The following is a 72,089-nucleotide window of genomic DNA, read 5'->3' as shown; positions in this document are numbered from 1 at the left end:
AAATCTGGCATGATGTATATAATGGAGGAACCCCCAGTTCAGGGCAAGAGCCATTATTCTGCGGTTGTGTCTTCTTGGTTTACTGAGTGGTAAAAATGGAATGTGTATAAATGGAAATGAATGTGTATAAAAATGACACTGACTGAGGTCTCTTTTTTTCTAGTGGTGATGGAGGTTTTAAGATTTTGATAGGAGAAAGAGAGGTGGGAGTATTGGTTGACTCTTAGTACCAGGGTCAACATGAAGGCTCTGTAGTGTTTCTTTCCTTTCTGTTCTTAGGTGAGTGAGTGTTAGAGCTAGAGCTGACTAGATGAAACCTTGAGAACTTCAGAAAAATGGGAGGGGGTAGGGAGGGAACAAACATTTAAGTGCCTACTAAGTAACAGGCACTATGCGAAAAGTGCTTTGCCAATATTATCTCACTTGATTCTCACAATAATAACCCTGAGAGGGAGGTGCTATTATCATCTCCATTTTACAATTGAGAAAACCAAGGCAGACAGAGGTTAAGTGACTCACCCAGAGTCATTCAGCTAGTAGGTATCTGAGCCCAGATTTAAATTCAGATCTTCCCAACTCCAAGCCTAGCACTCTATATACTCTGCCATCTAGCTGACCATCAGAACTGGAATCCAGGTCAGAGTGTGCCACCCGTTGAACCAAGTGAGATGCCAGTGTAACCTCAAGAGTCACCTGAAGGATATAGCCTACCACTGAATTGACCAGGCAGCCAAGATGCTGCAGACAAGAAAGCAACTCATCCATCAGCTACCATATTCAGAAGTGAACTTGGTGAGGTGAAAGCTCTGTGACAACCACTCTAAGTTTGAGCCCGCTGTCTCCAAAAACCTAGCTGGCAAACTTGGTAATAAGTTTCTCTCCCCTTAGGGAGAGTGGTCCTTGAAAAATAGACCCCTACTCAAAGTCTTTTTGGCTTGGCAGAATTTTCCAGAACTTGAGCTCTAGGGCTGTGTAGTCTTTGTGAATACATATCAAAATAATGCTTCAGATTAGGACTTCAGTTGAATATTTTTTTAAAAGTATTATTTGTTTTTGTTTTTCATCTATACTCCAATCCATTTCCATATGTATATGTGTACATATATATATATATATATGACCCTACCTTTATTAAATCTTGCCTTATAACAAAGCATTTTAAAATGAAGGTATATGCAACATTTTTCCACCTATAATCCTCCACCTCTCTATTGAAAAAGGGAATGTGCTTTATTATCTGTCCTCTAAGGCCGATGGTCATTACATAAATCTAATTAAGAGTTCAGTTTCCTTCCAGTATTCTTTTCACTTATGGTTACTGTAGCTATTAACATTCTGTAACATTCTTCTTCTATTTCATTTTTTCTATTAGTTCATAATACTCTTCCCATATTTCTGCAAATTCTTTCTAAGTTTCACATTTTATTCCACAGTAATATTCAATTGTACTTATAAACTACAATTTGTACAGCTATTTCCCAATAGATGGGCACCCACTTATTTCCAGTGTTTTGGCTACTATTAAAAGTGCTGCTATGAATAGACCCCTTCTTCTCTCTCTATCTTTGACTTCCTTGGGACATATACTAGGTCCCAATTAGTGCCAAGTAAAAAATCCACTGAAGTGGTCACATAATTCAAGCTCACATAGTTTATTCCATTGGGCTGGAACAAATGACCATATTGGACACAATTAAAACTTCAAATAGTGCAAATTTGATTATGTACAATTATGATAAGGGAATTCTTTATGCACACCAATTTGAACCTAGCTGCATGCCTAGTGGTAGACCCTTTGCACCAAAGGATCTGATGAGGTTTCTGACTTTTTTCACATAATTTCAATTGCTTTTGCCAACTGGCTGGATCAATCCACAGCTCCACTCATAGTATCACTGTATGCCTGTCTTTCTGCAGACCTTCTGTCTTTTGTCATTTTTGTCATGAAGACTTTAAAAAATTAACCCTTGAAACAGGTTTGCTATTCTAGTGAGAGATAATTAGCTATTTCATTTCATTTTTTTTTTAGTAAACCAGAATTATATCTTCCATGAAATATATAGTAGTCAAATATAATTACTTGCTTAGCAATAGGCAATTTTCTATTTGAACTACTAATAGCTCCCTTTCAGAATGTGTTGACCTTTTTTAGTCTCACAATATCACTGATGGCTTGTTGCATTTCAACAAATACAGAATGGCTCAGTTTGAAATAATCTTATTCACCAGCAAATATTTTGTGGGCAGGCCATACCAAATATATAGGGAGATGTGTAAAATATCTAAACAGACTTCAGAGAACTGATAAACTAATGGCCACTCCCTCTAATAGGAGGAAAAGGATTCTATTTTTTGAGTTAATCTGTCTGCTCTTGGTGGCATCATTTGGTACATACCTATCCACAGGAAAATCAATATATTTCTGTAAACTAAGGAAAATCATCACTTCAAAGTGAAGGATCAACGTGTTCTTCAGTTTTAGAATAAATGCTTCTGAATAGGGTCCTTCTTCAGTCTTGACTGGTCCAGCACTAGCAGAGGGCCAGGCATTTCTCACTCTGATCCTCAGATTCTCCATGGGGGTTGGGAGTCATTAGTTAAGGTTTTGTTTTTAGTTCAAAGGGGCATTTTTAGAACTCAGAAACCTGACTGCAAACTTACTGGATGATTCTTTTGATGTTACTAGAAAAGAAGATGTGAAATAATAAAGAATTATTAGAAGTGGCTAGGTGGTATGGTGGATAGGAAGATCTGACTTCAAATCCAGCCTCTAACATTTACTAGCTATGTGAACTTGGGCAAGTCATTTAACTTCCTCATCTGTAAAATGGGGATAATAATTGTTGTTGTGTTTGTCTTTCATTCTCAAAGATGACCGTGACATCAGGGAGATGATGACATGACATGACTTTGATCTGAATGAGGAAGGGCTGTGTCAAGGTCATCAGCCTCACTTTCTCCTCCAGAGTCATCTGGTTCTTGTGGTCAGATATTCATCAGGACGACTAGAGATGGCCCAGGATGCAATGGGAGATCCTGGCTCTTTTAGGGATAAAATAATAGCATCTATCTTCCAAAGATTGTTGCGAGGGAAGATAAAATGAGATATTTGTAAAGTGCTTGAAAACTTTAAATCACTGTATAATTGCCAGTTTGGTTTGGTTTAAGGCAGACCTGCACAACTTGGCAGTAGGTAGGGGGCAAAGTTAAAATAGGCCAAACTCCTTCCGACTGCAGATAGGTTTTTAGTGGCTCACTTTCCAAATAAAAGTATTAGTGATTCAACTATTTTACAAAAGAACTATATTATAAAAAGGGATATTTCAATTAATATTAATTAATTACACTTATTAAGATTTTTATTTATCGTGAAATCATACTAATGTTAAAAAAATTACTCTGCTAAACAGCACAAGCTTTAATACATTTTTCTATTTTCTTACTGTTTGCATGTAGTGAAGAAACATATTACACTTCTTGTCAGCAATCAATTTATTATACTTTGGAATCATGTTTGAAATCGATTTCTTTAGAAATCTGAAAACTAACCTTAGTAGCTGCTTCATTTTCTGAGTTTACTTTGTTGAAAAACCATTGTTCCCCACTGAGATTTTTCAGCAATTTCAATACTTTAATTTGTTTTTCTTTGGTGTCCAATTTGCTGAAGTCAGGATGTTTCGATTCAAAGGCTACAGAGATTGTATTCCTTTGGAACATCTATTACTTCTTGGCAAACAAGGCACAATATTTTGTCTCTCATGTAAGTAAACAAGTATATTTGTCTACTCTGGATCAAAAACTCTATGTTTTGATTCGATCTTCTGTTTCTTTTTATTGCCTATTTTAAAAAGTCACTCCAAAACTTTAATTTTAGAACCAAAAAGTCTCCACAGCATCTGCTCACATACAAAGAAATACTGATCTGAGTGTCTGAACTAGGAGAGAGCGCCAGACACTCACATAACTTAGAGAGTGGCAGTGCAATGAGGGAGGAGAAGAAGCTTTCTGTTGCCCCTTATTGCATACTATGGGTCAGATGCATTGGTGCGTGGCGGCACTCATTTTATCCCAGTTCAATGCCAGTAAAGACCAAAAATACACTGAAAATTTATGACTTTTGCTCCTCTGACTAGAGACAGATTGACGATCGTTGGTTGCCGCAGGTCATGTGGCAAACAGGAGAGAGTGCGCAGTGACAACCCACCTGCCAAGTTTCATGACAGGAACAGTAGTGACTGGTAGAAGGTGGGCTAAGGGGGCATGGACAAAGCACTCGTTACATCTTTTCTTTCACATCCTCAATGTTTTTCACAGGCCACCCGACATCCTTTGGTGGGCTGTGGGCCATGTGTCAGGTAGGCCTGGCTTAAGGAAATTCTTCCTCTGTTCCTCAGCGGAGTTAATTGGCTATGTCAACAGAGGCTCCGTGACTTAACTCTTTGCAGTTCTCTTAAATCTACAGATTTAAGGCTGCTTTCCTCATGCATTTGTTCCACTCACGTCCTTCCACAGTTCATATTCACCCCATGAAATGTGAATTAGTACCCTCTGACTTCTAATTTGACCCTAGTGGTATGTGTGTTGGAATGTGCTTATTGACTAGGCTAGGAGTTTATTTGCTTTGACTGGGACAACTGCCAAATGATGGCAGAGAGAAAGTCAAACAACTTAATTTTTAGTTTGTTTTGATAGCCCCTGAGGCAAGTGTAGGGTCTCCAAAATAGCTATCCCACGTTCACGATATTCCATGGCTCCATATTCAACCTGTACTGAAGCTCACAAGCCCCCATCAATGTATTTACTTTTTCTCTGGTCCGAGGACAGAGCCCAAAGCAAAGGCATTAAATGGATTGGGATAATGTGAAAGCTAGCAATAGAACATTTGTCCTATAAGCCTGGGCATACTGCCACATAGACAGACACATCAGTAGCAGGAAATGCGTACAAAGAGAGATGAAATATTAGGGACATATAAGAAATGGATATGTTCAAAGCAAATATATGTAGGGAAGACTTAAGGTTTGGTGCACCCATGGAGGGGCAACTCATGTCGATGTTGCTGTAAACAAGCAGTGTCAAAGTCAGAAACAGGGGCCACTAACCTGTACATAAAGATCCCTGCATGTGCCTAGTGACTTAGAAAATCACACATCTATGTTTTATTGTATGTCTCATTTATAAAACATTATTTATGCCTTGCTGTATTTTTATTTGTTTTGTTAGTATTTATTTCCCAATTACATTTTAATCTGGTCCAGACCTCACTTGGGAGGGTCATAGGCCTTATAGGGCAGAATGTTTGACACCTTTGCTGTAAACAATTTTAGCTTTGATGGGGTTTTGGTTTTTACTATATTGCCTGTTTTCATGGTTTCTGTAAGCATTAATCTCCTTGTCTTTAAAATGGAGAAAATATTATTCATACTGCTTATTTTGCAGGGTTGTTAAGAGGTAAGTGCTTTGTAAAACCTGTATAAATGTAAATTATTTTCACATAAGCATCAGATAAGGAAATGGAGACAGCTGAAATGAATTGGAAAGAGAGTGCTCAGGTTCTTGGGCGATGGAAGCTTTTATCTCCTCTGGGTACATGGACAGACACCTAGCAGCCCAGCCCTACTCTGGCCCCAGGAACCCATTTGTCCAAACAGCTGGGGCATTGCTGAGTTCCTCTGAAGTCATTCAGATTTTGCCAACTCCCACTCTCTTCAAGAATGTTTAAGTGGACCCTGATGGTCACTTCTGAGGAGCTGGTTTTGAGGCAACAGAGAGGCTGTCAAATGAGAATCTACCAAGGTTCCCCGGAAGCTGCTCTCTGGAGGGTCCTAAGCTCCCCTTGTTCTGAAGAGGCTGGTAGGACAAGCAGAAAGTTTGTTCTCATTGTTGAGTCAGCATTGGGATGGAACTCAGAGGTCTTCCTGTCTAGCCTGGTCCTAAAAGAGGGCCCATTCTGTGACACACCAAACAAGATGTCATCTAGTCTTTTGAGGACCTCCTCTAAGATGGAATTCACTGCCTCCTCAAGGCAGGTGCTATCCCTTTCAGGTCACTCTTACTACTGCTAGGAAATTTTCCCTTATCCAAAGCCTAAATCTCTCCCTCAGGGCCTCTTTGCTCCAAGTTCTGTCCTCTGGGGCTATGCAGAATATACTTCCTTCTCATGACATCTCAATTATTTGAAGACATTATTACGGTTTTTCTGGTGTATCCGAAAAAAGACTGAATTCAGTCAGAAGCCCTGGCCCTAAATCCTGGCTTTGCCATTTGAGGAAATCACTTTCCTGGGGCTATTCCTTCACCTTCAAAGTGGGGAGTGGGGGGATTAAGACTTGCCCTCTTCCTCACAGGGTGGTTTGTGGAGCAATCACCTCGTACTTCCTCTGTAATGTAAATGATAGATCCGGAGCCCCAGAACCAGTTATAGGACACATAAAAATATAAGTAACTGTGATTAGGAGTAGGGTGTAGGTAGAGTGGCTTCCACTTGAGTGAGAGGGGCTGAGTAAGGCAGTCACGGGATGTCCCAGTGTGGCCATGGCCCTAGGTACCAACACATTGGCATTTTCTGGATCCTTCTCTTTTTCACCATCCATCCCACCCCCTCCCGCCAATGCTCCAGAGATCCTCTTGGCAGTTATCCTGACCTGCCTGCCTGCTCCTAGCATCTCTGTGAGCCAACTGGATGTGAAAGAACTTTTCTGGGAAGCCAGAGAGATCTATGGCAGCTGCCTCTTGGCCATGCTGGAGATGAATTCAGAATGAGTTAAGGTGTGTCAGCTCCTCTTTGGAAGAAAAGCCCAGGGTTGCTCCTGGACCTGCCATTGGGGCTTGGACTCCTCTGAGCTTGTCCATATCTGTGCTCCTGCTTCCTCCTCTCTGCTGCTTACTGTAATCTCATTCACTAGCATGAGGAAATATAAATGCATCAAGAGGGCTTGGGAGGAAAGGAACTGGCCACACTGTGGGCTAGTAGCTGACACTCATGTTGGAAAAGACACTGTTCAGCACCATCTAGTGGAGAGAGATATAAATGCAGATAATCAGACCCAATCTAACCTGGGCAGGGATGCCTGTCCATTTTGTCTCTCCCCTCCCCTCTTGTCTCCCCAGGAAGTCAGGAGACAACCCTGGAAGTGAAATATTTCTCTGTGCCAGGCAAGACAGGGATGGCAGCTGAAAATCATACTGAATTTTTAATAGGTGCTTATGTTCAAATAATCAGATAACAGAGCCCTTAATTTTGAGCCAGAAGACCTTGGTTCAAATCTCTGCTCCACAGGTCACTACCATTACTACATCACAGCCCTGGGTCTCTGTTCTCATCTGCAGAATGAGAGGGTTGGACCAGTTAACCTCTGAGGGTTCTTCACCTAAGACCCCTCCCTAAACAGTTGTCCTAGAACAACTTGGAGGTTGCCCCAATTTTCAAATTGGTCCCTGGTGGTCCCATATTTGAAATACCTTTGTAAGGAGCTTAATCAATGTGTGCTGTGTCTGGCCAGACACTTGGGAAATGAAGTCTTCAGCTACTGGAGTCCCTCTTTATTCTGCCCAGAATGGGAGCTCTCCCAAACAGCATGCCTGCTGTGAGAAGCTTGATAATGGAGTGTTCGTGGCACAGAGACAATGTCAGGCCACAAGCAGTTGCCTATGAAGAAAATGACAGGTTGCACAGAATTCTAATTTACGTTTTTACTTACCTATTGTTCACAGTGTTAGGATAACTGACTACAGAAGGAGGAATTAAAACTGTTAAATAAAACATCCTAAATACAAGAGACTAATAAAGCAAAGGGGGTAGGCACACTGTTTGTAGTTTCCTAGGTCAAAGGCAAAAAAATGGGACTCTACCCTGGGTATTTTATTATATCTTGCACCATTACTTGTGTGACCCTTTGACAAGACAGTTTCTAGAGCCCAGTGCCTGGGGCAGTCTTAATGACTTCCTTTGGAACAGGACAGTCCCATTAATGGTACTTGGTTGATTGGTATCTATAACTTCCTGGGGCTTCTGCTGAGGTCCAAGTCTGGGCTATTGAAGTTGAAATAGTAAATATACAAACGTTCACCAAAACCATTAGTTGCATAATTGCCTTATTAAATACCCAAGTTGAGAATCAGGATAATTTAATCACCCCCTTAGAAGGAGAAGAGCCTACCTGCTAGTTTTGAATGAGGCAGATTTAATCAAAAGGAAAGGTGAGCATTTCGTTAGTCAAATAAGAAAGCTAGTGTTCCAAGATCCTCCCCTTTCCGAGAAAGTACATGTAGCTTGCCTTAAGGAAACCAGACATCTCAAGCCAATGCATGAGTTTAAAATAGCTTTTTCCAGGGTAGTGCCAAGATGGCCAAGTAGAAGTAGGGACTTGCTACAGTTTTTCCCCCCCAAACCCCTCAAAAAAATCTGCAAAAAATGACTCTAAACAAATTCTAGAGCAGCAGAAGCCACAAAATGACAGAGTAAAGCAAATTTCTAGCCCAAGACAATCTGGAAGGTCGATGGGAAAGGTCTATTGCACCAGGCTGAGAGCAGAGGGCAGTTTGGTGTGGGGCATGCTGGTGTGGACTGAGTGAGAGCAAGGTCTTGGGGACTGAATCGTTGGTGGCTGCTGTGGATTCCAGACTTCTCAACTCACAAATGCTAGACAGCTTCAAAGGTCAGTGAGAAGGGTCTCTCATCTGGCTGAGAGGGGAGCATGGTCCTTACTTTCTCAGTGAAGAGGTATTTTCTTATGTCATTGGTGATGAGGAAGATCAAAGCATACAGCCAGAAGAAGAAAACAAAGTCAAAGCTCCTGCATCCAAAGCCGTTAAGAAAAATATGAATTAGTCTCAGGCAATGGAAGAGCTCAGAAAGGATTTTGAAAATCAAGTAAGAGAAGTAGAGGAAAAATTGGGAAGAGAAATGAGTGATGCAAGAAAAGCATGAAAAATGAGTCAATAGCTTGCTAAAGGAAACCAAAAAAATGCTGAAGAAAATAACACCTTTAAAATTAGACTAACCCAAATGACAAAACAGACCCAAAAAGCCAATGAGAAGAAGAATGCTTGAAAAAGCAGAATAAGCCAAATGGAAAAAGAGGTCCAGAAGCTCACTGAAGAAAATTCTTTTAAAATTAGAATGGAGCAAATGGAAGCTAATGACTTCATGAGAAATTATGAAATTATAAAACAAAACTGAACAAAAAACAGAAGACAATGTGAAGTATCTCATTGGAAAAACAACTGACCTGGAAAATGGATCCAGGAGAGACAATTTAAAACTTATTGGGCTACCTGAAAGCCATGATAAAAAAAAAAGAGCCCAGATATCATCTTTCAAGAAATTATCAAGGAAAACTGCCCTGGTATTCTAGAACCAGAAGGTAAAATAGAAATGGAAAGAATCCACTGATCACCTCCTGAAAGAGATCCTCAAAGGACAACTCCTAGGAATATTGTAGACAAATTCCAGTGTTCCTAGGTCAAGGAGAAAATATTGCAAGGAGCCAGAAAGAAACAATTCGAGTGTTGCGGAAATACAATGAGGATAACACCAGATCTAGCAGCTTCTACACTAAGAGATCAGAGGGTTTGGAATATGATATTCCAGAGGTCAAAGGAGATAGGATTAAAACCAAGAATCATTTACCCAGCAAAACTGAGTATAATACTTCAGGGGAAAAAAACGGAACTTCAATGAAATAGAAGGCTTCCAAGGATTCTTGCTGAAAAGACCAGAACTAAATAGAAAATTTCTCTTTCAAATACAAGAATAAAGAGAAGCATGAAAAGGTAAACCAGAAAGAGAAATCATAACGGATTTATTAAAGTTGAAGTGTTTACATTCCTACATGGAAAGATATTTGTAGTTCATGAGACCTTTCTCAGTATTAGGATAGTTGGAGGGAATATATATATGTGTAAAGCTTTTACAATGGAGGGGAAGAAGGGGAAGGTGAGAGGAAATAAGTGAGTCTTCCTTTCAGAGGATTTGGCTTCAGGAGGGAATAACATACACGCTCAATATGGAAGGTTATCTTACCCTACAGGAAAGCAGAGACAAAGTGGAGAAGAGAAAGGGGATAATAGAAGGGATGGCAGATTTGGGAAAGGGGTAATCAGAAGCAAACACTTTGGTAGATGGACAGGTCAAAGGAGAGAATTGAATAAATGGAGGGCAGGACAGGATAGAGGGAAATATAGTTAGTCTTTCACATCACTGTTATGGAAGTGTTTTACATGAACACACATGTATAACCTTTATCAAATTGCTTGCCTTGTCAATGAGGGTGGGTGGGGAGGGGGGGAAGGGATAGAATGTGGAACTCAGAGCTTTAAAAATGCATGCTAGATGTTGTGCAACTAGGAAATAAGATATATAAGCAAGCTTATAGAAATCTCTTACCCTACAGGAAAATGGAAGGGAAGGGGATAAGGGGTGTGTGTTTGTATGTGTGACAGAAGGGAGGGCAGATTGGAAGAAAGGGCAATCAGAACACACACTGACCTGGGGTGGGGTAGGGAGGAGATAAGAGAGAAAATTTGAAATTTATTATTTTGTGGAAGTGAATGTTGAAAACTGAAAATGTTTATATGAAAAAAAACTGCAGTTAAATATTCTGGCTAGGTTTTGCTATGACAGAATTGGGAGTTCATGCTTGGTTATGTCTTTTAAAATTTATCTAGAGCACACAACATTGGGACCCTCCTTATAATTATAATTTTAAAAACTTATTTTGTGGTGGTGTCTGTAAGTAGTATCAAGTATTGACTAGGTATTTATCTATGAATGAATTAGTAAAAACATAATGATAGTTTTGACCATGTGCCTTGATATGTGGAAAGAATAGATTATAATATTTATGTGATAACCAAAAAAAAAAAAGTTTCTTTCCCATGATACTGAATAGCAGGTGAAAAAAGTGATAGCCCATTTTCCTCTTCTGTCCACTGCAGAATTCAACTCAAATCCCTCATGCAGCTTCCCCTATTTAAGCACAAGGAGTCCAGGGTTTATTGTCTCTATTGTATATTTGCATGTGTTGCCTTTCTGGAGCAGCTAGGGGGGCAGCTAGCTGGCATCATGGTTAGAGTGCTGGGCCGGAAGTCAGGAAGACTCCTCTTCTTAAGTCCAAATCTGGCCTCAGACACTTCTTAGCTGTATGACCCTGGACAAGTCACTTCACCCTGTTTGCCAGTTTCTTCTTCTGTAAAATGAGTTGGAGAAAGAAATGGCAAATCACTCTAGTATTTTTGCCTAGAAAACCCTAAATGGGGCCACAAAGAGTCAGACATTAATGAAATCAACTGAACTACACACTGCCTTGTATTGTTAATGTTTCAGGGTAGAAAACCGCATGGGAGCTGGACTGGATTTGTGTCCTGCTGACTGAGCTAGGTCGCTTTACCTTTTTAGCCATATTGTCCTCACCTGAAAAGAAGGCTGGACAAGAATATCTCAGAGGTTCTTTCTAACTCTAAATCCTATCGACTTCTCTCCAAGTGAACTGCTATCTCCTAGAGGGCAGGGATGTCCCTACCCTCGGATTTGGCTTACACATAATAGACATTTAAATATCTATTGCCCACTGTGTACTGAAATGGTGAATCAATGGGATGCGAGTCTAGTCCTGAATTTCAATTTAGCACTCCACATGCAGAAAACAAGTACTGTGACAACATTATTATTTCGTGGCCTTCTGAGTTCTGGGGGGATACACTGGGAAAGCTGCTTAGTAGAATATAAACTTCTTGAGGTCAGGTACTTCTTCCATTTTTTCTGTCTTGGTAGTAGGTTAGTGTCTTACACAAAGCAGGTGATAATCACCTTGTTGGCTGATTAACAACATTTGTTGAATTAGTTAGGGATGAGTGTTATAGTTAAAGGTTAAATATACATTGACTGGAAGAAAATGAGAATTCTTGTAAAGCCATCATGAGGTCAAGGTCACAATAAGCACCTTCCTTTTCCATCATCAGTTTCTGTGGGCTGCTGGTGTGATGATGTAAATGGCAGTACCAAAAGTTAAACTGCTTCTGCTGGAAGGCACAGAGTTAAACAGACATCTCTGTGGTCCAGTGAGTCTGCTACCTCACTCCCTGCCACTTTATAAGTAAAGCACTAAGCTTCAGATTAACTGCATTCCAGCAAAGGTGTTTGCAGGTCATAGCATTTGGCAGAAGTAGGCTATTCAAAGGAATTCTATGGTGCAAAATTTCATAGGTGAAAGGGGGCATCTCCTAAATGTGTCTATTTCTTAAGCCAAAATTTTCATATCAGGTTTGCTTGGATTGATGAACAGATTATTTTAGAAAGTACTAACAACTTTCACATGGAACCACAGATTCTCAGAGATGGAAGGACCTGCCATATTATCCAATTAATGGCCTTTACATGAAGACCTGTAGTAAAGGAAAGCCCAATTTTTTCCCCAGTGATAAACTAGTAAGAAAAGTATAACTTCCAAATGTAGAAGAGACTTTTATTTCCTCTTATGTCTTTGTTTTAATATATCATCCCAACAGAGACCTACTGGCCTGAAGGAAATAATTTTACATGAAAGTAGAAGAAGCAACTGTAAGCCAAGGTTGAAACCTTGTATAAAGCACCCAATGCCAGAAAATGAAATGTCCTAACAGGTGACAAGTGCTAGAAGTGTGCCTCAACCCTGTAAGCTGCCATGAGTAGAAGATAAAATTCTTCTAAACTTTTTGGCTGAAAAGGACCTGTTCAGAAGGTCACTTGGCACAGCATACCATGCAGCAATGGGGAGAGATGGGGATTTACTTCTTCAGCACAAGATTACCAGGTGATCATCACTGCACTGTCTTTTATCAATGCCTATTAAAACAAGAGTTTACATTTTTCAAGAATTTAAGCCCTGGCTACTAACCACCCTGATAACCCCAAAGAACAGGCCAAAATCTCAATACGATGTGGTCCCTTCAAAGACACACACGGCAATGACTGGTATTAAGATGTAACACACAGGAAGAAAAGTAAAATGACAGGGATTTATTGCTGCTGTACCTATTTTCCCAGTATAGCTCTTATTTTACAAGTAGCCACAAAGTGCCACCTTCTGGTTTAGAACTACGCAACATCTTTCAAATGCCATTTTACAGCGGACTCATCAAGCAACACAGCTGCAGTTACAAAATGTGGAGTAATTTTGTGAGCTCAAAACAAGGATCTGTGTATAGGCTGAATAAAAATATGCTCAGTTAACAGTGCACGTTCTGTAACTTTAACAAACATCTTTAGTTGGAAGATCTTTTGCAAATGTTAAAATAGATGTGACTCACAAAGATCAAAAGTAGAACCTCATTTTTCCCCCCGTGTGTGAGATGGTTTGTATTCCTGCAAACTGCTTACAAAGTACAAGAAACATTGCAGGTAAAGGTTAGGCATAAAAGGTTCCAATTTCTTACAGAAGGAGCTGGCAGAAGGCCCAGCAGGCTACAGTCCTAGCCTCTCCAAAGGTGGCAGTGGGAGCCTGTGTTACCCTTAAAATACTAGCACTTTCTGGTGTCCCTTGCCCCCCACCCCAACTTTGCAGAATAGAAAGCTTCTATCTTCCTATTTGTCTTTACCTTTAGAATTATTTACAGGACTCCTACAGATACAGTACAAACTAGTATGAAATTAATGAGAGTTTGCATTTCCAAACACACTCCTGTGGCTAAATAAATATACCAAGCCAATCCCAAGGAATGATTTCAAGTTAAGGTGACGCTGAAGCACTTGTATCTGTTATGGTAGAAACTGGCTTTTCCCTGGTTGTGATGGGTTCGTTTGCTCTGTCTTCAACAGTAGTTGCAGCCTTTGAAGTAGGGGGAGGAGCATCTGAGGGAAGGGAAGAGGTTTGTTCAGCTCTTGAAGTAGAAGCTGGATCAGAAGGTAGGCCCCCCACCGGAGGAAGGGAGGACAGCAGCTGCTCAGGCGTCGTAGAAACCTCTGGGACCAAAGGGAATGAAGGGAGAAATTCTGATGGCATGGACAGCGGGGTTATTCCAGACAGGTTTAAGGGAGGCAAGGAAGGAAGAGGTGGCAAACCTAGAATGAAAAAACAAAAACAAACCCATGGATAGCTTATGGCAAAGTCTTAAATAAACTTAATAAATGTAGACTGAGGTACAAGACTCCAAACAAGATCAGTTTATTGACAGTGACATGTATAACTGTTAACAAAGCTGGGCCAGACTGGCAACCTTAGTAAAGCCAGTGACCCCAACGAAAGGAGGACACTCTCTTTACTGACACACAACAAACAAGGGGTATTGGTAGATGTGGAGAAAAAGTGATAGGGTGGGGGCAGGAACACTGAGATTGGCTATGCTAAGAAAGGTGGTCTGCCATTCACATGCAACTAATGACCACCCCTCTCTGATAATTAAAGAATGCTAATTATTTTATGAGATCTATCTTTGCGAGGGGATCACAACTTCCAGGCTTGCTGTCCCTTTGGCAGAAATAAAAACCTCCCCTAATTATATACTACACAAGCAAGGACAGAGATATATCTTTTGGGGGTGGTACCAAGTTAACTTAAAGATAACACAAGGATGTCCTGGAAGTCTCCTAAGGGTTAATAGTAAGAGATATAACTAAGAGGAAAAGCTAAATTCCTGAGTGCAACTAATGGACTTAGAATGGGGACTTAAGTAGATACAGAATCAATTATAATATGAAATCAACTCAATACAGAATCAATTACAAAGTAGAATTATTTTGAATTTCCTGATATCACAAAACAAGGAGCATTTCAAACAGAGTTTTAATTTGCATATCTTTAGCTAAACACCATGGATGACTAGGAACATATATTCTAATAAGCCAGCTTTTTCCCCATTGCCTGCTGTGTGGACCTATGCCTCACCAATAGGGTAGGAAGAAGAAAATAAAAAAGTCAAACCTTAGCAAGCTATTCAAATACAATAACCAAACATAGGCATTTAAGTTAGCACTTAAATGAGGCTGAGGGGTAGGTTATGTTCACTTATGGGAAAGGTCACCCTAGATCCCAAGACCACAGAAGCTGCCAGCATTATGACCCAGTATTAAATATTTCAAAGACCCATGACATCTTAGAGGTGGGTTCTGCTTTCATCAACGAAGCTCACAAACTCTCTATCCCTTGGCAGATGGGCCAAAAAACCCTCCTCATCATGTGGTGGTCTGACCCTGTGACTCCAGCCTGGCTGGTCTTTCCTATCTGACACTCAGTAAAGTCTTATGCTGTTTTTAAACTTCAATAATTTCAGTGGCAAATCGGAGAGGGAGAGTGTTTCTTTATCATCCATTTTTTCTTGTGCTTGGTATGGATTTCAGTCCCCCCAACCCAAGAATTTACCTCCCAGTCCATGGGAGCCATTTCCATTTGTCAGGGGTTCTGATATGGTCATATAAACAACACTAATTAGAATATGGCTGAAAATTCAAAATGTCAGCAACAGATTTAAGCAACATAACTACTTAAAGCTATTATAATCGTTATTACAAAACTTAAAGTCATTACAACTGAAGTACAAAAATGGTAGGAGTCATTTTACAACACAGAATCAAAGTTACACAATCAGCTTGAACCTCAGGTAATCTGGTTATTCCTTGAGACAGACAATAAGTAGGATGAAGAAATATAGAAATGTGCCCATCAGAATGGGTTACAGTACATGGTTCTCAAAAATGCAATGATGTTGATTTACTTAAGCAAAGAATTGCAATTCTATCAGAATTTTCATTCCAAATAAACAGAAACATCATAGGAACAAAGGCCTTGGAGCTAGAAAAAGCCTTAATCTACCTACTTTCTTTTCTCCATTCTAAAGATAAGGAAACTGAGACTTAGATCAATTACTAAATTCTTGCAAACTTTTAAACTGTAGTAAGGCTACAAGTATAATAGAAGGAAGCTAAAAACAGAATTTAACAAGTAAATTTATGATAATAAATCATTCCAACTGCACACATTTTATTTCACAACCCTCGACAAATGAAAAATGGCTTTTATCTACCAGGAGATAAGCTACTGGCTAGTATGACTAAAATCCACACCAGTCAAAAGAGAAAAAAGATGTACTCTCAAATCTACCACTCAAGTAATTGACCTTTAAAAAGCACAAAAGGACTTTACTAAATATCATGTAAATTCTCCTGAATATATAAGTAGAAATTAAGGATATTTATATTAAGTTAAAAGACATATTTTGTGATTATAAAGCACAGGAAACTAGATCATGTGTTATACCTGCTACTCTCAATTAGTCACATCTGAAATAAGCTTAAATTCTAGAATCTAGACTACATTTTAAAAAGAAACTATTATTCATTTGCTGGCAGAAAAAGTTCCTGTAGGTAATTAACTTCCACTAGGCTAGCCAGGAGCCTCTTACTGTAATTCACTGGCATAAACATCATATCCCCATTTCTTGTGTCTAAAATAACCACTTAGCAGCAGCGTCTGAGGTGGAAGAAGCAAAAAAAAAGAGGAGGGATACTTTTGTTTACAGATCAAGAAAGTCTCAAGGGTATTTTTCCTATGCTGTCTTCTTTCTCGCCTGTGTTTGGGATGGGGAAGGGTGGGAGGAGAGGCCCCCTGAAAGCACTGATGTCAGAAGCTGCTCAATAGTTAAATTTGAAAGCCTGTTCTAATGTAGCTGAAATAGGTTGAAATGATTTGCTTTCAAAGAAAAACTAAGATAGAGGATCTTGACTCTTTCTTGGCTCCAAAGATTTTTTCGGGGAAAGGTGTTTCTGAAATTATTCGATACAGATTCAGTACATACCAGGGAGCATAACTTCTGGTAATCCAGCTCCTGGAATTAACTGTGGTGCAGGTAAGTTGACATTGGAAAGATTTGCTAGGTTGGGCAGTCCTGCTGGCAAAGGCACCAGACCTGAAGGGAGAATCCCCCCCACATGAAAAAGAAGTCATTTTACCTGCAACAAGCTATACATCACAATAAGGCAGATAACAGGAATTTATTACAAGTGCTCCACAGAAGCAGATCAAAGTGATGCCTCACTGTGGTATGGGAGTGATTCTAGATTTTTAAAAGTTGTAAAAACAACATGTAATGTTGTAAAAAATGCAATGATGCAAAAAAACATCTTTGCTAATTGATTCTGCACTCATCCCAAATGAGAACTCTTTCCTGTAATAAAACATTAAAGTTAAGCAAAAAACAAAACAAAACCCACAAACAAAATCTAACCCAGAGTGGCCATGTTTGACCATGTATGCCTCCCTACATTTATATTCTACTAGCTATCCAACTAGAAGGGGGAAAGCATTATTTCCCTGTCAGTTTTCTGAAGTCACAATTAGTGACCCTGGATTCTTGAAAGTTGCTGTCAAAACAATGTAAAAAGCTCTGACAGAATCTACCATGCTGGATGCATGAAGTAAGATCCCTGTGATAGATATTTGTTTCCTGAGGACTAATTAGACTCACTATATACACAGAGGCTCATCACCAGTAGAACACAAGACTGCGCTCTGTAATAATGAGAAATGTGGAAGAACTCAAAGTCCAACCACAGGGGTGGGAAAATGTTTAAGCAAATTACAGCAGATTAGCAAGATAAAAATAACAAGAATGTCGACTCTTGGTGAGTGGTGACACTATATGATATTTTAAAGGATCAGAATATTGAGAACTGCAATCTTTAACAAGGATTACTATGGATCTGTAACAACTAATCTGCATACATGGATTACAACTATATGAAAAAACGTAGATGCATAATAATTTTGGAATGGATATTCACTCCAAATTATCCAAACTAATGGATAATTTGGAGTGCCATAATTAAGTTCAATGCTCATCAGGGTTTTGTTTGTTTTGCTTTTTGGTAAAAACCTGCCTTAAATTCATGAGAAAAAGAATTACCATTCTTATTGTAGTAAATGTTCTTTATCCTTTTCTTTACTGGCTCACATTGAGAGGTTTAATGGAAAGAATGTGAGGTCAGGAATCAGGAGACCCAGGGTCCAATCCTTAATTTGCTAACTAGTCATGCGCTCTAACCTTCTTGCACCTGTTAATTTCAACTATAAAAAATCATTAATAATTATTCTGTTTCTACCTCAAGATTTGAAGATAAAGTGAGATTAAAAGAGATGAAAAGAAAAAAGTACCCTGCACTGCTATAAAATATCAGTTACTATTATTCCATATCAAAAATGTTTATTCCCCAAAGTATACTGTACTTTTAAAATTACCTGGTAATGTAGCTGGGTTAACTGGCGGCACTGAACTGATGGACTGGTTAACTTTTGGTGGCAATAATGGTACTGTTGGTACACCTGAAATAACCAAGGACACATTTTATTTCAAATAAATCTGCCTGCTAGGTTTTTTTTAAGGTATAACTTTGTGAATCAAAATCTGTCTCAAGAACAGGTAGATATTAGATAATAGACTGTGTACCTGTACATACTTAGGAATGAGATAAAGTAACAAATTTATTGATTCGCGAATATTTTTTAGAAAAATGAAGTATCAATATGGCTATCAGAAAAAGCTGTTTTAAAAAAAATTGACACAAATAGCTGTCCTAGTGTTAAAGGTCTGCAGAGTCCTCCATATAACACCATCTAATCTAATCCTTAAAGGGCATCCAGTTGGCACAGTGGATAGAAAGCCAGGCCTAAAGTCAGGAAGACTAATCTTTCTGAGCTCAAATTTGACCTCAGACACTTACTAGCTGTGTGACCTTGGGCAAGTCACTTAATTCTGTTTGCCTCAGTTTCCTCATCTGTAAAATGAGCTGGAGAAGGAAATGGAAAACCACTAAAGGATCTTTGCCAAGAAAACCCCAAATGGGGTCATTAAGACATAAATGAAAAAACGACTCAATAACAACAATCTGATCCTTGCAGCCATCCTTTGATGTAAATGCTAAAAATATCATTCCCATTTTATAGATGAAGTAAACCGAGGCTCAGAAAGGTTATATAACTTGCCCATGGTCACACAGCTTAGAAGCATGAGTGGCAGGGTTTGAACTCACGTTTTATTAACTCCAATACTAGCACTGTTTTCACTAACCCATGATACCTTTTAAGAGAAAAAGATCATGCCAAGTACCTTGGAAGCCTCAAAAAAGTATCAGCAGAAGGAATAGTTACAAGCATGCAGGACTGATTCTTGAAAAACAAAATACAACCTTCATGGAACTTCTAAATGGATAAAATTATGTAGGTGGCAAAAAAAATGAGAGCTTGTAATTTATCTGATTTCTCAACAATGAATTTTAGCTCATGTGCATACGCTGAGACAGAATGAAAAACAGCAGGATGAGTTAAGGGTGGAGGCTAATGATTAACTGACTTTTGGTCTAGGGTTTAATTAATGACCCAGAAAGAGACTAAATGCTTAGAAAAGGAGCTCTGAAACTTTTCAGTTTCAGGACCCCTTTTTATTCTTAAAAATTGTTGAAGACACCAAAGAACATTTGTTTACATGTGGTTCACCTATTATATCACCATATCAGAAATTAAATTTGATCATTTTAATTAATTTATTAAAAAATAAACCCAATAAATGTTAACATAAATGACAGGTTTTAATGAAAGTAATTTTTCTAAAACAAAACCAAAATTCATATTTAAGCAAATCTCTTTAATGTCCAGCTTAATAGAATACAGTTGTACTCTCATATGTGCTTCTGTGTTCAGTGTTGTTTTGGTTGAAGTATATAATATGAAGAAAAATCAGCTTCACACAGATATGTATTTGGAAAAGGGAATAATATTTTAATACGCAACTCAGGTCTTAGCATTATTATAAACATGGTTTGGGAATCCTGGGGGTCTGTGAACCACATTTCAGGAACAGCTGTTTGAAAACTTGGTTTCAAAGAACTGTTTTGTTCAATTCATTCTGCAATGTACCACATTCCCACACAAAGAAATACGCTATAACTGACTTTTTTTTAAGATAACAAACAAAAGTACAAGATTTCTGTTTGTTGATGAGAAAAAAGCATTGGATTCAATGGAGTAAAACAAAGTTTTATAGATTTTCTGTATTTTTTTATTTCAAAGATGCCTTTGTTGAGAGACACTTCTCTTTTGGAAAAAAAAAACCACCTGATAATTAGGCTAAGAGATACAGGGCTTATCATTTTAGGATGCAGCTGGAGTTCCTCGGCTTTTCAGGAATATACCATTCCACTCCCCTCTGCAAACTGTCATGAGCTAAACTCAACCACTATGTAGCTTGGAGTTTGAAACATGAATTTGGGTGTTTTCTTTTTGGAGGCAATCTGCAGATTTTTTCCAAATGATGCTTTGTTGTCTGTATTCTGTATTTAGAAGTTCTGGGTGATTCCCATATATCATTTTTTGCATTACGATACTTCTGGGTTTCCTGTTAGGCCTGTTTCTTAAGTTGTCTCTGTACATCTTGTCTTAAGGCCAGTCATTCTGGCTTGCAGAGAATACATTTACTTTTTTTTACATTGATGCATCAATTTTTCCTAATCTGTAAACTGAGTTTTAAAATTCTTTATTGAGAACTCTAAGTTCTGATTCAATATTCACTCCTTATTTCTTTTTTCTTTTCTTCTCTAACCACTCTGAAACTTCTTGTTATTATCTTATATTTTTAAATGAGCTTGGCATACTCCTCTTCTGGTTTTATGATTCTCTCTTTTGATAACGTCTGCATGAACTCTCAGCTTTTTTTTTTTTTTCGAAGGTTTTCCCTTGAACTCTTTGGTGCTTGTGTTTTCCTTTTGTATTCTTCTGTTACTTTCTTTCAGGTCCCTCCCACTTGGATGAAACATTAGAAGGGACAGCCTGGGTCCCCACTCTGGATAACCTCCAAAGGGAAGGTAACCCTGGTTGGGTGTCAGTTTCCTTTACTTCAGGCCTGGAGCGGCCATACACACTTGTATCTCCATTTCCTCCCTTGGCTCTCTTCTTTTTCATAGCTGGGATGAATCATTGTTTTCTATTTTTTTGTAGGGTGAGGAATGAGAGTGCTCTAAGCAGATTCTCTGCAGCTTTAGGAGTCCCTAATCCAATGGCCAAATTAAAACACTTTTCAGACCCACTCTACTTTAGCTACAAAAAGCTTAGCAGAGTAAGTATATATGCTCCTTGAGGAAAGTTTCTTACAGACTTTGTACCAGCTGGGGGAATCCCAGGATGAGCCCCAGCAAAAACCTGTCAGTTAGCTTGTGCTCCTGTTAGAGTAGGTTAAGGGCTGACGGGGGAAGAGTGCTGACTGAGTGCTCTGAATATTAGGGTTCCGATAACTAATTTGGAGGGATTTTACCTTGCTATGACTCTGTCTTCTTGCACTGGAGTATTTATCTATGATTATTATACATCTGGTGCATAATTCCTTTTTTTGTTTTATAGCTGAAGAGTTAAAGTGGTTCACAGAAAGTGACTAATGTGCCATTGTGCTGGCCATGTAATCCACAACTACAGGCTTTCTTCTGATAAGGTGTCTGAGCTAATGTATATGTTAAGACAGAAAAAGATTCTTTGGATGATATAACTACAGAAATTAATGGTCCTTTGATAATCAAAATCAAGTTAGGTTGTCAAAGATGTTTACCATCATCATGAAGGAAGAATATTTTATACATGATCAGGGCCTCCAGATGTTTCTATCTGTGGTTAACAGAGTGTTGATTTCTTACCCTACAGACCCAATGACTGGTATACAACACTTTAAACTCCTTTTTTATTGTTGAATGGTGGAACGCAAACATAGTTAAGGCATTTGCCTTGTGGGCTGGAGAGGGAGACAAGCTATGAGAAACTAGTCATGAGAAAAACACATTTTAATTTATCTTGCCCTACAGAACAAAAGAGAAGATGGGGATAAGAGAAGGGAGGGATGTTAGAAGGGAGGGCAGATTGGTGATAGGAGCAATTAGAATGCTCAGTGTTTTGGGACGGGGGGAGGGGACAAATGGGGAGAAAATTTGGAACCCAAAGTTTTGTGGAAATGAATGTTGAGAACCTAAATAAACAAATATATAAAAAACACATGTTAAAGAACATTTTTTTTTACCTGTACTGAGAACACTGCTGACAGCTGAAGGGGTTGAACTAATAGAAAGTCCTGACAGACCCTGTTCAATGCCTGTAGTTCCAGGTGGTGACACAGGTGAAGGATTCACTGATGACAACTGGACCTTACCAAAAATGAAGATAAAAATTACTTATGTTTTCAAAGAAAACATTTGGAAGGCATAATACATAGCAAAGAAAATTTTCATGAGCATATATTTGGGCCCCAGTAACTGCCATTTTGATGCACACCAGAGGTTGGGACCCTGACTACCAATGGTCACCTCATACCACTTATTCAAAACTGTCACACCAGTCCTTCTTTCTATGTACATCTCTCTTTCAATTCCTAAATTCTCTTTTTACGAAACCTGATCTTTGAGAAACCTTCAGTCACATTAAATATTCCATTTTAGTCAACTGCAACACTACAGCCACACCCCAGCTCTTCACAATTTCCCTTCCTTCCAGTCAACTTGTATTTTTAGTTTTGGTATTCCTTTTTAATTTTCTACTTCCCATTTCTCTCACCCCTTCTAAGACATATTTAGTTTTCTGTAAACACCCTATTCTGTTATAAATTCATCCTTCTGGTTGGTGCTCAGGACCTAGAATTACAGAATCAGACATGAAAAGGACCTGAGGGATCATTCAGCTTAATCCCCTAAATCCAAGCAGGAATCTCTTTTACAACATCCGTGACTTTCCTCTGTATGAACAACTCCACTGATGGGGAACTACCCAGTGTTGTACAGTTTATGAAGCCCTTCATTTAATTTTTTTTAAAAATCATGATACATTTCATTTGATCAGACACATAAACAACCAGACTTCTTTAAGGAGCACATTCTCAAAACCAGCTAAGCAAAAACTGCCTAACAGAGTAATTATAACTGACAGCATGACAGTGACACTGTTTACCAGTTATTAACAAAGAGGAAGAATGTGTGCTTTAATTTTGTGCTAGGAAGACCAACGGGTTTATTTGGCCCAAATCTTGTTGCCTCTTGGGTTTGGTTCATTTAATTTCTATGTAACTGAGTTACAAAGTTCTTTGAAATCTACCCCTCTTATGATTTCTCCCCAGAGGTCTTAGTTCCGATCCTTAGCAACCCACAGAAGTAGTCAATTGTAGCCCTGTTTCACATGCAAACCCCAGGATCCAGACGGCCAATTTTCACACCACTTGTTTTGTTCTAGATGTTCTAATTCTATTGATGAAACTTAAGTTTACGTGATTTTTTTTTCTTTTTTGGCATCTCACATCACATTGTTCACTCACACTGAATTTGCAGTCAGCAAAGACATTTTTTCCATATGAACGGTTTTTATGGCACTTCTCTGCCATCATGCAGTTGTAGAGCAGATTAAAAAAAACAACCTATATTAGGCCTTTAGATTTATCTCTATTAAAATTCATCATATTAGATTCTGATGTCACATAATACATACTAGCTATTCTTTCTAGCTTGCTGTCATCCTCAGATTTGATAAATAGACCAACTATGTCTTCATCCAATGGTCAAAAATGTCAAAGAAGATCTGGGACAGAGCCTTTAGCAAGCATCTGAGGCTATCTCTCTAAGATCATAATGATTCCCTAATCAATAAACACTCGCTGGGCATAACTGTTCAACTAACTAACAATCTACCTAATTATGTCATCATCAAGCCCAAAGGTCCCCATCTTGTCTGGAAAGATATCATGAAAGACTGCTGAGTGTGTTGCTGAGATCCATATATACTATGTTTATAACAGTTTGTCTGGTTCTTTTTCATTATTAGTCTTTTAATTCGATTAAAAAAGAAAATGAGGTTAGTTTGACACATGGCTCAAGGCAGAAAAGGCCCTGACCATGAACGTGTTACAAAAAAGCCTCAAAGATAAGAGCCCACAGGGGATAAAATTTTCAAACTCTGCCCAGGGTAAATACATACATGCCTAAGGGACTGAAAGTACTTGAGAATAAAAGATTATCTTAGAGATACTGACAATGTATCAATGAGTTGATTCTAACAGTTCTAGACAGCATGGAAGTAATGAGAGGCCTAACCAAAATGTGTATCAAAAAATGCCAGCAGAGACAAGTGGCACAGAAGCTCTCAGGTAATGCTCTCCCATGTTTTCTGCTTAAGTTCGGTTATTTATTTAATTTATACGTTCAATTCAAGAAGCTTTTTATTCCAGGTAAGAATTCGGAAAAAAAAAATCAAATCACTAAAGTGCTTGTGCTTTTTGATCTAGCAATCCCAAAACTGGACAAAGACCACAGGAGGTCACAAAAACAGAAAAAGAAAAGCTTCACATGTACTAAAACATTCAAAGATTTTTGTGGTAATAAAAAACTGGAAACAACTTGGGCACACACCAATTGGGGAATGGCTGAACAATCCATGAGATATAATTCCATGTAATGAAATATTATTGTGTCAGGGAAAGAGGGGGATATGAACTGCTGCCAAGGAAAGTAATAAAAGATAGATAATATACATAATGAAAATAGTAATGTTAAAAAAAAACATACCATTAAAAGCAAGATACAGAGAAATGATAGTAAACAAGGTAGGGATCAGACAACAGATAATGAAACCTATCTTCTTTTTCTCGGCAGAGAGATGGATTGCTACAAAGGTAGAGAACTTATGCTGCCATATATCATTACTGTGCTGGTTGGTTTTACTGAATGTTTTCATTTTTACAAGGGAGGCTTCAATGGGGCAGGAGGAAGGAGGTAGGGGAGACCCCAGGAGGAGGGCTATATCTAGGAATGACTGATATGAAAACAAGGGAATTAACAAATTTTTTTTCAAAGAATAAATTAAGTCAGTGAAGCAAGTATCTTACCTCTGTAAAACCATCTTTGAGGGGAGTAACAGGAGTACTAGTCATCTGTCCTGGAAGAGAAATTTTCTTCCCTTCTTCAAATGGTCGTGTAGGTATTCGATGTAAATAGCCATACCCAATGCCACATCCTAGGCTTTAGAAATATGACATTTTCAAAGGTACTATTGAAGATCAGTAACAATTTGGCTTTAAGTGTGCTTGCTATTCTGATGATTGTCTCATTTTAAAAATTAAAGGAAAGGAAGTGTGGCACCTGTAAAACACTCATCACAAGCACATCTTGCTAACATTTGTTGAAAAATAACTTTGGCTTCAATGCTGAGGGTGTCCGGAGGCAATGCTCTTGCTGCATGAAACTTAACTCTAAGATACCAAAAGCCCTAGAAGTAGCATGAGGTAATGGAAAGATCCCTGGAGTTAAGGTCAGAGGGCATTCACAACCCAGACCTGCTACTTATTGCTGCCAGGTCATGGGTGAAAGAAGACCCTTAACCCTTCTGAGCTTCAGGTTGCACATTTGTAAAACAAGGGGGTTAGACTGGGTGATTTCTAATGTCCCTTCCAACTCTAAATTCCATGAGCCTATTTCAGTTAACAAGTATTCATGAATATATGAGCAATCTAATGTTGAAGAAAAAAAATTAAAGGAGGAAAGGATTTTATATAATCTAATTCCTTAACAAGTATTATGTTCAATTCAAACAAATTTTCCTATATAAAAGTCTCAAAGTGGCCCTAGAGTCAGGAAGATCTGAATTTAAATATGGCCTCAGATACTTACTACTGTGTGATCCTAGACTAGTCACTTAACTCCTGTGTGCCTCAGTTTCCTCAACTGTGGAATAGGGATAATAATGTCATACACCACATAGGACTGTTGTGAGAATCTAATGAAATAATATTTGTAAAGCACTAAGTATGGTGCCTGGCACACAGCAGGTTCTATAAAAATGTGTATTCCCTTCAGAGGAAAGAATAACTAGAAAAGTATTCACTAAATCAGAGGTAAACACAGAGGTCCCTGTTGACATGTGGACCAATTTCCAGTGTACTGCAATGGCTGCTGCCACAAGGATACCATTCCTGATGGTGTCTTGGGTCTTCCCAGTACCACTTTGAGAGTCACTACTCACTAATGTCCTCATTTCCTACAAAAAGTCAGTGACAAAATTTAGCAGCAGGCAGTGTTTATATTGAATACCTTCCAATGCTCCTCCTAAGCTGTGCTCAAGCACAGTTCCTCGTCCCTAAGCTTTGCCCATTTCTGCAAAGTTTCCCCAAACTCCTGTCTATTTATCACTAATTAACTCAGCAAGCAAGAATGGAGAAAGGGATTATGAACGTCTTAAGTGGAATCAGGTAGCACTGGAAATGGGGGGGAGGTCCTGGGGGAGAGGCATAACAACAAGTTTTCTTCACTCCACAGAAGCAGGTTGTATTTCAAATGCTAGATGAGCCCAGTAAGCAGGAGGTACAACAAATCCTAGAAACTGAAATCAGTGTTTGCCCTTTTCTCCATTTGCTCTATGTAGCCTCTTCTCAGTCAGTCACCCATCACGACATAGGGCTCTATAAAGGATAACCAGAAGGTGGAATCGCAAGGCTACTACTTCCTGGGCTACTCCTTTTCAAAGAGAAGAGCCAATGCCCATTGGTCTCACAGGTACTTTAAAGTAAATTGTGAGAATTATGGTTTCTCCCCCTCAGAACCCTCCCACTTTTCAACACCTGTTCTTCCTGATTCCCTAAGGCTACCTTCTGGCTACTCAAAACTTCCCCCATAACTAAGGATATCTGGGTCTTTCTACCTAGGTATCATGTACTCCAAAATTAAACTTCCCCAAAACAATCAATCAAGTTAATTTGTATTAAAGTATGAGTGACTGATAGCCTTCCAAGAAGTATACACATTTTAAAGGCTTCTTATTAATTAAAAGGAAACTACCTGGAATTCTATTAGTTGAATTTCAGGAAGTATGAAAAAATGCTCTTCTTAGGGGGAAGGGAAGGAGAAGGAAGGGGGGAAAGAGTTCTTACTCTCCAGGCTGTACAGCTAACTCTGGTTCTACCACCGCCTGTGCATGTCAGGATGCCATGCACCCACTCTTTGCCACTTTCTTCTCAGACGTGTCAGAACAAGATACGGACCTTGCCTTTGAAATGCTGCCAACCATGCACTAAACTGTAATCACTGCCTGTTACCCAATGGTTTGAAATGAAAAGAAAGGCTTAAATTCACCATGTATTCTTTCATAATTAAAATGGCCAGTTCCTAGAAATAACATACAAATATTACTTTTTTACAGATTCCTAGTTTGGGCAAACTATGTACGATACTGAAGGGTCTCTCCATAAAGAAGTCATTTGTTAAAACTTTAAATAATCATAATTTTGGGGGTCAATTGACCTTACCTGCCTTCTCCACCCCATGCAGAATTTGGTGTAATAATCACTTCTCGACAATTATCAGTGTCTGTGTTGTACACATAAAGTTTTAATGGTTTTGCCTCATGTGTTTCAATAAGGCTGAACAGATCTTCAGACTGAAAAAGAATGGGCAGGAAATTTGCATTTATATCACTACAGTGTAGCACATAGATATCAAATATTTCCAATTTGTCAGTGATTTCCTAGGAAAGGGGTAGGCACACTGTGGTGTGCAACTAATCACAGGCCAGTGTTTCCTTGGATAATTACACACATGGATAATAACTTATTAAAATGACACCTTTGCAGCTTAAAAAAATCTTACCTCCCAAATTTAGAGAAGTGAGGTTTTATAACAAATATTTAGGTCTGATTTTGAAGAGGGATCATTGTAGGTTTGGAAAAGGTTAAAGGGAAGTGGTTTGTAGAAGGTGTCACTGTAGCCTTACAAGAATGTTTGGAAAGTACTGCCTACTATACTCCCCTGTCCCTTGCCTTGTGCCTTATTCAATTCTTCTTCTTTTTTACTTCCATGCTGATATCTTCCTTATTTATGCTTAATTCTCAGCTCTAACTTAACTTCTTTATTTCTACTTTCTCCAGATCTGGTAAAGAATTTTCTTCCTCAACCTTTGGTCACAGTTCAGAAACAGGACTCTGAGCACAAGCCCCAGAGGCAGTCTACTCAGTGGTACACTTTTTCCCCTGCCAGATTCCATAACAATCCTCCTTCATACTCAATTATTGAAAGAATCCTCCACTAAATTATACTCTAGTGTAATTTACTATGGTATGGAGACAGGCCCTGGCTTCTGAATGAGTGTCCAAAATTTAGCTGCTGGTTGCCAAGTAGGTAGTACTATAATTCTGAAGTCAAATGTCGGCAGGAAAATATCACATGACATTCACTGTTAGTAACAAAAGTGACAGATTACCTCATTCATAACAGTATCAGCTCCAATGATATAATCACTATAAGGTCTAAGACCTGCCAACGCTGCAGGAGAATTTGACTCCACTTCCTAGTATGAACAAAATAAAATAATACAAATGATGCTTAAATTTTATAATTTGTAGGTTTTCTTACAAAATGAAAAACAAAGAATATAAACAACCTTTTGAATACAACAATCCAGTCTTATCAGAGAACAGCTTTGGAATTGTAGAAACTTTTCAAGATTTCCATAAATCTTAGTAAATATTGTGCATAGTTCTATAGAAGTTTGTTTTATTTTATCAACCTGTAAACCATTTGTATAAAATATAGCTCAGCTGTGAGAGTTCACAAACAAAACCTACCAATACATGCCAAACATTTTCATTTGCTCCATCAAAGCTGCAGAACCGAATGCTCACTCCAAGTAAACCTTGACCACCCCACATGTTACTGGGTGTGACTGATGTTTCTCTTAGCTCCAGTGTTTTGCTACTGTAGACAAGCATTTTTACAGGCTTTTCAACATTGGCTTTTAGTAGATCTTTGAGAGTATCATTGTCTTTATTCTGTGAATGAAGAAAAATATTTTTTCTTTATAAAATTCAAAATTGTCGACCAGTTTTCTTAGATTATTTACTATATAGCACTACCAAAAACATTTCAAGAAACAAGATGAAGAAAAGACAAGTAATAAAGGAATAAAAATGTTTACATCAGGTTGTAAAAAGCAGGAATGTAAAGAAAACCCAATAACAAAGACTTTTAATATTCCACTTCCTTATTTCCTATTATTAGGCAGCAAAATGTAAAAACAAAAACAAAAAAAAGCAACACCACTGTTTCCAAGTAAGAATCCATCCTAAATTTAATATTTTTTCCTAAATTGTGAGATGTGTCATTCAACAATGTAACCTGGGGGTTATCTAGGGGATTGGGTGGACTTTAGAGATAAAAGCAAAAAGGAGCTTAGAAGGCCAATGAATAGTTCTGCTACTACTTAAACTAGAAAAATACCTGTTTTAAAATAATGGATTTTTTTTTTTAATTTAACTTTTAACATTCATTTTCACAAAATTTTGGGTTACAAATTTTCTCCTTTATCCCCTCCCCCCCCAAACACCAAGCATTCTAATTGCCCTATGACCAATCTGCTCTCTCTTCTATCATCCCTCTCTGCCCTTGTCTCCGTCTTCTCTTTTGTCCTGTAGCGCCAGATAGCTTTCTATACCCCTTTACCTGTATTTCTTATTTCCTAGTGGCAAGAACATTACTCGACAGTTGATCCTAACACTTTAAATTCCAACTTCTTTACCTCCCTCCCTCTCCACCCCTTCTCTTTGGAAGGCAAGCAATTCAATATAGGCCAAATCTGTGTAGTTTTGCAAATGACTTCCATAACAGTTGTGTTGTATAGGACTAACTATATTTCCCTCCATCCTATCCTGTCCCCCATTACTTCTATTCTCTTTTGATCCTATCCCTCCCCATGAGTGTCGACCTCAAATTGCACTCTCCTCCCCATGCCCTCCCTTCTATCATCCCCCCCACCCTGCTTATGGATTTTTTTTTAAAGGAGCAGAAGTTTGTTTTTTAAAAGCTAACTGTATCTGAGCTTCTTCCTTGAATATATCTTTGTTTAATCAATGATAATAGGAATAGCAAGAAAAGAAAGAGAAATAAAATTTATATAGTTTGCTAGAGGAATGAACACTGTGGAAGGCAATGGACAAGAAACAAAAAAAAATAACCCTTTAAAAATAAACAAATTGAGGATCAACAGGTACAAGAACTAACCTTGCCAAGATCATCCAACAGTCTTAAAACTGAAATTTCCAATGGATACGTAAATGAAAAGCAATTTACAACAAGTGGTTTTAACTATGTTCTCTTTGAATATAGAACAACTCTCTTATTTGCTTCTATCAAATTACTCATATATCAATAAATTAAGATGTCAAGAAAAATAACCAGTTATTTGAGAATATGTCTAAGAGTATAGCCCTATTACCAAATTTGCCAATAAGAAACTTGCAAAAACCAAAAGCACTAAAGAGCACATTATTTAAAAAAACCAACTTTAAGTCCAAACACCAAATGAACCTTAACACTCTCACTTTCAAAACACTACAAAGTATAATTAGAAAAATAAAAAATTGAACTTACTAATCTTGAACCGTTGATAGAAACAATAAAATCAAAGAAGGGCTCTAGTCCAGCTCTATGCCCTGGTGAATTTTCTTGTACCTATAAAGATAAAATATTGATAGAAAAATGCAAATGATTATAAATAAAATTAGTAATTTAATAGACAAAGTTTCATCTAATTATTGCAAATTTTTAATTAGTTTCGGATAATTTTATTTGCTAAGAAAACCAGATACACAGTTCCTAAAGCTGTCCTTTCTCTCTTGCCCCCCCCCCCCCCATTTAAACTGTGCTCATCCTTTGCGGTCATGTTTTATCTTCTTTTATGAAATATTCAACTACAGCAACTTATGTCTTTTTTTGAACTTTGACTGCATTAATTGTCTGTAAAATGCAGTTTCTGCACATCATTTGTTGTCTTGCATTACTATTCCATCTCTAAATGTATGACCTTATGATATGTTTCATATAAAAACTAATCCTTCCAACTAGGCAGGAACCGTGTCTTATATTCTTCTGTGATCTCTTCAGCACCAAACTTGTGGTAAAATCAATTTTATTCAATGAAATAAACATTCATCAAATACCTATAGCATACTGAGCACACTTAGGATCTAGTAGGAGATACAGCACATGCACTAAATAGCCATAAGCATAAAAAAACCATAGTGTCTACTTCTATAATACTTGAAGGCTTACAAAATCCTTTCCTCCCACTACTCTGTGAAGTCAGGAATAAAATTACTCTCACCATTTTATACATGAGAGCTCTTTCTACTACACTGAGGCTCAATAAGTGATGTCAAGCACAAGGGTTGGAGCCAGGACGTGAACCGGTCTCCTGACTCCAAATTCTTTACACTTGAGAAACCTCCTCATGGTAAGTGCATAAGCATGGTAAGTAAGCAAAAGGCTACAGAAGATCCACATGTTAAAAGTATCAGAAAAAGATTTCTGATAAATGATGAGTAAGAATTAAATGTGTGTGATATATATTAGTTTTATTAAAATTTTGCATAAACAGGGAAAATGGGCGTCTAGTCTGGCAATTATTGACACTGTCTTGGTCGTCTTTTTCTGCTAAAAATTGCTGAGACCTTTTCCGTGATTCAAGTCTCAGTTCCCAAATAACCTCAAAACCCACTGCTTATGTATAGACCCTCTCTGTGATAACCTTTTCTATCTAGTCCAGCAGCAGACATAACTAATAAAAAATTTATTTTGTTACCCACACCAGATCTTAAATTGCATTATAAAACAGTTTTTAGATCTTCTACAAATATCAACTGTTTGTACTCTAATATGAGATCTTTGAGGATAAATGGGTAGACAGCACTTAAAGTAATATTCTCAGTTTTGATATTTTTGTTACAAATGAAATGAAAGACAAAAAGACATTGCGATCAATTGGAAGGATGGTTGACAGGTTGTCTCTGGAGTGGCAAGTAAAGGAACGATAGAGTTGTTACTGCCTTCTTCCCTTTGAGTTTATCTCTAATTTATCTTGCACAGTCAATCCTCAACATTTACACTTATACCACTACAAGCATTTGTATGCTTTAAAAGTAACCTAATTTTCACTTTCACATTGGCACCTAAGCTTTGTGAAGCAAAAAAATTAGAAGCGCAATGCATCCGAGTTTGGGGAGCAGCTGGTATCATAAAGAATGATAGAAAATTATTTTCAGCAATCTCTAGTGAAAGATTAGTTTTTGGTGGTCACAGGAACTTAACCCCTTATTTCCTGTAAGTTCAATGTATCACAATTTGTTTTTCACTTTTGTGCTGTTTTCTAGGAACTTCAACTGTCTCCTGCCCCCTCCAAAGTTGAATACATTTTGTTCATGCACATTTGTTTGCATATCATCTCCTTCAGGAAACTGAACTTCTTGGGGGTATGGAATGTTTGTGCCTTTATACCACCAGAATTTAGCACAGTGCCTGACACACAACAGGTACTTCATATATGCTTGCTGACTTGACTTCCGCTGACTTTTATCGTGAATTCAATAGCAACCAGAAACATTTCATGGAACAATTTGGTTCTCTTGTATTTTAATCACAATGAGTATCTGCAAAGACTACTATCACATCTATTGCAGAGGATGAAGAGACAGAAAAAACACCTCAATATAAAACCCTTCAAATTAAATCAACATATCTTCTGATCCTTGATATTTAGGAAAATGGTTAAAAATAAGGTTCAAGAGTAGGAAATGTGAGGGGTCAAAGACATGTAGTCTATAAAGGAATTGCATCTATGAATATTTTATTTTTAAAATTTTTATATTTTAATCAGCAAAAATTTGCCATCTCTTCAATTCCAATCTTATGCCCAGTCCTACACTGAGAATGAAGGAGAAACAAATCTATGTTGTAAATATGCATAGTAAAGTAAAGCAAACGTCTTCACTGGCAATATCGTATATACACATATACACGTATATGGTGCATGTGTACGTGTCATTCTGTACTATAAGTCCTTCACTTCTCCATTAGTTCTTTAGAACTGATTGGTCATTATGCTGATCACAGTTTCTAATTCTTTTCAAGCTGTTTACCATGTTATTTTCACTGTCTACATTTTTCTCCTAGTTCTGTTCACTTCACTCTGCATCAGCTCGTGGCTTCTTAGGTTTCTCTGAAATCATTCCTACCACCATTTCACAAGGCACAATAGAATTCTTTCACATCTATATACCATTAACTTGTTTAGTCATTCCCCAATTTATAGGCAATTCCTCAGATCCCTATTCTTTGCCCACTTCAAGAAGAGCTATAAATATTTTTGTACAACCTTAGTTTTGCTTAGGCCTGATCTCTCTTTTAATTTATCCTCCCTTTAATTGCCCCTCTACTTGTTCTCCTTTTCCTACTTCCCTACTGAGTGAAATATATTTCAGTACACAACTATGTGAGAATATTATTTTATTCTTCCCTCCTTCAACCAGTTCAGATGAGAATGAAATTCCAGTATCATCCATTCCCCCACATCCTCTCGTTTGTATATAGATGTCTACTTGTACACCCTGACTATGTGAAATAATTTTCTCTAAGCCTCCTTTCCCTCTCTCCCTCCTCTTTCCTATTCTTTCCATTCTTCTCTTAAGATCACCACGCGATAACACAACTACTCCTAGGCCTTATCTAATTAGATTCCCTCTATGACCCATGGTACAGAGAGTGGTTTAGAGAGAATATGTATTATCTCCTCAATTAGAATGTAACCAATTTGTAATTTGTTTAGTCCTTTAATATTGTTTATTTGTGTTTAGTTTAAAAGTCTACTGGATACTGAGTTTGAGATGCTCAACAGGTAGTTGGAGATGATGCAGGTCAGGAGAAAGTCTGAGGCTGGATAAATAGATCTGAGAATTATCAGTATTAAGACCCAGGATTTCATGAAAACATTCAATGGACAAATATGTTTACTAAACGACAATTAGAAGAGAATTACAATTCTGTTAAGGAAAAAAAAGGATTTCATGGCAACGCATCCTAGAACTTGATATATAAAAAGATCAGGTGTACAAATCAATCTACTACCAAAATACAGAATAACATCTGTTATATATGGAAAAACACCAATTGCCACATTGAATCAACTTCTAAATAATAAAAATCGGGCTTTTACTTATATCTCATTAAACTAACTGCAACATTAGAAACTTTCTCCAGATTAAGCCTATGTTTTTTTCTTTTCATTTATATTATACCTAACTGTTCCTCACAAAAAGTTTACCACCTGCCCTCCATCCTTCCTTTCATCAGTACAAGATATTCTTAAATATTGATTTGCTGTTGTAATAATCTTCATGAACTTTTCTTTCCATTTTGCAATGGCTATTCTCAACTTACTTCAATTTTTCTTCATTCTTCCATGCTATGGTACCTAGATCTGCTATGTTATTTGCAGCAGTTTGGGGAAAGAGTACGGGGGGAGATGGGAGGGAGAAACTTACATTTTATTTTTTCCCACAAGTGTCCGGATATCTCTTGAGATTTCTAAACATCTCCCATGAAATGTGCAGTGCTAAAATCTCTTTTGTTGTAGTCTTGTTGCTTCCAAGATACCTGACATTTTTTGGTTGTTGTTGTTATTCAGTTGTGTCTGGTGCTTCGTGACCGCATTTGGGCTTTCCTTGGCAAAAGTGGTTTGCTGATTCCTTCTCCAGCTCATTTTACAGATAAGGAAACAGGCAAACAGGGTTAAGTGCCTGGTCTAGTGTTACACAGACAGTAAGTGTCTGTGGCCAGATTTGAATTCTGGAAGATGCATCTTCCTGACTCCAGGCCCAGTGTTCTACCCACTGTGCTACCTGGCTGCCCCACACCTGACATTCTACCCACTGCTAAGTGCTCGTTTTCCTGGCTTTTCTTCCCTGTGCTTTAATGTCAGCATTCCCAAGATTCTTCTGTCCTGGCAATCTTCCATGGCTTTAGCTTAATGCAGATATGATCAAATCTCTTATCTCTAATTCTGATCTCCCTCTGTGTTTCAGACCTACTGCCCTATAAGACACCTCCAAATGAATGGTCAGCCAGCACCAAACTCAATATGCCTAAAAGTAAACTTGTTTATCTTCCTCCAAACCTGCTTCTCTTTCTGTCTTTTTTTCAGGAGCAACTTTGTTGTTACCTCAAGTTCTCCCTTATATCTCTCACAGCCAATAAGTTACTGAGTTCTGTTGATTTTAAGTCTGTCCTCTTATTCCTTTCAGTGGTCATTAGTGCAGGCTTTCTTTACTACTTGTATCCATTCTCTCCTCCTCCAATCCATTCTTCATACTACTATCAGATTAATAAAAGGACAGGGAAATAGGGGAGAAGGGAATGTCTTAACTATTCTCAAAGCTTCACTTATCACCTCTATGAAGGGTACACACACACACACATCTATCCTCTGAGCTCCAGTCTTGCATTTACATCTTTCTTGCATCTCAAACTCAATATATCCAAAATTGAATTAATTCCCTCTTTTTCCCCCTTCCAAAATTCTGGGTCTTTCCCCTAAATTCTACAGTTGAAATCATCCTTCTGACATTCATATGGGCTTGAACACTTGCAAGTCATATTTGATTTTTCTTTAACTCTTTCAGCTAATTAGTTACTAAATGCTTGAGAGGCAGGGGCTGTTGTTTTATCTTTCAAGACGTAGAGTTTAATGCAGGCACCACATATTGAAGTCTTTATGCACAGATTGGATTGTCTCTATTCTGTCAAAACACTCCAATGGTTTCCTACTATCTACCAAGTGAAGTACTGAACTGAAAATCCAAAATGTTGTGCCCATCTTTGCAGTTTTACCTTTTTTCTCCCCATCCTTTCCCTCCCCTCAACCCTGAGATGGCATACATTCTGATTACCCCTTCCCCCGGTCTGTCCTCCCTTTTATCATCCCCTCCATCCCCTTTACTTTCTTGAAGGGCAAGATCAATTTCTATACCCCCATTGCCTGTATATATTATTTCCCAGTTGCATGTAAAAACAATTTTTAAAAAAACTTTTGAGTTCCAAATTCTCCCCCTTCTTCCCTCTTCACCCACCCCCACTGAGAAGACAAGCAACTCAACATAGGTTACATATACGTAGTTATGCAAAACACTTCCTTAACAGTCATGTTGTAAATGACTAACTATATTTCCCTCCACCCTATCATGTCCCCCAATTATTCTGTTTTCTTCTCTGACCACGTCCCTTTTCTAAGTGTTTGCTTCCAACTACCCTTCCCCCATTCTGCCCTCTCTTCTATCATCCTTCCCCTTATTTCCTTGTCCCCTACTTTCCTGTAGGATACCCAATTGAGTGTGTATATTATTCCCTCCTTAAAGCCAAATCCAATGAGGGTAAGGTCCACTCATTCCCTCTTACCTCCCCATTCTTCCCCTCCATTGTGTAACCTTTTTCTTGCCTCTTTTATGTGAGATAATTTACTCCATTCTATCTATCCCTTTTTCCTTCTCCCAATATATTCCTCTCACCCCTTAATATTATTTTTTAGATATCATCCCTTCATATTCAACTCACCCTGTGCCATTCATCTGTCCGTCCATCCATTCATCCATCCATCCATCCATCCATCCATCCATCCTCTCCAACTAAGAAATTTCTCATGGGTTATAAATATCATCTTACCATGTAGGAATGTAAACAATTCTACTTTAATAAGTCTTTTATGATTTCTCTTTCCTGTTTACCTTTTCATGCTTCTCTTGATTCTTGTGTTTTAAAGTCAAATTTTCTATTCAGCTCTGGTCTTTTCATCAAGAATACTTCAAAGTCCTCTATTTCATTGAACGTTTATTTTTCCTCCTGAAGAATTATACTCAGTTTTGTTGGGTAGGTGATTCTTGGTTTTAATCCTAGCTCTTCTGACCTCCAAAATATCACATTTCAAGCCCTTTAATCCCTTAATGTAGAAGCTGCTAAATATTGTGTTATCGTGATTGTATTTCCACAATACTCAAATTGTTTCTTTCTGGCTGCTTGCAATATTTTCTCCTTGACCTGGGAACTTTGGTATTTGGCTCCAATATTCCTAGGAGTTTTCCTTTTTAGGATCTCTTTCAGGAGGTGATCAGTGGATTTCTATTTCACCCTCTAGTTCTAGAATAACAGTGCAGTTTTTCTTGATAATTTCTTGTAAGATGATGTTGAGGCTTATTTTTTGATCATGGCTTTCAGACGGTCCAATAATTTTTAAATTATCTCTCCTGGATCTATTTTCTAGGTCAGTGTTTTCCCCAATGAGATATTTCATGTTGTCTTCCATTTTTTCATTGCTTTGTTTCTGTTTTATAATTTCTTGATCTCTCATAAAGTCATTAGCTTCCATTTGCTCCATTCTAGTTTTGAAGGAATTATTTTCTTCATTGAGCTTTTGGACCTCCTTTTCCATTTGGCCAATTCTGTTTTTTAAGACATTCTTCTCATTAGCTTTTTGGACTTCTTTTGCCATTTGGGTTAGTCTATTTTTTAAAGTGCTATTTTCTTCAGTATTTCTTCGGGTCTCCTTTAGCAAGCTATTCACTTGATTTTCATGCATCACTCACTTCTCTTCCCAATCTTTCCTCTACTTCTTTTACTTGATTTTCAAAACCCTTTTTGAGCTCCTTCACGGCCTAAGACCAATTCATATTCCTCTTGGAGACTTTTGATATAGGAGCTTTGACTCTGCTGGCCTCCTGTGGTTTTATCTATCTTCCTTGTCACCAATGTAAGATTCTATAGTTTGAGTTCTTTCATGATCTTTACTCATGTTCCCAACCAGACACTTTAGTTTCTAATGCTCTATCAAGGTAGGACTCTGCTTCCAGTGGGGGTAGGGGTATGAGGGGATGTACTGTCCCAGGTTTCAGGGATTTTGTATCAAGCTGCTTGATCCCCTACCGTCTGTGGGCCTAGAGCTCTGGAAGCAGCCTCTGCCACCACTGATGCTGCTGTCAGTCACCACTACTCCCACTGCCCTGGGGCTGGGGTAGGATCATGCACTCCTCTTTCACCCAGGTCCCACAGAGTTTTCCTGACTTTTTTGGCATTTGCGGGTTGAAAAGTCTGGAAACTGCCACAGCTACCAATGATTCAGTCCCCTGAGGCCAACTCCAGCCCATCTGTGCTAGTGTGGCCCACATCGGACTGCACTCCACTGGGGCTCAGTGTGAAAAACCCTTCCTTTTGATTTTCCAGATAGTCCGAGGCTGAGGATTTGTTTCACTCTGTCATTTTGTGGGTTCTGTAGCTCTAGAATTTGTTTAGAGTCATGTTTTACAGGTATTTGGAGAACTGTGGGGGTGAGCTCAGGGAAGTCCCTGCTTTTAATCTGCCAACTTGGCTCCGCCTCCTTGCACAATTATCTTACATCACTCCTCCCAATGTCCTCTTCCCCTCAAATAACCTGGCCTACTCACTACACCTCCTCTAAACATCTTTTCTTACCTTTGTTTATGTGGTTCTCTATGCTTTCCCCTCCACTTTGACCTACTGAATTCCTATCCTTTAAGTACCAACTCAGAGGTTACCTTCTCCAGGAAGCTTTTTATTCCTCCAGTTATTGATGGCCTTTCCTTCTTCAAACTTCACCCAGTATTTTTTTGTACCTCTGGTAGATTCATGTCATAGGTACTAGTCTACACTGAAAGCCACATGAGGAAGAGGGAAGTGTTTTATCTGCTCTCTTTTGTAGTACTTAGCAAAATGCTTTGTGAATGGTATATGAATAATACATGCTTACATGTTAATGAACTATGCCAGAATTTCTAACTTTTATCTTCTCTCTTCTTTATAAAGTATACTCATCCTTCCACATACAATATTATTTTGATTTCTTCTCTGTAACTTCAATAAGTCCCTCAATCTATTCACATCAACATTCATACTATCAATTTAGTGTGATGTATGTTACATTCTCATTCTGAATAACACTGTCCTTAAATGCTATTTTTTCCTTAATAATCTTGATAATCTTAATAATCTACTCTTTTTTAAAAGTAGAGGTGTACTAAAAATGAACCCAATACAAATAACACCTAATGAGACAACTCAGATCATCTAGACAATTATGTTGCCCTTAGCTACCTTCTGTTATATGCTTATTTGTTTCTAGTATATTACAGTACCTCAGGGCTAGAAGAGGCTTCAAGGGCCACCTAGTTCAATCTGTACTTAAACAAAGAACTCTTTCTTCAACATCCCCAGAAAGTGGTCATCAATGGAAAAAAAAAAAAAAAACAACAACAGGATATTTCCTACCCTAATCTTATGCTTCCAAGTGCTGGGTAACTAAATTGGTGGCCTCAATGTAGTAATCAATAGAAAGCAGGAAAGATCTGAGTTTACCCACACACTAAAGATAAGGGACTGAAGGAGGAGATGGCACTGGTGATAAAAAATGTACCCCAAAGAATGAAGACATACCAACTTAAGGCACAGCCAGAAACTCTGGCATCTTGCCTTGACATGCTGAGTTAAGAACAATTTTCTGGCCCTTTAAATGGCCAATAAAAAATCTTTAACCTCATAAAAATGCTTACCTACACCTTAAATTTTCAAGGGCTTCACCAAACACCTGTTCTTGTCCCCTTTAGTCTACATATGATCAACCTAAGAGGACACTCTATTTGTAATTAATATGCAGTCTTTCCCCCTCTGCATTCTTCTACCTCCAAATGCTATAAACAAAACCCACAAATTTCCATGAAAACCTAAGAAACATTTGAAGCTAAGCTTCATTCATTCAGGACCTCTACATGGTTTCCATTAGGTTCTGAATATGTCAATTTTTTATTTATTTTCAGTGATCAAGGTGAAATATTGAGATCAGAGGACACAGAGTACTGTAAATGAACACATACTTCAAAAGAGTTTTTCAGGAAAGAAATGGTTTATTAGATCTACAAATGGGTAGGTCTTAGACATAAATCTGACATAGAGAATTTAATTAAACTACAACAGATTTCCAATCATGAAAATGTTCTTTTAACTTATGCATGACAAATAATTTAAAATGCAAATTCTGCAGATAAGTCATTTATGCCATTTACATGTGAGCACTATATAGTGCAATTTAAAGAAAAATTTATAATTTTAATGTAGCTAAGTAACGTCATTACATAATAGCTGCAAATGCACATAGTTATATGATGGTGCCTGGAAAATAACATTCATCAATTATTAAAAAGACATGAAAAAATTATGAAGCTGGTGACGAATGACTATACTATATTGTAAACTTATAACCATGGACATGTCTTTAAATACAAGTGTAAAAGAATAATGTTCATATAGCTTATTAGAATCAGAAAATTTATTTTGGTTATGTATAAATATCACACAAAAAATCAACCATAGCAACTTTAAAAATTATAACATATGAAGCTTTTGGTCATCTCAATTAATGTTTAATGGCACTATAGAAAAGCAACTTAAAGGCAAAATAAATTTATACTTACATTTTAGAAATTGTACTTTAGAGTTGAATTTTCTTAAAATGTACTAGCTTTAATAAAAATTAGAAGATGCTACCTACTGAAACGAAATACATCGTTCTTTAGATAGTACTGGTAAAGAACAGGTGAAGCCACTCAGTAAATATGTCTGATCACATTTTTTATAAAAAAGAAACCAAATAAGCCACACGTTAGAAATCTAACACTATAGTTAAAGTACAAGTTTTTAGTGTGTTTTGGAGAGACCACTGATGGCCATGAAGGATCTTTTCCATGCATGGAGTGTTTTTTATTTTTTTAACTGTGACTGTTTTTACAGAATAGCTCTACTTTATTTCTGGCAGGGATGAATAATTTACCTGCATTTTCTCTCACTGTTGTCTTTCCGTGAGGATTTTTCACCCTGACAAGTGGGTGTACGTAAGCTGGGAGATTACTTGCCCCACTGTCTTTAAGGGAACAAACATCACTGATAATGACCAGTGGTCAAATGGAAGAAAATTATTTTTGTGACTAGAATATCTGAATTTTTGTCATAATTTTCTCATTTTAAAAGGGATGATTTCTAAAAATTAACAAAAAAAAATCAAATTGTAAATTTAGTTCCATTTCTATTGTTCAGCTGATAAGAGATGAAACAAAATATGATTATAAATGAAATATGACTACAGTCATACTTAAGACCATCTAGTTCATTTATAGTATAAATACAAATTTTATACCTAAAGCATGAATTCCTGACACGTAGTGGTCCAGCTTCTACTCTAATCTCTGGGGACAGGAAATTTTAATACTTCATGAGTCAGTGCAATGAATATTCTTCCATCTATTAAGCCTATACATATACTAAGCCTTCTGGTAAACTCTATTCATTGCTCCTGGTTCTGCCCTCTGGAATCATACAGAACAAATCCATCACTCATATATAACCTTTGCCTTAGCTGTCACGAACTCTTCCCTTTGTTCCTTCTCCCCAATCTTCTCTTATTTAACCTAAAATGATAGGGTTTCAAGTTCTCTTATAACTGAGCATCTTCCTCTACAATAAAGTTGTTGAACTTCTTAAATTGTGGCAATCAGAAATGAATAAAAAGTATTTTAGGTATGGTCTGACCAGCACAAAGCAAAGCACAGACACCACCTCCCTTGTTTTAGACACTATCAATAAAGCCCAATATCAAAATGATACTGAGTTTACAGTCACATAATATCTCCCAAGTTTTTTTTCATATGAAGTACTGTCCAGTTATGTGTCTTTCAGACTCTACTCCTGCAGTTGAATTCCTGAACCAAAGTGCAAAAATTCTTTACATTTACCTTTATTAGATGTTTTAAAATAATTTTTATTATTCTTTAATAGATCCAAGAGTTCATGGATCTAGGCACCTCCTCCAGTCATGCAGGTCAGAGCTCATTCACACCTTCTCATCCTATAACTCTTGTTCACATGATTCTATACATCCTCCATAAGGGATGCACTCCATATGCTGCAGGGGAGGGGAGGGGAGGATCCTTCCTCTAGATCCTAATGTTGCATGTTATTTTGGGCATCCTTTTTAGGCATGTATTGGAGTAGAGGGCCATTGAGAGTGCCTCTAACTCTGCAATTTGGTATCTCAAGTCTAAAACTTGTTAGAGACAATATTGGAAACAATAATGGAAAATACTGGAAATAATGATACTAAATAAAATGAAAAAATATGATATATAAAATAAATTCAACAAGTACAGTTATCCTTTCTACACTGAGACTTTCCCCATTATGGTTTTGATATATCACAAGTTGAAATGGTAATTCTTTAGGAGTTTTGCAGAAGCCACAGATGACATGAAAAGGCCAACAGATAACACAGAGCTTATGAACAAATACTAAACCCAAATTTTACAACAAGGTACTTACTGTTAACACCCCATAAAAGAAAAAGAAAAAAATTCAGTCTTCTCTGGTATGAAGGAGGAGGCCAAAAAATATTACACAGATCTTCCAGATCGTTGGGAGGTGGGGAAGGGAGTAATTAAGGGCAATGTGGAAGAGACAGCTGTATTCCAGTATAATTAGATATTTTTAGAATCTTTGTCACCCATCTCCCAGTTTCCTGTTATGAATTTAAGTATGTCATCATATGACTTTTTACAAGTTCTTCTACAAACCACTGAGGAAAATGTTGAAAAGAACAGGGAGTGAGTAGAATACACCCTACAGCATGCCACTAACAGTCTCCTTTCAGGTCTAAATCCATGTAATGATAGGACTATTGAACTGAAATTTCTCTACCACATTTACAAAGATGAGAAACTTTGTCAAATGCCTGTCTGAAATTCATGTACACCTATAGTATTTCCCTGACTTGTTAGTCTAGTAACATCCAAAATATTAAAAAAAAAAAAAAAGGATATGAGATTAGTTTAACATATTTTGTCCTTAGTGTCCTAGTAATTATTGATTTTCTTTCTATATGCTCAAAAATCACACTCTGAATGATTTGTTCTGCATTTTGCTGGGGATGGAAGTTCAGGTTGCCTGTTTATAATATGTCAGAGTATCTTTCTCCCTCTAAAAAAATTCACCTCTAATCTTTCAATGCTAAGTCTATTCTTCATGATTCCAACTGTACAATGAAGTGAGACACAGTGGAAAGAACATGGCCTCAGCCCCTGAAGACCTAGGACTAAGTTCCCAGCTGTGTCACTTACTGGATGTGTGATTTGGACAAGTCACTATTTAGCTGATTCTTAAGTTTCCACTTATGCAAAATAGGAATAATAACTGTTGCACTACCATCCAGGACTGTTCTGAGAATGAGATGACAAGTATGCTGAAAGACCTCTGTAAGCTATGAATATAGGCTATTATTATCCAGGGCCAAACACAGTCTTTTGCTGCTTAATAAATGTTGGATGAATTCCTCAAAGATCACTGACAGCAGTTCAGTGATTTCACCTGCCAGATCTTTTAGGACCTGATATATAATTTGTTCAGGCCAAGAGATATAACCTCATTTAAGATCAGCAGCTCAAGATCTGCAATCTTCTTAATGACTGAAGCATACTCCCTAGGACACACAGCATAGAAGCAAAACTGCCGTAGAGTTACCCCGCTTTCTCCTGGCTAGCCTTTATGATAACATCTGCCCTAAAGAGTGGGCCAGGACCTTCTTTGGTCCTCTGGCTCTAAACAATAGCTTTTTAAAAGCCTTGAACAGATCTCACTTTATCCAAAAGAATGCTATTCTTTAAAATATTCACCTTATTCTAATTATGCTTAAAATAGTTTTGGAACCTCAGAACCAGCTTACAAGGCCCATGTGAAAACTGACTCGCTACTTAAGGACCACAAAATGGCTGTATTTCCCAACTTGTTACCAATAATATTTGACTCCAAATAACTTTTGGTTGTTCTAGAAATAAATCCACTAATTTTTTTTTTTTTTACACCACCAAAGATATTCAAAAGAATATGCCACAGGCTCTGAAGGGTATCCAAAAAAGCTAAGTCCTGAACCTGTCTGTGCAACTGCAGCATCATAAGAACAAGTATACATTTTCTTAATAATGGTCAATCTGAACGGGACGGAACTCATTTGGATATATAAATTCTGGCAGGTTTGTTAAAAAAAATAAGTCATGTGCTTACAGCTTATACCTTATATTATACATGGCATCCAGATCCTAAAGAATGGTTAAACCACATTACAGTAACTTAAACTTAAACTCTGGCAGTAACTTAAAACCAATTAAATGGACTGACTTGTGCTGACGTGTCTCTTTTTCTTTCTTTTTAAAAGGGAGGCTCCCCTTCTCTCCCAGACTGGAAGTACAAGGGGTTGCTCACTGACCTGATCCTACTACTGACTGGCATAGGAGTTTTGACTTGCTTCTTTTCTAACCTGACTTAATTATCTCCTTAAAAAACTAAGTGTCCCTCTCCTAGGGGGCTTGCTCTACTTATGCCAGGTTTGGTATGGACAACTACTCAGCTTACCCCACTCCAACTCTGAACCTCTGAACTCAAGAGATCTGTCAGCCTCACCCTCCCTGATAACTGGGATTACAGGTGTGTGTCATGATGCCTGGCAATAGCATTTTTCTTAAACAACTAGCTCTGTTCTTAAGAAAATTGTAATGGATTATGGAAAACAATTTGTAAACAGACCAAAGAAAAGCCCTGCTAAAAACTCTAGCACTAGTAGGAAAATATACCAAGGTGTTCAAAGACAGAGGGAAAGGTCCATATACAAAACAATATTTATAGCAGTACTTTTTGTAATATTAAAAAAACAAACAAACAAGAAGCATTGATTTGGGAATAGCTGAACAAATTAGGGTATATGAATGTAACAGAATACTCTGCTGTAAAAAATGACAAATATAAGAAATTTATAGACCCTTGGGAAGGCTTAAATGAACAGAAAAAAGTGAGCAGAATCAGGAAAACAATTTATACAATGACCATAATAACAAAAGAAAACAATAGCGAAAGATTTTAGAACTCTGACCAATGCAGTGACCAATCACTGTTTCAATAGATAACTGATGGTGAAGCATGTTTCTCCCATTTCAAGAGGAGGTAACAAGACTAGGAAAGCAGAAGTATCAAACACTAGGTCCATTGGGGCAACACTCCTGGAGTGCAGCATGAACCAGATTAAAATGTAACTTGGAAATATTTAACAAAATTTTAAAAAAAATAAAGCAGACATAATATTAATATGTGGTTTTCTAAGTCAATATGCTGCTGCAGGGATCTGTAAGTATGGTTTAATGGCCTTGTTTCTGTTTGAATGACACCACCAGAGTAGAGGTGCAAAAGTAGGTATATAATTTTCAGATAAGGCCAATGTATTGATTTGTTTTGCTTGACTATACTTATTTATTATGAGAAAGTTAACTGGGTAGGGGGGTGGTCATTGGGGAGAAATGATGGTGATGTTAAAAAAAAATGAAGATCAATAACATATTTTTTAAAAAAGAAAATTGTGAGTTTTTAATAAGTCACTATTTTCAAAATATTTATTTGATTACATTTTGAGTTCTGAGCTGTCTTCCTCCCTCCCAGCCCCACACTAAAGAAGGCCACCATTCAACACATAGAGATATATGAAACCATACAATACATACTTCCATTTGTCAGTTCTTTCTCTGGAAGTGGATAGCATCTTCCTTTCTAAGTAATTTGTAGTTGATATGAATATTCCTATTATTCAGAATAGCTTAGTTGTTTACTGTACAGTTACTCTTCGAACAATACTGCTGTTACTGTATATAATGTTCTCTTGGTTCTGCTAGTTTCACTTTGCATTATTTCATGCAGGTCTTTCCACATTTTCCTAAAATCAACCTGATCATTTCGTGCACACACACACACGTATGTATATGTATATATATACATACATATATTCCTTCACAATCATATACCACAACTTATTCAACTACTCCCCAACTGATGGGCATCCCCTTAATTTCCTGTTCTTTGCCAACACAAAGAGAGCTGCTATAAGTATTTGGAACATTTAGGTTCCTTTCCTTTTTCCTGATCATCTTGGGAAACAGACCTGATGGAGATATTGCTGGATCAATGGGTATACACAGTTTTATAACTCTCTGGGCATAAATCCAGGTTGCTATCCAAAGTGGCTGTATGAGTTAATATTTCCACCAACACTGTCTTGTATTCCAGTTTTTCCACATCCTCTCCACCATTTGTTATTTTCCACTTCTAACATTTTAGCCAAGGTGTGGGATAGTATCCCAAAGCTGCAATTTGCATTTCTCTAATCAATAATGATTTAAAGCATTTTTCATGACTATATATAGCTTTCAAAAATAATTTATTTTCCCTCAATTACATATAAAGATAATTTTTACATTCATCTTTAAAAAATTTTGAGTTCCAAATTTTCTCTCTCTTCCTCACCTCACCCCTCCATGAGATGGTAAGCAGATATACATTATACATGTGTAATCACACAAAACATATTACCATATTACTCATGTTGTAAAAGACACAGACCCAAAGGAAAAAGAATAACGGAAAAAACGAAGTGAAAAAAGAGTATGTTTCAATCTGCATTCAGTCTCCATCAACTTCTTTCTCTGGAGGTGGATATCATTTTCATCAAGAGTCCTTTGGAACTGTCTTATATTATTATGTGGCTGAGAATAACTAAGCCATTCACAGTTGGTCATTGTTACAGCTGTACTGCTGTTACTGTGTACAGTGTGCTGTCCTCAATCTGCTCACTTCACTTTGCATTAGTTCATGTAGGTCTTTCCAGGTTTTTCTGGAATCAGTCTGCTTTTAGCACAGTAATATTCCATTAACAACATATACCACACCTTGTACAGTGATATATAATCTTTGACATCTTCTTCCAAAAACTGCCTGTTTGTATCCTTTGACCATTTGTCACCTGGGGTATGGATCTTATTCTTATAAATATGGCAAAGTCCTCTGAAATATTGAGATCTGAGGCCTTTATCCAAAAAACTGTCTATAAACATTTCCCCTAAATTTTCTACTTTCCTTATGATCTTGGCTATGCTGGTTTTATTTGTACAAAACCTTTTTTAATTTAATGTAACCAAAACTATCCATTTTATATCTCACAATACTCTCAATCTCTTGTTTGTTCATAAATTCCTCTCCTATCCATAAATCTGATAGGTAATATGTTCCATGTTCTTCTAATTTACTTGTGATATCTCCCTTTATGTTTAGATCATGTATCTGGTGCAAGATATCAGTATATAGTTAGTTTCTGCCAGACTGCTTTCCCAACTTTTTTTTAACCAAATAGTGAATTCTTATCCCCATTCTTTTGATATTCTTGATCATTAGTATGCCATTTTTAACACAATTCCCAGCACCAGCCTCTTCCTAAATTGGTCTGTTTAAGGGAATACTTTTTTGTGATAATAATAAACTCCTTTAAATAAAATTCAAAATGCATATAAAGTACATTCAAGATCACATAGCTAACTTATTGATCATTGATAAGGCATGACCTATACATTATCTTCCTAATTACATAACAGCATGTGGTCACAGACCAGAGAAAGTATGAGGGACATTAGCAGAATATTTATGATAATTTAATTTGGTATGCCCAACTAGAATAAAGAAGTGTCAGCTTTACCAAGTCTACTTTTCCTGATTAAACATTTGTTATGCTGCTTGAAACGTCTCAATTATCAGCTTATTGTAGAAACCTCACACCTCTAAGCTTTAGTTACATAAAATGACTGAATAGTGATTAAGTGTTTACCAAAAGATTCAATAACTTTAAATCTTCAGAAACTATTTGAGTTTTGAGAAGGTCCTCATATGATTGGATGATAAAGGTTTACATAGAATGACTTTGACTAATATGCATAAAATAATCTGAAGTAGCTCTAAGGTTAAAAAGCACAAGATTCCAAACTTTCAACAAACTGAAATATTCCGATTTCTGTCTTTGAAAGATAATTCAAAACATGTGTATTTACTAAATGAGGGGAAACAATGGTTACATACCTGTTTGAAATTTAGACCACATTGTAGTCAGGCTTCATGGATTTGGTTATAATTTTCTTCCATTAATAAGCAACAAAATACCTGATTATCTGCCATATGTACCCCAAAACGCAAAGTAGTTAACCAAGCTGTAGTAACTACAGTTCATGTCAAGAACTTCCTTCTCAAAACACTTTAATTTCTACAAACCCACTCAAACTTCTAAAAGCATAATCACAAATAAAAATCCAGGAACTTGAGGAACGGGGATGGTGTCCATGACACCTCCCGTTTTTCTGTACCATCCATGACTATCACATATGATCTCTCTCCCTCTACACACACACACACACACACACACACACACACCTCAATCTCCTAAGCTCCATCACCAACTTCCTATCTGACATTTAAAACTAATTTAAAACCACAGACATCCCAATGTGCCCAAACAGTACTAATTACTCCCCCCACCCCAGTTCTCTTTCCAACTTGCCTATTTCTGTCTGAATCCTTTCAGTCTCTCAGGTTTTTAATCCTGGCATTATCTCAACTCCTCACTCTCCCTCCCTGACATATCAAACAATTGCCACATCTTGCCATTCCTACTTCCACAGCTTCTCTCAACTCCAGCCTCTTCTCACTGTTCACATGGTAACTACTTTAGAGCAGGTTCTTATCATCTCTTACCTGCATGTAACAGCTTCTTGCTGCCTCAAACATTTCCCTACTGCAGTCCAAGTGCCAAATAGCTGCTAAAATGATTTTCCTAAAGACATAATCTGACCATGTTACTCCCCTACTCAATAAACTCCAGTGGCTCCCTGTTGCTTCTAGAATCAAATACGAAATCCTGTTTCATCATACATGACTCCACTTCGCATACTCTAAGATCTGACTTCTTACATGCCTCTCACACACAGCACTATTTCCCACCTACGAGCCTCAGCACATATCCGTCATGCCTGGAATGTACTCCCTCTTCACCTCTGCTAGTAGGGCCTTCCTTCCCAAACCTACCTAGTACTTATTTGGCTTATATTCTTGTTATATGTATACTTGTTATATGTATGTTATATACTTGTACAGTTTGTCTCTCTTGATAGAACATAAGCTCCTTGAAAGCAGAGAATATGTTATCTTAATGTCCAGCACAGTTCCCAGCACATACCGGGTGCTTAATAAATGCTTGTTGCTTGCTAAGACTGCCAAGACTGGTTTTGGAATGTCCAAAAGTATCCCTGGGTTCTAATAGCATTGTGAAATTCTTGAAACAAAATCAACTTTAATTTGCTTTAGTTATGCCTTTGCATGGGAGGCAGTAGAGGCAAGAGTAAAATTAGCATGAAATCAAACCAATAATAATAGTTTATGGTAACCTCCAAATATCACTAATTATAGGTCACTGAGTTCAAAACATTTCCTTTCATTTGCAAATTTATGAAGAATCTGAAGAATTTATGAAGAAACCAAATTCTAGCAACTCTCTCATTTTAACATATTGTTCCAAGTAGTTCTGTCATAAAGGGTCTTCTACCCAAAATAGGTTAATGTCAAGGAACACAGTAAAATACTACACATCAACTATGCAGACAAGGCATATGAGACAATATTATAGTCTGGACCATATAGTGGAAGGGAGAGATAATGCTATACTTCAAGAATCCTTCACAACATAAAAAAAAAAATCAACAAAGATTTAAAATTCTATTGAAATTGACTTGTAATAAGTATTGAGTCACTTCTGAAAGGCATATTTCATGTAAATAAAGATTGGGGTTTTACACTAAAAAAAGTTACACAATCAAAGTTACTAAAAGGATGCACTAAAAAGTATTCCTCTTAGAGTTAGCTTCTGATGGTTATTTTGGCAGTTTTGTGAAAGACAGGACGTGGAAGGTTTCCAAAATACATACCTGACCTGAAAGAGCAATGTACATGTAAATAGCTATGTATATGGTGTTCTGGGTCTAGTAAGATGCTATCATGAAAAAGATGTCATGTTTTTGAGTTTTACTACCAGAATCAGCATACCCCCTCTTGATTTTTAAAGCAGAACAATGCAGAAGGATCAACAATGCAAATAGGAAAATTCAGGAGATGTGATTACAGGCATTATAAAATAATAAAAAACAGTAATGGAAAAATGTGTCACTATAATTAGTGTTGGAACCATTCATTTTTATTGCCAATCAAGATGTGACCAAAATCACATTTATTAAAGACATGTACCCTTATAATCAGGTCATTCTAGAAAAAAAGGTGACTGAACATCATAATTTTGTCTATTATGGTTTATATGCTAAATAGAATTGAATAGGAAATATACTATTATATAGCAACTGATAACTGATAGCAGGAATTTCTATACATTATTTTACAGTCATTAGTTTGCACCTCCTCAGAATGAAACAATAAAGTAAAGCACTCAAAAGACCTGAATTTTATTCATGCCTAAACTACTGACCTTCTGGGTAAATTCAAGAAAAATTAGTCTATTTCCTGCCGTTATCTCAGAATGTAGAGATATCTAACTATGCCTGCCTTCTAACTACTTTCCTGAGATGTTTAGAATGAACATGCAAGGTAAAAATATCTAGACAACTTGAACCTAAAGGAAGAAAGAAATCTAACAAAGAGAAATTAGTACTCATATCAATTTAGTATTACTTTACAGATGGGAAAAGCAAGGAAGTGAGAATAAGGAAACTGCTCAAAGTCACTGGCAGGGCCAGGGTCTCCTAAGCTATACTATCATTTCAATTGTAACACTTTGTACACCATCTACTAAATAAATCATTCTTCCTCATCTTTCTGTAATAATTATGCCTCATTATTAAAAATAATGAGCATTTTCATAAAGTATTTGTCTGTATCTCTCTTTTTGGGTGTGGTCTGTGACTTTTTAGATGTGGAAAATCGTCAGGTAGGAAAAAGTCTTACTTTGGAAGACTTTTGGAACTGACTCAGAATAATCAACTTAGGGAAGCTAGGTAGTACACTGGATAGAGTGCCTCTCTTAAGAGTCAGGAAGACCTGAGTTCAAATCCAGCCTCAGACACTTACTAGCTAAAGGACCCTGGGCAAGTCACTTAACCCTGAGTGTTACTCACCCCCCCAAGAGATTTAAAAAAAAAAAAAAAGTTAATCAACTTGCCCATTTCACACTGCCTTGGATAGAAAATAAAACAGTTTCCATCACTAATATTTATATCTACCCATAATACAGATATTGTTTCTTGGCATCACTATGAGAAAATAATTAAAACTTAATTTATACCTGAAAATAGTATGCAACAGAAATCATTGTTCTTGTACCTAAGACTCTGTTCAACATAATATTTCCATTGATATATATACATAGTGTTCTCTTCTTCCTACACTGTCAGAATTCTTACTCAGCATTAATTTGTCTGAGCACCTCAGGGTCTGTGGCATTTATTCATTCATCTATCATGTACTAAGTACCTACCATGTACCATGCTAGTAGCTGAGAATATAAAGATTAAAAAAAAAAGAAATCCTGGTCCTCAAGGAACTTGCATACTAATGATGGGAGAGGAGGTGGTGAACACAAACACAGAAAAGTAAATACAAAGTAAATAAATGAATTCTCCAGGATTAGAGAGTCCTAGGACACACTCAATCATTGTGTTAACCATGTGGTCATTCTAGATGAAGAAAAGGCAGATTCTTGGACAAAGTTCATAAAATCAGAAGAAGTGGTTTTCTAATTTTGGCAGCTAGGGGGTTCAGACCTAAATTCATATTCAAATTCTGACACTTGTAAGTAGTGTGACCCTAGCCAAGTCACTTAATCTCTCCTTCAGTTTCCCTGTCTGTAAAATGGGGGTAACAATAGCATCATCCTCCCAGGATTGTCATGAGGACCAAAGGAGACAACAATTATAAAGTGCTTTACACATAGAAGCACTATATAAATGTTAGTTATCATTATTAATCCCATGACTTCTAAACATATGACCTTGGACAAGCGACTTAACCTTTCTGGGCCAGAACCTTCTCATCTATAACATTAGGGGGTTGGACTGGATGACTAATCCTCAACACTTAACAGAATGCTTGGAACATAGCATGCACTTCATAAATGCTTACTGACTTTCTAGCTTAGCTATAAATCTGACTCTAGGTGCTAACAGGTAACCCTCCTTTCCCTACAACTTTACCTCTTACTCCTGGTCAGTAAGGAACTCTAGGAGTCAAGAGCTACCTGGAGGATAATGAGTATACAATACAAAGAATTGGTGTGCTCCAGGTGGGGAATGGAATGAAGTAGTAGAAAAGAAGATGTACTGTTAAATACATCCGGTGATTTCTGTGCCCTTTGTCAGAGTGAAAATACTGCTACCTAATAGGTCTAATGACCCAAGTCCTAGCCTAGCCTAGTAACGGCACAAGTAAGGCTCTGTCATCTTTCTGAATGGCACTGCAGCCTAGAAACCACTGCTGATGCCCATTATGTCACCACTGACCCTACTGTCACTCCATGTGGTTTTATGGTTCTAAGTGTCTCCAAAGGTTATCTCCTAGTCTTAAAGAGTAGTATTCTACCTGTTTAGCTTTTCTTGTATAAAATCTAAAATGTCATTCAGTTGTGGATAAGCAATCCTTTCTGGTTCCATTTTCTTATTCAGATCACCTTTTCTTCTTGATGTAGGGGACTCAGAAGCATGTCTGTAACTTAGTCTTAGATTCTTGGGTCCTTAAGTCATTGCCCTAAAAGTTACAGAGCTAATTATCTCAAGAGGCTCACCAAATCTTGCTGAGTCCAAGGCTAGCTTACCATCCACACCACAGTTGCCTTTTTTTATGCCAATACTGGACTGTAACTGCGAAGTTTCTCTGGGTTCTATGACAATTAAAATAATCTTTATTTATTTATGAAGATCCATGAAATAGGCTCTAATAAGTTACAGCATTCATTACTTATGGATCAAAATCTTTACCCTCCAAGAGAATTCTGGGTTTCAAGGAATAGGAGGAAAGGTTCAGCCAGTCAATATTTATTAAGTGCCTCCTGCACGGAGGTGTGCTAAGTACTGGGGGATACAAAGAAAGGCAAGAATAATTCCCTGCTCTCAAGTCTAACCGGAAAGACAACATGCAAACAACTGTATACAAACAAGGTGTATGTGTACAGGATAAAAAGGGACAGCTCCGGGGGAAGGCACTAAGATTAAGGCGTGTTGGGAAAGGCTTCTTGCAGGAGGGAGGACTTGAGCGGATACCAGGAGGAAGCCAGGGAATGTAAAAGGCAGAGACGTGGTCGGGGTGGGAGTGGAGTGTGGGCAGCAGAGGAAGCCAGTGAGTGTCACTAGACTGCGGAGGGTGGCCAGAAGTCTGGGAGGAGGGAGCAGCAGTCACCAAGGCTTTAAAAGCCAAGGGGAGAAGAGCTAAGGTGCACCAAGTCTGGAAGGGGGGGTGGGGGAGAAGGGGGCAGCATGTCCTGACAGCCTTTTTAAGGGAACGGAGGAGAAAGAACCAGGAGTCACGGGAGCTAAGTTGATGGGGGGCAGCACACGTTCACAGGCGAGCCCGTGCCGGACCACCTGGCTCTCTTTCAGCACCCTGCGATGCCACAACGAGCGGACTCCGGCCTTCCTTTCCTCGGACACACGGGCTGATGGCCCACCCGGGGGGCGTGCGGCCGGAGTCTATGTTTCTCCATCATCGTGCCTGGCCGAGTGCTCTGCACACTTCTTTTCCCTTCCTGGAAGCCCGAGGAGCGGGGAAAGATGCAGCCTTTGGCCGAGAGCGGGGAGGAGAAGGTCCGGCGTCCCGGGGGGTGCGAGGGGCTGCCTCCTCTCCAGCCCGACCCTGGACGCGGGAGGCAGGGAGGCGGCTCTCCACCGACGAGCCGAGCTGGGGGCCTCCTCCGCCTCCTCGTACCCGCGTTCCCCCGAGAAGAGTGGGTGTGTCTGCGCTCCTTCCCCGCTCAGCACGCTCCGACCCGGCTCCCACCCGACCCCAACCCCGACCCCGACCCCGACCCTCCCGCGTAGCTCCGGGCCCCGGGCCGCAGCCTTACCCGCAGGACGTGGTAGCCTTCGGTGCCTCCGCCGGGGATCTCGACGCTCTGCGAAGAGCCCATGGCGGCGGCAGGCCCAGGACGAGGGTCACCGGCCCCTGCTCAGCGCAGCTCCCCACCTCCCGGCCCCGCGCAAGGCCCAGGCCTCACTTAGGACGTGGCACTCGCTGGCTCCGGAGGCCGGCGCCGCACTGCCCGACGGGAAATCACTGCGGTGGTGGTAGCAGTGGTGCTGGCGGTAGCGGCGGCGCCGGGGACAGCGCCACCTCCCGGGCGCCGGAGGGAAGAAGGAAGTGGAGGGAGAAAGGTAATTGAGGAAACCGGAGAAGCGAAGCTGCGGTGATGTGGAAGGTGAGGGGCGGGAACGCTCTGCTTTCCTCGCGAGATCTCAGAACCACCGTTCATTTCCCAGGGAGAGTTCCTACGGCGGCCCCTTAGGACAAGGTTAGCAAGTAGCGTTCTCGCCTTAGCGAAGATTTTTTTTTTTGCACTGTAGCACCCCCTAGTGGCTTGAGTCAGAGAAAAAGATGCCCCCTTCATCCTCCCTCTGATCCCTTGGATTCCTTGGCTTTAAAGCTCTGCCCTGGATTTAACTACTTGGGTGGACCCTGTCGTAAGGAAGATTACCTCTGCACATTTCCGACTTCAGTGTTTGTTCCCTTTGTGGAGGCTTTGGGGAATAGCAAACTGTCCTCTTCCTTCTGCCCTCCTTCTGGGTTTTGGGGGTGCAGCATCAGCAAGGATCCCTCCCCGTCCCTGGGGATTGGTCAGCTCGGTCAGAAATCTTCCTGTCCACTGGCTCTCCCAGCGGTCAAGGAAGGCTCCCCGCGCTGGCGTGCTGGTGCTGGTGCTGGTGCTGGTGCTGGCCCTGTAGGAGCCAGCAGCGCCCACCCCTCGGGGGGCAGCAGGGCTGCCAGTTTATGTGCTGTCCCATCCTTTGTGTGGCTAGGCTTTATTCAAGCTTCCCCCTTCCCAGAGCTCCTCCTTCTGCTCCCCACCTCTTAGTCCCACTGAACAAACCCAAATACTGACAGCCAGGGCTGAGTGGGAAGGAAATGTTGATGATCTCCACATGACTTTTTGGATGTCTTTCTTGCTTGTGGAATTTCTCACTTCAGGGATTCTTAACCCATTTTCTGACGTGGACCCCTTTTGCAGTCTATACAACTATGCCACTGGAGATCTTGTATTCAGATCCTGTATTTGACAGTGCCAGTGTGACCTTGCATAAGTAATTACCTCCCTAGGCTTCAGTTTCCTTATCTATAAAATGAACTAGATGGCCTGTAAGCTTCCAGCTACGATTCTAAATTGTTGGATGTTTGCTGTTCAATCAATACATCGGAGGCTATCGACCAGAAAAGTTGTAATTGGGGATGGAATCTGCAGTAGAGAATTTGATACTTTTGCAGCAATACAGAAAAGTAGGCTTAGTAGGATATTTTCATAGACTGAATAATCAAAGTAGTATACTCTGAAATGGCAAGGGATAAGCAAGACTTCACATCTTCCTAACTTTGCCTTTCAGGACTATGCAAAATTAGTCTCATGTTTCTTACACATGACAGTTCTTGAAAACTTGAAGTCAAGTCAACATGCATTTACTCAGTGCCTATTCAGTGACAGGCACTATGCTAAATACTGAGGCTACAAAGAAAGGCAAAAAGGACCGTCACTAGGAGCTCACAGTCTAATGGGTGGAGACAGTATGCAAACAATGTATAGAAAGGACAGATTGGAGATAATCTTGGAAGGAAGACACTAACGTTAAAGATTACTGAGAAAAGTTTTTTGCAGATGGGATTTTTGTTGAGACCTGCAGGAAGCCGTGGAAGCCAGTAGGCAGAGATGATGAGGGAGAGAGTTCCAGATATGGAAGACCATCAGTGAAAATAAAGAGTCAGGAGATGGATTGTCATGTAGGAGGGATAGCAAGAAGGCCTGAGTCACTGAATTCAGGAATACATGGGGAGGAGTAAAAAATAAGAAAACTGGAGTTCTAAGTTGAAGACACATATCACAATCCTACTAAGTCCTCTCTTATTCAAGATAAACATCCCTAGTTTTTTCAACCAACACTTATATTGTATGATCTTGAGGACTTTTACTATTCTGGTTGCCCTTCTCTGGAACTCTCCAGTTTATAAGCATTGTCTCTAGAATATGGTGCCTGGAACTCAAGATAATACTCTGGACTTAGGCAAAGTACAACATAACTATCACCTACCTTCCTTTATGAAGAATTAGATCACATTAGTTTTTGGCTGCTATATCATGCTATTGCATCAATTGTTGATTTTGTTGTCACAGCATCACAGAATTTTGGAGCTGATGGGGACCTCAAAGACCAACTCTGTCAACCCATTCTTGAGTATGACTTTCTTCTATCTACAGCTTTCCCCCTGACAACTAGACATCTAGCAATTTCTTGAAGAGCTCCAGTGAGAAGAAATCAGCTGTTTTCTTTGGAAGTTCACTCTACCCTGGGGTAATTCTAATTGCTAGGGAATTCTTCCTTGGAAAGGTGAAGTCCCATCTATGGCTCTCTCTGTCTCTGTCTCTCTGTCTCTCTCTTTGTCTCCTCTTTCTCTCTGTCTCTCTCTTTGTCTCTCTGTCTCTCTTTTTTCTGTCTCTCTCTCCACCTTACTTGCTCCTCATTACCTATAAACCTCTTTGCTTATTAGCAGAGGAATGGCTAGAAAACTCACAACAGAAGCACAGACTTTTTGTGACTTCTTGGATTTGTTCAGCTAATATGATTCAGGGTTGGTGACGAGGGTGATGAAGCTCCTCTGTGTTTGAGGCAGTGGAGCTGATGGAGGGCTGTGGGGAGGTCCTCCAGATCTGGAGCAGGCCCAGCTAGAAACAGAGATGAATCATGATAAAGGTAAACTTATGGGTGCATGCCAACAGTATGTCAGCTCTCTGGATGGAATCATCAATCCCCTTTAGGATCCAGCAAGATATCCAGCATCCTGGATGGATTCGGCCAGCCCTTCTTTGAACTGATTCTGATCTGTTGTACATCTTGGGCTTATAAACTCCTAAGGAACTGGCATATTCAACTGCTGTTGAGTATGAACTCAACTACTGCCTTGGTACAACCAATGAATCCTCTAAACTTCTCTATTTCTATTGAGGACAAAAGCATCCTTCTAGTCACAAAGGTTTACAGCCTTGAAGTCAGTCATCCAGCTCTTTCTAAAGCACAGATCTGATCATAGCACACCTTCCTTCTCAATAAGCTCCACTGACTCTTTATTACCTCTAGGATTAAATATTAACCCCTTTCTTTGGCATTTAAATCTCTCCAAAACCTGACACCTTTCTACCTTTTTGGTTTTCTTAGACATTACTCCCCTCTTTGCCCTTTTCAATTTAACCATGCTGACCTATGCACTGTTCAGCATATACATGACAATCCCCTTCCCATCTCTGTGTCTTTGCACTGGAATGTCCTCCCTCCTTGTCTCTGACTCTTGGAATCTCTGATTTCTTACAAAACTTAACTCAAAGCATGCTTTCTTCATGAAGCCTCTCCCAATTCCCCACAACTGCTAGTACACTTGCTCCCTAAACTTAACTTACATTTATTATGTATAATATATATGCATTTGTACATGTGCATGTGTTTGTATATATGTGGACATGTGTATGTATATGGATCCACACACACACATGCTGTCTCTACTCTGTTAGAGGGCAGAAATTGATTTTTGTCTTTCTGTTCCTAGTGCTTAGTATAGTTCCAGGCACATAATGGGTGTTTAATGCTTGTCAACTGATTGAATGATTGCTGGCCCTGAAATTATAGTCATAATCTCCATAGCCAGATCAGAGCCTTCGTTCCCAGCACTCTGAAGCAGGTTGCAAGCACCATGGAGAGCAGATCTGTGTGGCGATATATGGGACACATCTTTTGCTGAAGTAGGCAATGTAGCCTACATGTATTTTTACCCCAAAGAATGGTAAAATGGAAAAATACTACCAGTGCCCTTGTGACATGTCTCTGAGGAGGTACATGAGGCACCTCAGGGAACTGTGATGTGAGTGACATAATTTATCTCTGGGAAGGACCTAAATTTGCTGAGGATAAAATGTACATTTCTGCCACACTGGGCATCATGGGTTTAGGCTTCCTGAGTAAGTTTTGCAGCTCTTCTTTATCCTTTTTGTTACTTATTCAGTTATTATTTATTATTATTTTTAATGTTTTTTTGAACTTTAACTATCATCAATAAATGCAAATATTTCCATATACAAAGAACTAGACTGATATATGTAGATATAGATATATCCACATATTAATTGCTCAGTGAGAAAGCAGTTATATGGATGAGTTGCCTTCATATAAAAAGCTCCATTTGTGATAAGTTCTGTTTCAGCTTTGAATGAGTTCTTGTTGACCAAGGAGAACAGAACTCTCTGTCACAGCTGCGTTCTCACATGTTTACAAAACACTGACTTTGGCAGTGATATTCATGGCATCCACAGCTACCAGTGGGGCATCATTCTTTTTTTTTTAATGACCATACAGCCTTTAGTGGGTAACAGAGAAAAGAACTGTTTTCCTTGCTAACAGCAAAACAATTACAGAGGAATGAACTTCAATAACATTCCTTATACAAATAGTGCAAAATCATCCAGAATGTTTTTATGAAAGAGCCATTGGTTTGGTAGATTCTGTGTGGGTATTTCTTCCTTTTATGGAGCCTTTTGACCTTGTATTTTGTAAACAATTCCATAATTATTTCACTGCCTTAAGAAAACCTGAAGCTGTCTTTTGTAGGAACTATGGAAAAAGAGATGTTAGAAAGAGTAAGTCCTAGGGAGAAAAGAACCTTCTGTAGTCACTCCTTCATGTTCCAACTTATTTCAGATGGTAGTTACTCCTTGCTGTGGGGGATTTAGAATCTCCCTGAAAAAGAAGAGAAGTCCACCTGAGGGAATTGTGGGAATCTAGTGAACCACACTGACTGTATGACTCAATTCTGCAGCTAGCTCAGTTCCCTTTCTATTCAATTATGGATCTAGACCAATTTCTGTCTTCTGAGAAAACTTTATTTATTTATGGAAATTGTGGGAAAAAAACCTTTATTGCATTCTTTGAATCCTGTGTGGCTGGGAAGCAGGACCACCTCTACCTGCTGCTTGATGTTCAGTTGTTTTAGTAATGTCTGATTCCTCATGACCCCATTTGGAGTTTTCTTGGCAGAGATACTGGAGTGGTTTGCTGTTTCTTCTTCCAGCTCATTTTAAAGATAAGGAAGTTGAGGCAAACAGGATTAAGTGACTCGCCCCAGGTCACACAGCTACTAAGTGTCTGACTGAGGCCAGATTTGAACTCCTGCTACTTAGAGACACTTAACTAAGGACCTAGATTATGCTGCCCAGAAACTCAGTCTGATATGAAGATTAATGCAAGGAGTTTTCTCACAATTATACATCTCAAGCACCCCATATATCTTACCTGAAAACTAGCTTCATACTAGTCAGTCTGTTACTGTTTAATTCTTTTTCTGATTTCAGGGAATTGCATCTGTTCCCTCTCCCCTTCCCAACTCAGAAAACCCCTAAATTTTCCTCCAATTAGAAATCAGATTATCTAACCTTGTGTTGTGATTTGTATCCTGTTAATTTTTTTCTTTTAAGGCATAAAAGGGGAAGCTAGATGGCACAGAGGATAGAGTGGCAGACTTGAAGTCAGGAAGACTCATCTTTATAAAAGTTCAAATCTGGCCTCAGACACTTACTAGCTGTATGACTCTGGGCAAGTCACTTAACCCTGTTTGCCTCAGTTTCCTCATCTGTAAAATGAACTGGAGAAGTAAACGGTAAACCACTCTAGTATCTTTGCCAAGAAAACCCCAAATGGGGTCACAAAGAATTAGATGCAACTCAAATGACTGAACAACAACAATGCATAAGTCTGCGTTCCCCTGTATTCAGGGTCTAGTGCCAAGCTAAAGAGACCTGATGCCGATTTGTTTTGCAATTGGAATATATTGCTTAATGAATCAGTGTGTTTGGAAGTTCAAACATTTGTTTACTCAGTTATTTCAGATTTTACTTGTTGCACACCCAGTGTATGGTCTAACACAAACATACTGATTAAATTTATCTGTGCTTCAGTGTGTCATTGTCACATGGCAGGTGGTAGAAGAGAAGCAGGTCCCAGGGACTATTGGATTTGAATGATATGTTATTTCAGTGAACTCTCTCTCTCTACTGAGGGATTCCTGTTCCAGGGGTACAAAGCTAAAACAAGTCTTTCTTCCCCTTTAAAAATTATTTATTTGTTTTTAGTTTTCAAATTCATTTCCATAAGGTTTGAGTTCTAAATTTCCTCCCCCTTCCTCCTAACCTCCCTCCCCAAGATGACATGCAATCTGATATTGGTTATACATGTACAATGTATATTAAACATATTTCTATGTTCGTTATGTTGTAAAGGAAAATTAGAACCAAAGGGAGGCTCAAATAAGTCTTAGCAGTAGGGCTTCATCACTTATATCCCAGAATAAGCCTCAAAGGTCACAGATAGAATATGGAACCCCTATTTCCCAGCCCCTTACAGTCATTTGACAGATATTTGACCAATCATTCTAGAACATGCAGGGCTCTGTGATCCTCATGGGTCTGCCTGGACCATCCTTTGGTGCCATACTTTTCTACCCCTAGCTTCATCTTCTTTGGTATTCTTCCAAGTTTTTGAGCATTGGAAGATCCTAAGTCAGTATCTGCTTCTCTTTATTGGGAAATAAAAAAGTTTATGAACCAACTATCATCTGTTTACAACTTGTTTTGTAAAGGAATCATTGGTTTTTAGAATATGGCACACGGTTGGAATTCCTTTTGTGTAGCCTTTGGGAACTTTATTTTTTGCTGAGTTCTAAAAATGGAATATTTGAAAAGCCCCATTGTCTTGGGTATCTTAATAGATGGTGTTGTGAGAGGCAGCAAAGAGTTGAGTTTCTACAGGTACTAGTTAATGAAGTCACTGAGAATAAGTCAGATAATAAGAAAACTAGCAGACTTCAGGTGGACTCAATCAATCAGGAGACAAACAGTGGCCTTCAGAAAATCACAAAGTTTTTTTTTTTTTTTAGTTTAATATATTTTAATAGCAAACTTACAGGAACAGCGCAGAAGACAGACACCATTAAAAACATGTACTTGCATGTAGGACAACTCAGTTAGAAAAGTATAGTGAATAGATGGAATCTACCATATGATAAAAATGCTACCAACACCATTTCGTTGCCATCAATAAGAAATTTACTTTTTAAAAAAATCCAAATGCTGGCATTGTCCAGAAAAATTTAACAGGTTTATTTGTAATTGTTATAAAGTTGAATCGTTGAAACTTGTTCACGGAAACATTTTTTTTGACCGCATTAATGCTTTATGTCCTCGCATTTATGTTCAAAATTCACACACAAATGAAAATGGAAAACACTTGCCAATACCTGATTCTGTCCCCTATTTTTCCATCCGCAATCCTATACTTAGGTACCTTTGGACCCCATGGGAAAAAATATCTAACGTTCAGAACTACCGATAACAGGAAGAAGAGATTTTTTTCTGTTTTGAGAATGAAGAATGCTTCCCACCATAGTGGAGTTACAGCCCGTTCTCCACGTCCGCGGCGTGCCAGCTGGATAGCTTTGGGCACGAGGGTGCCACGTGTGGGGTGGAGAGCACATGGGCTGCTGTCCTCACTTGCCTCCAGCTGCTGCACTCCGGCAGCCCAGATCTGTTCTGGAGTCCCCCGCAAGTTCACGCACGAGTCAGAAGTTGGGTGGACTTCTGGTACCGTGGGATCTCACGGAGAGCCACAGTACCCAGCCCGCAGCCATGAGGCTTCTTGACCCCTCCAGTGGAGGGTGCACTCTTGCCAGCGGCTTTTGTAGCGAGCTGCTTCCTGGGGGCTTTACCACTGGTGGATTGATGGGCAGTTTGCTTGGTAGGAGCCACGTTCCTGAAAACTTCTCCTTACACACCCCCTTCTCTTTTGGCTTGGGCTGGAAGAGCGAGAGGCGGCCCTAGCGCTGGAGAGCTAGGGCACAAAGTTCTTGATAAAGGGGTGCAGGTATGAAACCAGCCTAAAGTGGTCGGGGAAAATGACCAAGAACAGCTGGGAGAAAGCTTTCCTTCACTACACTTGCTTAATGAATCTCATGTATGTTAATTTCTCCGCCCAGGTGGGAGAGATAGCACAAAATTAGGCACAATTCATATGTTAAGGGGGAAACATATCAAGGAGGCATGGAGAGCAGATGGTCACCTAATGGAGAACAGACCAATCTGTCTTCTGATGGGAGGATCTGTCCTGAACTAACAGTATAAAAATGCTCTTGGGTCTGTGTCCAGTACTCCTTCCTCCTGAAGAGGGTGGAGTCTGCTTTGGGCCAAGGCATTCAATTCCTCTGAACTCTGCTTTAATAAATTTTCTTTGATACCTCTCAGGGTCAAGCGTGTTTCTAACAGTGCCTTTATTTGCACTGGGACAAGTGAGAGACTATTCTTTTTGAGATGAATAAGGGGGAAACAAAAAACTTTTTTAAGCAACAGGCAGTAATATTCTGTTGGGAAAGTCTGTTCTCAAGGAAAGAGTAGCCCAGTGGGTTTTGGTGTTGAGAACCAAACCACTCTCTCTAAGTTTTCTTAAGATGTTTTCTGGTGTTCATCCATCTACAAGAATAATAATAAAATAATATCTAGCATTTATATAACACTTTAAGATTGGCAAACACTATATATGTGTATATACATATATTAAATTATGTATATGATATATCTAAGTTACATAATATATATATAATTTTTTTTATCTGCACAACAACCCTATAAAGGAGGTGTTATTAATATCCCCATTTATAGATGAGAAAACTGAAGCTTAGAGAAGGTAAGGTGATTTGTCCAGAATCACACAATAAGTAAGTACTTGAAGCACCAATAATTGAATAGACACTAAGCTAACTCCAAAACTGAGACACAATGTGGAGTTCATGTGGTTCACTTAATTCCCACAATTAACCACTTGCCATCCTAATCCCCTCAGTCCCCTCAGTTTGCCATTTCCTCCTCCAGCTCATTTTACTGATGAGGAAAGTGAGGCAGACAGGGTTAAGGGACTTTCACATAGTAAGTATCTAAGGCCATATTTGAATTTAAGTTTTCCTAACTCCAAGCCTGGTGCTCTATCCACTGCACCACCTAGCTGCCCAATTGTATTACTATTATATTATTCTTATTATTTGGATCTGGTTCAAATTCTGTCTTGTGAGAAAACTTTTTTTACTTGTGGGAATTGGGAGAAAACCTTATTGCACTGTTTGAATCTAGCCCTGCATGGCTGGGAAACTGGACCACTTCTACCTTCTGTTTAGAGACTCCTAACTAAGGACTTTATCTAGGAGGAAATGTTAAGAGATGTTAAGTCATAGGTCCAATTAGGTGTTGGAGATGAGATTCAAATCCAAGCCTCCTGACTCCAAAGTCAGTGGTTTGTTTTTTTTTCATCAATAGGTGGATGACATCAGCCTCATCATATTTCATAATTCTAGTAACATTTCCCAAGACAGTTAGGTAGTTGATGAGGTTTTTACTGGCCTAAAGGACTTTTCAGGGACAGGGTTGTCTTGTAATTATCTGAATGTTGTCTTCGTGCCTTTCCTTTTAAGATCTGCTTGGTGCATCTGACTAGCAGCTATGGAGGTGGAGGCATGTTACACTTGGGAGTTAAATGCTTATGGGTCTAATTATCTCCTGTGAAGCACCATGAAGATGAAAGCTGCTAGATGGAATAGGGTCAGTAATTACTGGAGCTGTAACTGTTTGAGGCTCTTTTATTTTCCAGGCTATTTTCACTGTTTGATGCCACAAAGAGAGATGGTTGCTCAAGAGCTCCATCAAACAACGGAGGGGCATGAATTGTATGTTGAGCTGTGATGTCTTTCTGGCAGGTGGAGAAAATCCATGTCACTCTTTTCTCTCCTTTCCTCCTTTTCTCTTTCATAGGACAAATTAAATTGGATGGTCAAGAAAAGAAAGGTTCATTATAGAGATGTGATTTTGTCAGATGCTATTGCTGGTGATCTTTTGGAAAGAAGAGTCCCTAGATGTGATGAGTTTAGGAGGTTTTCATAGCGTTTAGTAACACAGAAGCCAGTGGAAATTTAAGATTTTGGAACTAGAAGCTACCTTAGAGAAAACCTACTACAACTCTTTCATTTTATGGATCAGGAACCCGAAACTCAGAGAGACTTCCCTAGTCTCTTTGAGGGAAAAATTGTTTTGTTTTTGTCTTTGTATTACCAGTGTCTAACACAAGACAATAAATGCTTATTGATTGATTATCCAAAATCACATTGGTAGGGACAGAGGAGAATTTGAACCCAGGAGCAAATTCAGTGCTCTCTTTACTATTCTGTACTGATGCCTCAAGGTTTTCTTCCTACTGTCCTCAAGGCAACCTAGAAATTTAGAAATCATCTTCTAAATTGTAGCTTTGTTTTACTTTTTTTTTTTTTTTACAGATTTTATTGATCACTTTTGTTCTTATGTTACATCTACTTCCAGGTGTACACCCCTTTCCTTATCCAGCAAGTTTTTCCTTGTAATAAAGATTTTTTTTAATGAAGAAAAACCATTTGACACTTTCATCACATCTGACAGCATGTTCAACCAGAAGTCAGCTTGAACCTAAGGATTATTTCCCCAAGACTAACAATATTTAAGGGGTCAGATAGGTATAATTCTAGCCTGTACTCTTTCTCTGTGAGGAGAGCAGAGTATCCAGTGATATACCTTCCCACCCCCACCACTGGAAAAAAAAAAAAGGGGGAAAAAAAGACTTTTGTCACAAATAAGCATAGTCAAGCAAAACAAATCCTCTATTGGCCATATCCAAGAAAACATAGGTCTCATTTTGCACCTTGAGTCTTACCACTTCTCTGTTGGGAGGTGCGGAGCATGCTTCATCATCAGTCTTCTAGAATTATTAGGGCTGTTGATTACAGTGATCAGAGTTCTAAATTCTTCTAAATTGTTTGATTTTATGGCATCGTTATGATGTATAAATCACTCTTCTAGGTCTGTTCACTTCACTCTGCATCCGTCCATACAAGTCTTCCCAGGTTTCTCTGCTTTTCTACATTTCATATTTATTCATCAGTATATTTATTATTTTCCCTCACTAGAATGTCATCTCCTCCTGAGCAGGGACTATTCCCATCTTATATTGGTGTTTTCAGTATCTAGGGCAATGCCTGATACTTAGCAGGGCTTAGTAAAGGTTGCATTAAATGGAATGCTACTTTTCTGTATTGTGTTTTATTATTAGCAGAAAGGAGAGATTTGTGCTTTATCTTTGGTACCAATAGGACTAATTTTTGTAATTAGTACTTATAGTTACTAATATTATCTATTGTATTCAACCCCAGTTGTATTGGTTGCCTTCATTGCATCATGATAGTCATTGTGCATATTGTTCTTTTTGCTCTGCTTTTTTTGCTTTGTGTGATTTCATGAGTCTTCCCATCTTTTTCTGAATTTGTTGCATTTATCTTTCCTTACAGGAGGCCTGCATAACCTCCAGCGTGCAGACCTGTGGACACACCAAAGGATTTCAGGAGGCTGTGAAAAATGGAGAGAATGTTTTCTTCTACATTTTTTGTGGGCTACCCGAAATCTTTTGGCAGGCTGCAGGTTGTGCAGGCCTGCCTTATAGCATGGGAATATTCTGCTAGATTCACACAATATGATTTCTTCAGCCATTCCCCAATTGATCAGAACATTTTGTGTCCAACTTTTTGTTACTACAAATGATGTTGCCCCAAATATTTTTGTAGATATCATTCCAAACCACATTCAGGTTTAGCTCCATCATCTATTTAAAAACCACAGCTCATGCACTCCTGTTTTCTGTCCCCAGTAAAGGGGACATTTATTTAAAATAGAATCCAAGGTATTTTATACAAAAAGTTATATCAACAGAAAGCACTTTTACCACCCATTTCCTAAACACATATTCTGACTCCTCCTGCTCAGGGTCAAAATGAGTCTATGTGATCTTCAGCTCCCCAGGCTGACTCATCAGCACAACAGGTAGGAGTTCAAGACAGTGTTCACGGAGCAGCTTTGGATGCAATGGATTTCTTGGTATAGAAACCAGATGATGACAAAAATGACAGATTTTGCTCTCACCATGAACAGTGAGGGTTGAATGCAGTCCCAGAATGCCCAGCTCTGGAGAGAGATGTTTCTCAGCAACTAGGGGCTTTCTCCTCTTTCCTCCAACTTGAATTTTTCTTCATTTTCTTTCCTGAAAGAATCTCTCATCTTGTGTATGATAAATGCTTCCATTTCACTAGTCTGTGTTTGGATAGCATCATTATCTATCATGTTTCATAGAGGCATTATCAATCAGTCAATTGACAAGCATTAAGTATTTACTATGCCCTAGGTACCTACTGTCTTAAGCGCAATGGGGACAGAAAGACAAAAATAGTTCTTGCTCCAAGGAGGTCACAGTCTAATAAAGGACACAGTATGTAAATAAACACATACAAGGCACACTATTTCTGTTGTCCTTACTGTTCCTAGCCAGTCACGGTTCATTCTTTAACATTCCCAATATTCTCACAGGACTCGGCCAATCTTTTGCCATCATCCTAGTTTATCTTCTTTCCTTTTTTTATATATCTATTTTTAAAATCTCAGCTGGTCAATGAGCTCTTTATGCATCCATATAGGTTTCTTTAGACATATAACTCCCTCTTTTATTTCCCGCTGGGGTTATTTGTATTTATCTTTTCAGAATTTCACTTTTTTCCTACATGTGGTTAGAAACAGAAACTGTGCCACATTGATATCTTAGGATAGTTTTAACATCTATCATAAAGAATCCTTTGTACTTATCTTCAATAGGATAGAATAATTTTGAATAAGCAGATGTTGTACTTTATTGATATTTGGGAAGTTTATAAAGGCTCATTACTCAAACAGAATTAAATGAAAAGCTAATTGAGAGGAGGAGAAAGAAAGAAATATATCTGGATTGGCCTAAAACATGAAACAGAAGGGAAAGAAACAACTTGTCATCTGAAGAGTTTTTCTGCACTTTTATGCACTGAACTCAACCCATCACTTATTGAGAAGACCTAGATTTATGCAAATGTAGGGTTTTTTTTTTTGCCTTTTTGTATTAACAATAATGTTAGTTATTCAGCCTCTGTAAAAGCAAGCACCCTGATACATCCATGATGGCCTGCTATCACAAGTCCTTTGATCTGCTTTTCCAAAAGGAAAGGTAACTTTTGAAGGGTCAACAATCACTTTAGTCAAGCACATATATCATTCATTCATTTAGTTAAGGGGAAAAAGTCAACACCCTGAACTTCAGAGCAAATACAAAGAAATAATACTCAATAGACAGGACTTCCAACTATCTGACTATAAGCAATACATCCATCACAAATCAACAGACAGATCCAACTCTCTGACCATACATACATAGTTACCATATAGAGAAGTACCAACATTTGGGTTTTCAAAGCTGGGGGAATCTTTAGAGGCTGCCCAGAGTCTCATCTAGCCAAACAAACACTTCCAGTGAGTAAGCTCCAAAGTAAAACCTCATCTCAGAGTATTTATACACTTTTCAGAACCAGAGGGCATCACAATCCTAGAGAACCAGTGCTTCAGTAGAAAATTAACAAAAGGTGTGGGCCTTCCCTAATAATCAAGCTTCCCTCAATGGGCAGGCCATCAATGAGTGGGAAAGATTTTTAACTCTCAATAGCATTACAGCCTCCTAGGAGTATAGTCCTAGTAGTGGGATCTCTGGGTCAAAGCTTTAAAAACAATTTAGTTATTTTTTTTCATAATTCCAAGTTATTTCTTAGAATGCTTGAATCAATTCATGGGTACACCAGTGGTGATTTAGGGGGCCTCCTTTCCCATAGCATTTCATTCATTTGTCCAGTTTCAGGACCATCATCCCACTTCTGAGCCATCTGCATGCCAGGCCATCTGCTTTCCTGCCCCTATATACTTTAGAAGAAATGGTCACACTCCTTTGACCTTGGGCTCTGATTGGTGAGTGTTTCACCTTATCTTGTCCAGTCTCAGGCAGGCCTACCCTGCTAATATCCCAGTCATCTCCATATCATTTTTTGACTCTGGCTCTTTGAACAATAATCAGACCAGAACTACTATTCCTGGAAAGGTCATCTCATTCAATTACCCTGTTACTCCAATCACCATTCTCTCTTATTTCTCCAAAACATTCCTCCTCGACTATTTCTCCGTTCTCTCTCTATACATTCTTCCCTTACTAAAATGTTAGTTCCTTGAGAGCAGGGACTGTCCTACTTATTTGTTCTTGTATCCCCAGTGCCTGGCACAGAGGAAACACTTAACAAATGCTTTATTTATTTATCCGTTCATTCAAAGCCCTGTCCATGATGAGTTTTTATCATCTTACTAATTTGATGAGTGTGAGGTGATCTCTTAGGATTATTTCGATTTGCATTGCTCTGATTATTAGGAATTTTGAACTGTTTTTTGAGATGGTTGTTGATAGTTTATGTTTCTGGTTTCAAAAACTTTTATACACGCATTTTCCTCCCTCACTAATCTGATCCTGTGACTGAGTAATATAGGCCTGAAAACAGCATCTGGCACCAGGAAATAGAGCTGGAGTCTGGATGGTCTGCAACTTGCAACTGTTTCTCTGCACTGCTTTCCTACTACTATTCCAAGTGTGAGGAAGGAGAATCCAGTACAAGTCCATCAAAGACAGTATCAAAGGCAAACAGAATATTTTGTACAGTGTCCACAGTCTTATTTCAGTCAGGATTGGGAGGTTACCTGAGGGCAGGATGAATACCAAGCTGTTCTTTTTGTTAGACTTCTGCAGAGCTGGCAACAGAGAACTGCCGGGCATTTAGAAATACACTTTGGAAATGTTCAGAGAACATATTTAATGTTGAAGATATGTTAAGACTTATTGTATTTTCATTTCTTTTTCTGGCTTAGCATGAGTTTCAGATGAGAGACGCTTCAGTGAAACTCCAGAATCTGTAGCAATGGAAAACACCTTCCCCTCTGACCATCAATTATAGTTCAGATATAGCCCAACTATGATATCTCCTTCATTCCTTCCCTGACCTGTGCAAAGCAAGCCAGGAAAACTCCTACAGTTCCAGGTCACTAGACAGAGTTCACCCAGACAGGAGGCCCTGCAGAGCTTTCTTCCCCAGCTGCACAAAAGTGTGTGTCATCAGGCCATATGAGAAATGACCAGCTGCCCTCCAGAGGAGTCCACCACCTGCTTCTCTGTGACCCAAAGATGAAAAGGAGACAAATGTGGGGAAGAAGGGGGAACTTAGAAATGTCTCCTTTGTGAAAGACATTTTTTTCTCCTGTTCAGAAGTTATTGGAATAAGGTAGAATGGCTCATTGTAAAGGATCCTTTCCTACAATTGCCTTTGCACTGGCACACCAGGAATATACTTCCACCTTACCTCCCCTTGTTGGGAATTCCTGATTTTCTTCAAGATTAAGTAAGCTCAAGGGCTTTACTCCTGTAAGAGGCCTTTTCTGGTTGTGCCAGCTGCTAGCACCTTCTCCCTCCCCACCTTCCAAGACTACCTTGTATCTGTTGCTATTTATTCCTTTTATGATGTAAGTCCTCTGAGGATTTCAGCTGTTTTGTGTGCCTAACAAGAATTTAGCAAATGCTTGATTGATGAAGCACTTACTATGTACAAGTGCTGTGTTAGGTACTGCAAGATAACAAAAAAAAAATTGCAACAGTCCCTGCCTTACTTGTCAACTGTTAGATTATTAATTACTATTTTCTCTCAAAACTTAACCTTTAAATTATTGTTGGGGGTGAGGGAAATGTTTTGTTCTACCTAAATACAATATGAAATATATATTTTTTAAAAAGGATTCAGTATTTGGGAATGAAAATAAAATTTTTCTCTCTACTTCATTCTTATTCTAAATGAAACATGATCAGCACATAGAAGATGGACTAGTCTTGTTGAATCTTATCTGACTCTTTGTGACCGCATTTGGGGTTTTCTTGACAGAGATACTGGAGCGCTTTGCCATTTCCTTCTCCAGCTCATTTTACAGATGAAGAAACTGAGGCAAACAGTTAAGTGACTTCCCCAGGGTCACATAGCTAGTAAGTGCCTGAGGCCAGATTTGAACTTGAAAGATGAGTCTTCCTTGGCTCCAGGTCTAGCACTCTATCACCCTGTGTCATCTAGTTGCCCTGGACTGATTTTACTCTTGTTTAAATTTTCACATTTTTTGAGTAATTCCTTTTCCTAATCATGAGGTTATCTAGAATTCTCTCCTTAAACATTAGGCACTATGGATATCCCTTCCGCACTGCAACTTTCTCCATCTAGGTTTTGATATATCATAGGTCAGCTTAAGAAATTAAATGGGAATTTTGGGGGAGTTTTATGGAAGCTTCAGATGTCACTCAAAAGCCAGCAGACAACACAGAAAAAGTTTAGAAACTCAGAGATGCACAAAATATGTGTATAGTATTACATCATATAAACCTACATTTTACAATGAGGTACTGTAAACATCGCATGAAAGAAAAAGAAAAAAATTCAGACTTCCTCTTTGGTGTGAAAGGAGGGCCAAAAATTTTTACATGGATTTCCAGATTGTGGGGGTGCTGCCCACCCACCCCTTTTTGATGTGGAAGGAATAACTGTCTAGAGAAATCATTTTATGACCTTTATATTCTGCTTACATATGATTCAAAAAGTTAGTTTTGTGAAAAGAGGTATTGTAATTTTAAAATAGGACAGCTTGTACGTAGAGTAAGTTCAGTCCTGTCTCGTAGAGATACAGCCTGTAATGTAGTAGATAAGGTGTTGGGCCTGGATTCAGAAAGACCTGAGCTCAAAACTAGTTTCAGACACATATTAGCTATGTGACCCTGGGTGAGTCGTTTAATCTGTGTTTGCCTTAGTTTCCTGAACTGTAAAATGGGGGTAATAATAGCACCTACGTCCCAGGGTTGTTATGAGGATCAAAGGAGATATTTGTAAAGCATTTAGCACAGTGCCTGGTGCACAGTAGGTGCTTAATCAATGCTTCTTTCCTTCCTTCCCTTTGCTCAAACCATTCTAGAGAACACATTATTTTTAAAGTAAAGGCATTTAAGTAACCCGAAGAGCAAAATTAATCAGTTTAGAGATTGTAGAGGTCAGCTACTTTTCTTTTTCCTTTACAAATCAGGAAACTAAGGTCCATAAAGGCAGAGGAATTTGTCCAAGGTCACAGAGGAGGTAAATGGCAGTGCCAAGATTTGAACCTAGGACCTGTGACTTCAAATCTAGCTCTCTTTACACTGTACCATATTGCAAGAAACTCTCCCTTATATCCACAGGGGCACACATGCCCAGTTTCCCCAAGTTATTGGTTGGAAACGACACCTATATATAGATCAGAAAACACGTGCTTTTAAGGTTATGAGTCTGATGGACCATCTTTCCCCCCTCTGACAGGGGCATCTGCAGCTTCTGGGCAGAAATGCTGAAATTATCTAGTGGGTTGCTTTCTCCAGCTGGGCTCTGGGTGCTGTTTTGCAATGCAACTGATACTGCCATCTGTTGGTTCTCCACTGAACTGTGGCCTCTTCTCTGCAGAGAGGGATTCACAACACTCATGAGCATAGTTCATTACCACAAACCGATGTGGGTGCTTTTGTGAGACATACCCATAGCCATTCCCAGCCAGAACCATCAGACAGTCAGATCTGTCTTTTGAATGGTTTCTCTTTGAGAGGTGGCATGGGCCACAGAAGGCCTTTCTTGGAGTAAGAAGACCTGCTTTCAAATTCTGGTTCTGGAAGTTAATAATTGTGTGACCAAGGGCAAATCACTTGACCTCAATGCTGTTAAGATATAAATTGAAGATTAGATGCTGATTTGTGTTAGATCTGGTAGAGGAAGGGAAGTGATAACTCTATATATTGATGAAACATAGGTCTGATTTAAAAAAAAAAGTTCTGTCTAAGTCTGGGGGAAGAGTAGGTGACTAGTAACCTCTCTGCAGCCTTTCATACTGCTGACCACCCCTTTTTCTTGGATACTCTTGTCTCTTGCCTTCAGTGACACCATTCCATCTTATTCTCCTGCTTTATGTATAACTGTTTCTTCTCTCACTCTTTTGCCAGATCACCAT

The 72,089-nt window shown here is 38.6% G+C and overlaps 1 protein-coding gene and 1 pseudogene across 1 annotated transcript; both read right to left on the bottom strand.

The window, feature by feature from the left end:
* Positions 1-12,976: 12,976 nt before the first annotated feature.
* GORASP2 (golgi reassembly stacking protein 2) lies at positions 12,977-54,286 on the bottom strand. Its single transcript, XM_072612294.1, has 10 exons — positions 53,859-54,286; positions 30,392-30,472; positions 28,591-28,794; positions 28,227-28,313; positions 27,277-27,407; positions 24,865-24,997; positions 22,021-22,144; positions 18,207-18,290; positions 16,768-16,878; positions 12,977-14,038 (listed from the first exon to the last, which is right to left on the bottom strand). The coding sequence occupies exons 1-10, from the start codon at positions 53,919-53,921 to the stop codon at positions 13,707-13,709; spliced, it is 1,350 nt and encodes a 449-aa protein (XP_072468395.1). The 5' UTR covers positions 53,922-54,286; the 3' UTR covers positions 12,977-13,706.
* Positions 54,287-54,503: 217 nt separating this feature from the next.
* On the bottom strand, positions 54,504-68,811 carry LOC140507810 (histone H3.3A-like; annotated as a pseudogene).
* Positions 68,812-72,089: the final 3,278 nt, after the last annotated feature.

This window comes from Notamacropus eugenii, chromosome 5 (genome assembly GCF_028372415.1).
Source record: "Notamacropus eugenii isolate mMacEug1 chromosome 5, mMacEug1.pri_v2, whole genome shotgun sequence".
Lineage (NCBI taxonomy): Eukaryota > Metazoa > Chordata > Mammalia > Diprotodontia > Macropodidae > Notamacropus > Notamacropus eugenii.
Note: the sequence above shows the minus strand (reverse complement) of the source record. Positions and strands in the feature narration are given on the sequence as shown.

Bases quoted from the DNA above. Each gene is read 5' to 3' on its own strand.
- GORASP2 (XM_072612294.1), bottom strand. From the start codon at position 53,921: ATGGGCTCTTCGCAGAGCGTCGAGATCCCCGGCGGAGGCACCGAAGGC. The intron at 18,291-22,020 runs GTAAAAAAAAAT...TGGTTATTTCAG, and splicing joins CAGCAGTGTTCTCAGTACAG to GTGTACCAACAGTACCATTA. The intron at 14,039-16,767 runs GTATGTACTGAA...TTTTCATTCTAG, and splicing joins ACCAGAAGTTATGCTCCCTG to GTTTGCCACCTCTTCCTTCC.